The 72,089-nt window shown below is 39.8% G+C and overlaps 3 protein-coding genes and 1 pseudogene across 10 annotated transcripts in view; 3 read left to right on the top strand and 1 right to left on the bottom strand.

Moving 5' to 3' along the window:
• LOC105060758 (uncharacterized) overlaps window positions 1-1,027 on the top strand; it is a 5,034-nt gene extending 4,007 nt beyond the window's left edge. For 2 of the 6 annotated variants that reach the window (XR_834477.4, XM_019845858.3), the window contains 2 exons: window positions 534-604; window positions 706-1,027. Coding sequence is in view for 4 of the 6 variants with exons in the window: in XM_019845858.3 (XP_019701417.1) it covers window positions 534-557 (24 nt within the window). In the remaining 2 variants the exon portion in view is untranslated. Of the gene's footprint in view, window positions 1-533 lie in introns of all 6 variants that reach the window. The other 4 variants (XR_834476.4, XM_010944595.4, XM_019845857.3 and 1 more) reach the window with 2 other exon arrangements.
• A 22,151-nt stretch (window positions 1,028-23,178) lies between these two features.
• LOC105060794 (uncharacterized) lies at window positions 23,179-41,598 on the bottom strand (annotated as a pseudogene).
• Window positions 41,599-42,927: 1,329 nt separating this feature from the next.
• LOC140856409 (uncharacterized) lies at window positions 42,928-43,875 on the top strand. The gene is made up of 2 exons (XM_073253593.1): window positions 42,928-43,303; window positions 43,631-43,875. The coding sequence occupies exons 1-2, from the start codon at window positions 42,928-42,930 to the stop codon at window positions 43,873-43,875; spliced, it is 621 nt and encodes a 206-aa protein (XP_073109694.1).
• Window positions 43,876-61,359: 17,484 nt separating this feature from the next.
• On the top strand, window positions 61,360-68,335 carry LOC105060757 (zinc finger protein CONSTANS-LIKE 10). Of its 3 annotated transcripts, none has more exons than XM_010944593.3 (5): window positions 61,360-61,524; window positions 62,625-63,343; window positions 64,272-64,496; window positions 66,068-66,372; window positions 67,355-68,335. In XM_010944593.3, the coding sequence occupies exons 2-5, from the start codon at window positions 62,762-62,764 to the stop codon at window positions 67,482-67,484; spliced, it is 1,242 nt and encodes a 413-aa protein (XP_010942895.1). In that variant the 5' UTR covers window positions 61,360-61,524; window positions 62,625-62,761; the 3' UTR covers window positions 67,485-68,335. The 3 variants fall into 3 exon arrangements, with proteins under 3 accessions (XP_010942895.1, XP_010942894.1, XP_010942892.1); XM_010944592.4 differs by having other exon boundaries at window positions 61,361-61,524; window positions 62,631-63,343; window positions 66,050-66,372; XM_010944590.3 differs by having other exon boundaries at window positions 61,361-61,524; window positions 66,050-66,372.
• Window positions 68,336-72,089: the final 3,754 nt, after the last annotated feature.

Genomic DNA, 72,089 nt, shown 5'->3' with positions numbered 1-72,089 from the left:
ACCACCTGTTAGGTATCATTCTACAGATGCTTTACCACCCATGTTTATCCAAGGTTAGATTTTTGGAAATTGCACCTGTAGTATTGTCTTTGTTCATGTTTTTTGACCCTTTCCTGGATGCAAAATGCATATTGCTTCCTCCCTCTTTGATCCATGCTGGATATGCTTAGCCCATCACTTTTTATCTCTGTTTTACTATTCCTAAACTTCTTCTAGATACAGTATGTGCATCAGTTAATGTTTTTGAATGAATTGATAACCATCACAAAATGCAGTGCCTATTTGCAGATGGTGCAAATGTTGTCTCTTTTTCTATTCATTCAATTACTATGTTGTTTATGGAAATATGCTACTTCCTGTGCCATCTCTGACAGTCTAGGGGTTGACGCCAGGAAAATGTGTTTGGCAGATTGTAATATCATTGTTTGTGTCAGATCCTTGGATGAATTTCTACTAATTTTTTTCAACAAGATAAGAACATATGAATATATCCTCATTCCACGTTTGTAAAACTGCTTTTATATTTTGAACAGGTGCTGTGGAATGACTTGAGTTGAAAACAGCTGGTGGATCTGAAAAATCTTCTCCAAGACTCCCAACTATTGTAAGATACACAACCTGTGGAAGTGGTGCTTTTAGCAACCACATCAAATTCGAACATAATTAGAAATCATGCTATTATTTTTATGTTATTGACTTTTTTAGGAGACATTGCTGTGGGCAGTGATTCTCTAAATGTCAACGATGCTCTTGAAATCAAGGCAATTTACTTCTGGCAGATGGAGGAGGTTGAGACTGGGCAGTTACAGCACTGACCATTATATCATCTTCTGTAAAACTGATACTGCAATAATGTTCATTTAGTAATTTTAGAAGCCAAGTAAAATGCGGGAGACCATTTTCTCTAGATGCAGAGGTGCTTAATTGAAGCCATGGTGCACCAATGGAGTGGTTATACTTTGACTTGCGGGATAATTTGCAGAGTTGAAGCTTGATTAGGTAATAAATATGTAGCAGCCTCTCGTAATCAACATGGTCTTTCATCTGTTTAATTACCATTTGTTTGTGCTCTTCCCCCATTTCCTTTTTATTTTTAAATTCATGTGAAGACATAAACGAGATTTAAAGATTTGATATTTTTGACTGCAAAAAGATTTGATAGTGTATGTCGATATATGGTTTTATGAATGATATCCTTACTCTGCGTTAATTTTCAAAGCTTCATTTGTGGCAGGAAAAAAATACGATAAGAAATGCGATTGTGCACCGGTTGGGTTTCTAAACCGGCCACGGGCACAAAAATAAAAAAACTAAAGAAAAGAAAAAGATCATTCGGGTTCTGAATGAGTTCGGATCTAATCTTTATAGTTGGCAAGCGGTGGCATGGGAAAAGGCCAATGTCATCTTTTTCTTTTTCCTTTTTCTTAGCTGGTGGAGGCGAAGGTTCCCCCTTCCCATTATCCACCAAATACTGCGAGGTTTTCTACAATCCGAAACTAATTCTTTCTTCCAACAAACTGGATTTATTAAGCCAACGTAGAATAAATACATCCATAAGAATCGGCAAAGAAAATATCTAGAAGCTTTAGACGGAATGTCTATTGCAGTCGTCTACAATACTGATCCAGTATGATTAGCTATGTATGATGCTGCTTGTTGGGGAATACCCACCCACCCACCGACGGACGGAGGGACCGACCGACCGACGGATGGAGGGACCGACCGACCGACTGATGGCCGGAGGGACCGACCGACCGACAGCCGGAGCGACCGACCGACGATCGGAGCGACCGACCGACGGGCGCCATCACAGGCCAATTAACGGCCTACAACCGACTGAGGATGTGTCGGCCGGGCATGCTTTTCCCGACCGACTGAACCTAGAAGTCTGATGGCCGACTCACGCAAGGCTCGCCGACCAACGGAGGGGCCCGATGCCACTCAGCTGACCACCGACCTAGGGTCGGTCGGCTCCTCCGATCGCCGTACAGCCGCCAGGGCTTGTCAGTTCTGACAGCCGCATGCGGCACGGTCACCTAGGGGCATTGTCCCACCGAGGGCATTGTCAACCCTAGTGATTTGACAGCCCCACGGCGACATGACACTTTCACGGCGACTCTTACAGTCTACAGTGAGTTGACAATTTCTCACTTGTCCGCGCCATTAATGACGGCGCCATACCGTGCTCCACTATATAAATCGGGGAAGGCAACAGTGCAGGGGATCTCTCTCTCCACTTCTCGACTTCGAGACCACAGGCTCGCACCTCTCTCCCTCTCTCCCTCGATTGAGCTCTCTGTCTTCATTTCACTGTTGCCCAGTCACCTCTCTGACTTGACCGTCGGAGGGTCCCCGCCGGAGCCGCCTCCGGTCAGTGTGGACTTCTCGTTTTGCAGGTGCACGTTCTCCGACGATCGGACGACGAGGCGATTGGCCGCAACAGATTGGCGCGCCAGGTAGGGGAAGCGATGACGAAGACAAGAGCCCAACGATCGAGGATCACCGGATCGGCGAGGCGCTCTTCCCGCCGGGAAGAGGCCTCCCCGCCACCGTCGGCGGCGGAGCCCAGCTCTCCACGCCCCGCAGTGACCACGAAGGCGCAGATCGCGACCATCGTACGGTAGATGACCGTACTGACGGACGCAGTCAAGAGCCTCCAGCAACAACCGACGGCCCGTCCGATGCCCTCCAGGAGCAGCCGCCGACGACCGCGCCGATCCCCGTCGCCTCCGCGCGAGCGCCCCCAACAACGCTCCCACAGAGAGGAGGGACGGCTATGGCGCGACGACCGACGGTCCCAGCAGCCCTCTCCTTCCCTGCTGGAACGGGCGAGGAAGGAGAAGCGGCCGCGAACGCCGTCCGCCTCCCCTTCGGAATCTTCTGGAGACTCCACTCCTGGGGTCTCCCAGCACCGACGGGCGGACGACTACGAGCGCCGGTTCGAGGAGATCGACCGTCGGCTCGCGCAGTTGCAGGTGGACGGCCAGAAGTCTTTGAACGACGTCGACTTCCAGACCGCCCAACCTCTCTCCCGACTAGTTCTCGACGAACCGATTCCCAGTCGGTTCAAGATGCCACACGTGGAGCCATACGACGGCTCCACCGACCCGATCGACCACCTCGAGAGCTACAAAGCTCTCATGACGATCCAAGGGGCAACTGACGCTCTTTTTTGCATCGGCTTCCCCGCCACACTCCGCAAGGCTGCCAGGGCCTGGTACTCCGATCTTCGATCGGAAAGTATCCACTCCTTCGGGCAGCTCGAGCACTCGTTCGTGGCCCACTTCAGCACCAGCCGGAAGCTGCCGCGAACGTCGGACAGCCTTTTCTCCCTCAAACAGGGGGAAAATGAGACGCTTCGACACTTCGTGGCGCGATTCAACACGGCTACGCTTGAGGTCCGAGACCTCAACGAAGACATGGCTATCTCAGCCATGAAACAGGGGCTGAGGGCATCCCGATTCACCTACTCTCTGGACAAGACCCTCCCCGGACGTATGCCGAGCTACTGGAGCGCGCATACAAGTACATGCGCGCGGACGAAGGAGCTTCCGACCGATGCTTGGCCGAGCCCAGAGGCTCGAAGGAGAAACGGAGGAAGGGTCGGGAACCCGCTGAACCCAGCAAGCCCCTGACCGATAGTCGGGTCTCGCCACCCCGACGAATCCAAAAGTCACCCCGGCAACAGACTCCAAGGCCGGCACGCCCCAGGTATGACTCCTACACTCCTCTCTCCGCCCCTCGTGCGCAGATTCTAATGGAGATCGAGGGGGAGGAATACCTGCGACGGCCTCCACCTCTGAAGGCAAAAGGCCTCGACCGTCGGAAGTACTGCCGATTTCACCGAGGCCACGGCCACAACACCGAGCAGTGCATCCAGCTCAAGGATGAGATTGAAGCCCTCATTCGTCGGGGGTATCTCGGTAAATTTTGGAAGGGCCCGCCGACTCAACCAGTTGCCGATCGACGACCCAAGCCGACTGAAGAAGTGGCGACTAATCAGCCGACGACCGGAGTCATCAACATGATCTCCAAGCGGCTGGGCCCGGGGACGTCTGCGGGAGGGGAGCCGACGAAAAAGCCACGCCCGGATGACGTAATCACTTTTACGGAGGAAGACGTTCGGGGCATCCAAACTCCCCACGACGATGCTGTCGTTGTTTCGGCAACAATAGCGAATTATGATGTAAAAAGAATTTTTGTTGATAATGGAAGTTCGATAAATGTTTTGTTTTACTCGACCTTCTTTCGGATGCAACTGTCAACCGACCGACTTAAGAGGGTCTCCGTGCCCTTGATCGGCTTTGCCGGAGACACTGTCACGACAGAGGGAGAAATTACCCTGCCCGTGACGGCCGACACCGAACTACGACAAAGCACGGTCCACTTAACTTTTGCGGTCATCCAAGTTCCTTCGGCCTACAACGCCATACTTGGACGACCCGGATTGAACGCCCTCAAGGCAATCGTCTCGACGTACCATATTCTCGTTCGGTTCCCGACCAAAAATGGGGTCGGGGAGATGCGCGGAGATCAACAGCTCGCCCGACGATGCTTCCAGATCTCCGCTCAAAACGACGAGTCGAAGGGCTCCTTGACGATCGACAAACTGGACCAACGGGAGGAGGAAGAACGAGGTTCGCCGGCCAAGCAGCTCGTGGCGATCCCGATAGTGGAAAACCCGGATCGGAAGGTTTGGGTCGGGTCTCAACTGCCCGACCCCGAACGACGACGATTGACGGAGCTGCTGACGGCTAATGCCGATATATTTGCTTGGTCGGCAGCAGATATGTCGGGCATCCCCCGGAGACAATAACCCACCGGCTCAACATCGACCCGACGATGAGGCCGGTGAGGCAGAAGAAAAGGTCCTTCGCTCCAGAGAGGCAGAGGGCCATCGACGAAGAAGTGGACAAGCTACTCGAAGCGGGCTTCATCCGAGAATCCATGTATCCCGATTGGCTCGCCAATGTTGTCATGGTCAAAAAAGCCAACGGGAAGTGGAGGATTTGCATCGACTATACCGACCTGAACCGAGCCTGCCCAAAAGATAGCTTTCCACTTCCAAAGATCGACCAGCTGGTGGACGCGACGTCCGGATTTTGACTGCTCAGCTTCATGGACGCCTTCGCCGGATACAACCAGATCCGGATGGCGCCTGAAGACGAGGAGCACACCGCCTTCGTGACTCCCAAGGGCCTCTACTGTTATCGGGTGATGCCCTTCGGACTGAAGAACGCCGGCGCCACCTACCAGCGACTCGTCAATAAGGTCTTTAAAGATCAGATCGGGCGCAACATGGAGGTGTACGTGGATGACATGCTGGTGAAAAGTGCGCAGATCCCGGATCATGTTCAGGATCTCGAGGAGACCTTCCGCACCCTGCGACGACACCGAATGAAGCTCAACCCGATCAAATGCACTTTTGGGGTGACCTCAGGGAAGTTTCTCGGGTTCCTCATTTCTCAGAGAGGGATTGAGGCCAACCCTGAGAAGATAAAGGCAATCCTCGACATGCGTCATCCGAACACCAAGAAGGAGGTCCAACAGCTGAACAAAAAAATCGTCACTCTTAGCCGATTCATTTCTCGATCAGCTGAAAGGTGCCTCCCATTTTTCAAAACTTTGCGCCAGGCAAATGGTTTTTCTTGGTCGGATGAGTGCCAACGGGCCTTCGAAGACCTGAAGAAGTATTTGGCTTCCCCGCCGCTGCTCGTAAAGCCGCAGGTTGGGGAGACCTTGTATCTCTACTTGGCCACATCTTCTGAGGCGGTCAGTTCAGTGCTCGTCCGAGAAAACGAGAACCGAACCCATCAGCCTATCTACTACATCAGCAAGGTGCTCCACGGCGCCGAAGTCAGATATTCGGAGACGGAAAAGATGATTTTCACCCTGACCGTCTCCGCGCAATGACTCCGTCCATACTTCCAGGCTCATGCCATAGTGGTGCTCACCAACCAGCCCCTGAGGGCGATATTGCGCCGACCGGATACATCTGGACGACTGGCAAAGTGAGCGATGAAGCTCAGCGAGTTCGACATTCAGTACCGACCGTGGCCTGCCTTGAAGGCTCAGGTCTTGGCCGACTTCATCGTCGAGTGCCCGACAACCGACCAAGGGTCGGGAGCTGAAGACCCGGGATGAGACGCGGTCTCCGAGTCAGATCCGGTCTCCACCTGGGTACTGCACATCGACGGGGCTTCAAACGCTCAGGGGAGCGGGGCCGGGCTCCTGCTCACAAATTCGGATGGGGTGGTCACCGAGTACGCCCTCCGATTCGACTTCAAGGCCTCCAACAACCAAGCCGAATATGAAGCACTCCTCGCTGGCTTGAGGATGGCGAGGGAACTGGACGTCGACAGCCTCCGGGCATTCTCCGACTCCCAGCTGATCGTGGGGCAGGTCAAGGGTGAATTCGAGGCGCGAGATCCGACCATGGTCAAATACCTTCAGAAAGTGAAGGACCTCGTAGCACGCCTCAGGTATTTTGAAATTTCCCACATCCCTAGGTCGGAGAACGCCCGTGCCGACGCACTCTCCAGACTGGCGACTTCGGCTTTCAACTCTCTAGGTCGGACGTTCGTGGAGACCCTCGAGCAGCCGAGCATCGATCGGGTCGAAGAAGTACAGTAGCTGACGGCCGAACCAAGTTGGATGGATCCGATCGTTCGGTATCTGACCGACGGAATCAGTCCCGAGGATCCCGCGGAGGCCAAGCGGCTCCGATGGTCGGCCTCCCAATATGTAATCATGGACGGCCGACTCTACAAGAGGTCGTTCTCCCTCCCCTTGCTCAGGTGTTTGGGACCGACCGACGCCGACTACGCCCTCCGAGAGGTGCACGAAGGAATTTGCGGGAATCACTTGGGGGGCAAGTCCCTGGCCTACAAAGTCCTGCGACAGGGCTACTACTGGCCTACCATGAGGAAGGACGCAGCCGAGTTGGTCCGGAGGTGCGAACCGTGTCAAAAGTATGCCAACGTACAGCACCAACCGGCCAGCCGAATTGCTCCTATTGTTGCTCCATGGCCCTTCGCTCAGTGGGGGGTCGATATTCTCGGCCCTTTTCCCCCACCGTCGGGTCAAAGAAAGTTTATAGTTGTCGCCATCGACTACTTCACCAAATGGGTGGAGGCCGAGCCCCTGGCGCAGATCACCGAGCGGAAGATGGAGGACTTTATCCAAAAGTCCATCATCTTCAGGTTCGGGTTGCCGCATACTATCATCACCGACAATGGACGGCAATTCGACAATCAAGACTTCAGAGATTTCTATGCCAGGTTCCACATCACACACCGACTGACTTCAGTCGGGCATCCACAGTCCAACGGCGAAGTCGAAGTGACCAACCGGACTTTACTCCACGGACTCAAAACCCGACTGAATGAAGCCAAAGGCCTCTGGGTCGACGAGCTAGGCTCCATTCTGTGGGCTTACCGAACGACCCCCCGCATTCCGACCGGGGAGTCGCCTTTCAGCTTGGCCTACGGGACGGAGGCGATGATCCCGCTCGAGATTGGACTGCCGTCTTCAAGAGTCGAGCGGTATCAAGAGCCGGACAACTTCGAGAGTCGGAGGGCCGATCTAGACCTCCTCCCCGAACTACGAGACGAGGCTCAAATTCGCATGGCTTCGTACCGACAGAAGGTCGCTCGGTATTACAACGCCAAGGTCAGACCAAAGCTTTTCAAGCCTGGTGACTTAGTCCTGAGGAAGGCAGAGGTCTCGAAGCCCCTGGACCAAGGGAAGTTGGCTCCGAACTGGGAAGGGCCCTACAAGGTAGCAGACACCTATGGTCCGAGAGCCTACCGACTGGAGACCCTTGAGGGGAAACCCATTCCCCGAACTTGGAACGCCGACAACTTGAAGTTGTATTACCAATGAACTTTGTAATTGTCCAGTCGGAATACAAACTCGATTTGAAATCTCGGAGTTTTAACTCTTCGACTAACGATCGGCGCTCACCAAGGTCAAGCCCCGACATGCCGACTTGGGCTTGGTATCCGCCTGAAACCGATGACCCTATCGTCGGTGATGCATCGGACTCTTACGAGGACCGACGCATCCACACGGATGGGAGTTACACTCCTTCGACCTTCGACGACACATCGGACCCTTACAAGGACCGATGCATCTGTATTAACGGGAGTTACACTCCTTCGACCTTCGACGATACATCGGACCCTTACAAGGACCGATGCATCTGTATTAACGGGAGTTACACTCCTTCGACCTTCGACGACACATCGGACCCTTACAAGGACCGATGCATCTGTACTAACGGGAGTTGACACTCCTTCTACGGTCAAACTTTCGAGCCAGACCATCGGCCGACATACCGATCGGGTCCCGACCAAAGAAAGGCGAAATGCCTACGCGACCGACGTCGCGACTCCCGACCGAGCTACGGCCGGTCGAAGGGTATTCGGCTTACCACCGTCTATCGCACAATGCGACCTCAGTCGCATTCATGATTTACCGACCGGGCTACGGCCGGTCGGAAGATATTCGGCTTACCACCGTATATCACGAGGCGTAAAGGTATACCCGGCACAAGGGTATTAGGGTCCGACTTATCGGTGCTCCCTCAACCGAGTGCGCCGGACGACATTCGACTAAACGCGTCAGAGGGGACCCGACTACCGAACCTTTATCACGGTCGGTCGGCTCCCGACTCAACAGACGCGCCCGACTGACGACCTTGACTATCAGAGGCCGATCCAAAGTCGGGACCTACTCTACCTTCGTGGCGGCACGAGTTGCCGAACGTCCTAACCGACCTATATGGGTTAGAGACTTACATGAGTTAGCGACTTACGAAGACATTCAACAATACATAAGAAGAAGACCAAGCGGAGGAAAAAGTAAAAGAAGTTTTCATTTAAAGTTAAAAGGAAGTTTACAAAGTCGGGTCGAAGCCCGATTACAAGTATTCCAAAAAAGAAAAAGACAAAAGCAACTAAAGTCAGCAAGGCCCGATCATCCTTCTGAGTCGATCTCCTCGACCGACGGAAGATCGGGGATGACCGGTGTGTCGACCACGATCGATGCTGGGTCGACGGCCGAAGTAGGACCTTCGATCGACGGGGGGCTGGCAGTCGGCGCCACTTGCTCCGGGATGGCTTCCTCCGCCACGACGACGCCTCCCGATGGCTGGTCGGCCATCTCCTCGGTGGCTTGCTCCTCGGCCCCCGGTGGGATGATGCTGCTGAGGTCCAGCTCCGGGTACAAGGCCTGGACCGCATCCCGACCGTCCTCGTACCCCACCCGGTACGAGGCGAAGCCCGACTCGAGCATCTCCTCCCGATACTGGTCGGAGGCACGGAAGTCCTCCACCGCCCGACTGGCCGACTCCTTCGCCGACCTTGCCTCTGCCTCTGCCTTCGCTATGTCGGCGTCGGTCTGGGCGATCGACAGGTCCTCCTCAGCTTTGGCAAGCTTCTCCAAGCTGACCCGAAGCTGCTCGCGCTCGCCTTCAAGTTCGGCGGCGACGCCATCACGCTCCCGCCGCAGACGATGCGCGGTCCGGCCCTTGCGTTTGGCTTCTTTCTTGGCCGACCTTAGCTCGGACCCGAGCCGGGAGACTTCGTCTACCAACCTAGCCTCCCGGTCGGCCGACTGCTTTAGGTGGTCGACCAACATCGTCCGGTCGGCTTCGGCCGCCGCCGACCTTTCCTTCCAAGCCGCCTGGGCGGTCCCGAACCTCCGATAACCGGCTTCAAGCTTCGACATGGTGTAGACCAGCTGCCGACGTAAGTGTTTCGTCAGGAACGCATAGTGAGTAAAATTCTAAGGAAAAAGAAAGCGAAGCAAGGCTTACCTCGACCATGGTCGGGTAGAACTTAGACAGCATCTCGGTCACTTGCCAAGACCTCAACGACTCCACGTCGGTCGGGAGGAGGATTCCCTGGCACAGCCTCCTCGCCAAGTTGTGGTCGGCCAACGCCGACGCCCCTTCGGGGAACTGTGCGCTAGGCGGCACAGTACGACTCCCCGACCTTGTTTCGTCCGTGGGGTCCATCGGGGCCTTCCCTCGATCGTCCGCCCCGACCGACGGAACCGACAGCGAGGGGATGCTTGAGGTTGAACCGGCACCCCCTGTTGCGGCCACAGACGCCGCCGGATGATGTTCGATTTCCCGAACGTCATCCGGCTCCACCGCTGCCGGCGAAGCCGCCGATGTCCCTTCGGCCGCTTCTTCCGCCGGCCTCTCCTCCGCACGCGCTGTCGGAGCCGCGAGCGCTATGACTGGCTCCGATTGGTCGGTCGCCGACGCTTCGACGGTCGGCGCCGCTGGAGTAGGCTTCTTCAGAGGACGCGAAGGTCCTGCCCCCGATGCCGACCTCTTCCTTGATGCAAACTGCCGGATCTCGACGTCGGTCGGCCGCATTCTTGGAGGTGTCCCTGCGATACCGACAGAAGTGTTAATCAAAGAACCACCAAAGGGCTGAATGAAAAGAAGACCGGGGGATCGGGCGATACCTAGTCAGGGGACCAAGCTCAAGCCGGTGTCATAGAGAGCTTGTTCGGTAACAAGCTCCCTCTGCTTCGGGACCGACATATCTTTGAGTCGGTGGAAGTCCTCCCGGTCGTCCGCCTCCACCCGACTGTTGTCATTGGCTTCGGTTCGGGGCACGCCCCAGTGGGAAGGGAAGCCCCAAGGAGATGGAGATGATACAAAGAAGAACTGGTTCTTCCACCCATGAATGGATGATGGAAGACCAGTGATGAAAGAAAGACCCTTCCGGGGGTTGAAGAGCCACCACCCTCGGGCCTTAGGGTGGGGTCGGAGCACAAAGAAAGTCCGGAAGAGCGAAATGCGAGGGTTGGTCGGCAAAAGCTGACACAACAGCGCAAAGCTGATTATCAGACGGATGGAGTTCGGCGCCAGTTGCGCCGGACAGAGTCCGTAATAATTCAGCAGATTTCGGACGAACTCCGGAATCGGAAGCCGAAGACCCGCGCGAAGATCTTCGACGTACAACGCCAGTTGGCCGGGCGGAGGGTTGTTAACCCGACCGCCGGCCCCTGGGGCGGAGAGTTGATACTGCTCCGGGATTTGATATTGCTCCCGAAGCCGATCAACGTTCGGCCCCGAAAGCGAGGAAACCTCAACTTCCGGAGTCGACCGGGAGTCATCGGTCGGATTTCCCGACCGAGCTCCCCGAGTTGGATTTCCGGCCATTACACCAGAACCGAACAAGAAGAGGAAGAAGCGAAGAGGAAGAAGAAGAAGAGGAGGGGAAGACCACGAACCGGCACTGAACCCTTCCGGAAGCAGGAGGAAAGGCTCTGCCCGCGACGACTGAGAAATCGCCCGGACAGAGTTTCTGCAGCAAAATGTCAGCAATGGAGTCCTGGGTCCGGATGGTCCTATATATATATAGGGCCGTCTGACGGCCGAGATGTCTCCGCGCCGATCGAAGCCTCATGGATGTGCAACACGTGGCGGCTTCCGGGTGGCCTGATGATTCGGCGCGCCCATCCCAGGACGGCCGCACCGCCCTCATTAAATGCAGGGGGCGCCGGCCCAACCACCTCCGACACGTGGCAAGCGGGGCCGCGGTTCCGCATTAAGGCGCCTGCGTCGATTCGCATTCCCGATGGGACGCCTGACAGCGCACCGCGACGGTCTGCGTTCCCCAAAAGGCGCCGGATATCCGGTCGTCTGACACCGAATCGTCCGGCACCCGACCTCCTGACGCCGACGTGACGTCTGACGATGACAAAATGTGACATCTGACACCTGACGCCGACGCGACACCTGACGTCGATGTGACATCTGACACCGACTAGACGTCTGACGCCAGCAAATCGCTCGGCATTCATGAGACGCCTGACATCGGATCAACCCGCGGTACGATCGAAATTTGGCATACGACGAATCCACTCCTGTTCGCCCAGGGTTGCTGCCCAAATAAAAGCATCGGCCAGCTCACCGTCCGACTCAGGAGTGGAGGGGGGCAACTGTTGGGGAATACCCACCGACCGACCGACCGACGGACGGACGGAGGGACCGACCGACCGACCGACGGACGGAGGGACCGACCGACCGACCGACGGACGTAGGGACCGACCGACCGACTGATGGCCGGAGGGCCGGAGCGACCGACCGACGGTCGGAGCGACCGACCGACGGGCGCCATCACCGGCCAATTAACGGCCTACAACCGACTGAGGATGTGTCGGCCGGGCATGCTTTTCCCGACCGACTGAACCTAGAAGTCTGATGGCCGACTCACGCAAGGCTCGCCGACCAACGGAGGGGCCCGACGCCACTCAGCTGGCCACCGACCTAGGGTCGGTCGGCTCCTCCGATCGCCGTACAGCCGCCAGGGCTTGTCAGTTCTGACAGCCGCATGCGGCACGGCCACCTAGGGGCATTGTCCCGCCGAAGGCATTGTCAACCTTAGTGATTTGACAGCCCCACGGCGACATGACACTTTCACGGCGACTCTTACAGTCTACAGTGAGTTGACAATTCCTCACTTGTCCGCGCCATTAATGACGGCGCCATACCGTGCTCCACTATATAAATCGGGGAAGGCAACAGTGCAGGGGATCTCTCTCCACTTCTCGACTTCGAGACCACAAGCTCGCACCTCTCTCCCTCGATTGAGCTCTCTGTCTTCATTTCACTGTTGCCCAGTCACCTCTCTGACTTGACCGTCGGAGGGTCCCCGCCGGAGCCGCCTCCGGTCAGTGTGGACTTCTCGTTTTGCAGGTGCACGTTCCCCGGCGATCGGACGACGAGGCGATTGGCCGCAACACTGCTTAATCTGCAGCATTATTATCCTTCTCTCTATGGATATGTTTTAGTTCAAAAGCCTGTAAAGCTACGGTCCAAACTAATTTCAGTAGTGGAAGAAGGGCATGGTCTTTGTCAAAGATTAGGCATCATCCAAGGTAACTTTTTCTTATTGAACACCAGCAGCATTGCCTGCAATAGCAGAGAAGGAATTTATTTCCCCAGGAACAGAGAAAAGAAGTGTGAGCCACACACAGTCGATGACCGGGCAGGCAAACAAGAGGAATTAGGTTTCAGGAGAGTGATCTTGGGGTCACTACTTTGGCGTAAAAGCGTGAGAATGAGGAAGCAGGAGGTCTGGAGTCCTCCTGATACTGGCTTCCATATGGAGACACTAATTTGGATGGTGAGGGAGAGAGCCTGGAATCCTTTCATCACCATCTCATTCTTTGCAACTATTTCTAGCTAGTTTACCTACAAGTTTACATGTCACGCTGTGCCGACACGAGGTAGGAGTTGAGAGGTGGACAATGGCAATCTATCTTCGAGATGGGCAACATGTCGCCGGTCTGCTCTAGTGCAAAATATGCAATGCAGGATCCCCCAACTTGTCACTAGCCCCATCCAAACACTTCAGTTATTCATAGAATATAACTTACCTGGTTAAGGTTGAGAACAAGTTTGCCACTTTTGAAGTGCTTTATTTGGGTTAGTGGATGGTTTGCATATAAATAAAAAAAAATAAACAAATAAAATTCTGAGAAGAAGTATGGCGGGGAATGAGTTTTGTAATTTGCTCGATACGAGCTCATAAAACGTTAGTTACTGTCTATATAAATAGAATATCGTTCTTGTGAGATTGCTCAATTTGGAAACTTTCCCAATTAAGAGCTCATTTAGATTATCCCATGCAATCCAGTAGGATTCACGGGAATGAAAACATATAGGCCAGACTGGGCCTATATTGTAGAAAGGGAATACCTTCAGATTGGGCTGGTCCAAATACCACTAAGACCTTAGTGTGGCTTAAAATTGACCTTCCTATCATAGGCCAAAATGTGGCATAGCAGGGGCCTAACATCAGTGGGACTCTCATAGACTAATCCACGTTAGGAATGCCAAGAGAATCTTCTACTCAGGTTCGAACTTTGAAGAGTCCAAAGCTAGTGTGGCAAGGACTCTCTACCTATCAAAGGAGGCCTAGGGTGCTAAGTTTGGATATTGGATTATTCTATGATGTGATAACCCGGCCCAATTGGATCCAAAACCAGCCCACAAAGTCCAAATAAAAAAAAATAAAAAAAAAAGAGAATAGAGGAGAGGGAGTCTTCTTCCTCCTCTCACCGGCTCCCAATCGAAATCAGAAAGAGCCCCCTCCGACTCTATTTAAGGAGGAGAACCCTCCTCTCTCCCTCTCACCAAAGACTCGAGACTCAGTCGGCGGCAATCGTCGGAAAATCACCATGGAGACCTGACCTGTGCCTGTCCAATTTTTCGTCGGCGTCGAAGGTGAGTCTCCTCCTCCTTCCTCTCTTCTCCCTTTTTCTTCCCGTGCCGGTGTGCACACTCGACGGCGATCGGAGTCGCCAGATTTTATTACGGAAGAAACCTCTATTTTTGCCCAATTTTCTTCAATTTTTCGACGTTGGTGGTCACCGCCGACCATCGGTTTGATCCCTCCGGGCCATGGGATCGTCGGCCCTTGTCGCCGGCCATCACCATGACGGCTGCAGCCTTTGGTCGGTCGAGCAAAGGAGGGGACCACATGGTCCCTTGTTTCAGCCCAAGACAACCATGGGAAGAAGAAAAGAAAAAGAAGAAGGAAAAAGAAAAAGAAAAGAAAAAGAAGAAGAAGGAAGAAAAAAAAAAAGAAAAAGAAAAGAAGAAGGAAAAGAAAAGAAAAAAAAAAGAAGGAAAAGAAAAAGAAGAAGAAAAAATAAAAAATAAAAATAAAAAAAATTATTATATAAAATAATAGGACTCTCTCTCCCCTCTCTACATTCTCTCTTCATTTTCTCTCTCTAGATTCTCTCTCTATTTTCTCTCTCTAGACCTTTTTATCTCTTTTTATGGATTTTGTCTCTCTGGGGTCATTCTCTCCCTCTGATTGCATCACAGACCCTAGGATAAACTTGAGATGAAAATATGATGATCTGAGACTGCTTCAAAATTCGTGCAGTAGATTGGATTCCGATCCGATCCTTATTCGAAATTGATAACATCAATTATGATTAATTCATATTAAGTCACCCTGATATGACCTCTGATGATCTCAATCATGATTGTCACTTTTGAAAGATACGAAGATTCTCTCTCCACTTTCTCTCTCTATTTTTCTCTCTCATGATTGACTTTCTCTCTCTAAGAAGGTCTATGAATCCTGTACCGAGTCATGCCTTCATCTTTTAGGGACTCATATTGACTTTAACAAGATAATCCAAAGTTGCTTTGATATTCGTGCTGTATGTCAACCTCATTTGATTATATCAAGGATCTTTCAAATTCATTATTAATGAACTCTATTGGTTGATCTTGATCTAATTTGTGCTTCACAACTTCTTGTTCAAGTCACTTAAATCTGACTCTTAGATCAGAGATCCTGAATTGCCCTGGATTGTCCGATACATCTGGTCAACAGTCCTCTTTCCTTATGATTTAATTTTATTATATTCATAGAATAAAAATTGATGATGATTTGATATTTTAAATAGGATTAGCTAATTTTTCTAACGAAGTCTGAAGATCTAAGATGAATGAGGTAAGTAGATCTTACGCTCCTTATTTATTTTTAAATCTCCATGATTTTCATGCATATGATCTCTTATTGATGAAATCATATTTGTCATAAAATAAGGATCAGCATATGTGATATGAAAAAGCATGTTTTATTATGAACATTGATTATATGAATGTATTTTATAAAAAATTGTATGATTATGAAGCATGAAATTTTATTATTTTTCATCTATGTATATGATGTTTTAAGAAAAATATATAATGATTTCAAAAAGTCTCTCAGATGGCTATGAATGAATCTCTTCGGGAAGGTCGACATCCGGAGCTAGCATTCACACGAAACATGGTCCTGCCAGCGGGTATAAAGTTGACACATGAATTAAGAACTCTGTCGATTAAGAAACATGACCCTGTCACGGGTATAATAGTGACCTTAGCATGAATATCTGTGAGCAATGTTTTGAAACATGACATGAATGCATGATGAAAATGATTTACGATTCATGATTGTGAAATATACATGATTTATGCATGCATGTTGAATTTATAACTTGTTTTGTTATATGCTCTATAAAATGCTTTATTTTGTATTACCTGTTATTTTCTAAATATTGCATTATCATGAAAAATTTATGCTCGATGGAATTGAATTTTTTTATTTGATGGATTTTAGATGATTATGATAGATTGACTTCATGTTATTGTGGGTTCCATCCCTCGATAGCATGGCCGTGTTATGTCCCAAATTTGAGGTATGATATATGATATGGATATTAGATTATTCTACAATACTTTTTTTTTTTAATCTTCTTCTTTTTCTGTCATCCTTCAAAGTCATATATAATTTAGGCATCCAAGGCCTTCCAGCTGAATCAGCTCTAACGGCCTCTTTTGCTTTTCTTTTTTTTTTTGTATAAATCCATATCTCTCCATGGTACATCAATGCTCTATCCTTAGAGCTGAAAGTGATATGGATAATATTTATCTAGATTTATTTTCATATTCGAATTAATTCAAATATAGATGAAAATGTGAAGATCCAACCAATATTTATATCCATATCCATATCCATAAAAAAATGATATAGATATGGATAGACAACCATTTGATCCGCATTTGAATATCTGAATCTATCTGTAACCCTATATAATTTTATATTATACTTATTAATTTTTTTTAAAAAAATATACAACTACATAAACATGCTATTAACTTGACTTTTCATCTATTGTCTAATATCCTTGATTTTGTAGTCATAAAGTTTAATTATCTAACTTATATCTATAATTATATATTCATACTTTCAATATCTGAATTGTATTCTATCTATTTAAAACAAATACTGATATAAATTTTTACATCTAAATAATATCTGTATCTGTATTTATATTCATCGGATAAAATAAATATGGATATGGATATGCTGGTATCTAGTCCATATCAGATCTACTCAGTAGGATTTTGATGAAACAGATAATAGAAAAGAGAAGAGTAACATAGATATCCAAACCTACTATCTTATGCCCTCTTTTATATATAGAGAGTCCTTATCATACTACAATTGGACTCTTCAGAGTTCAGATCTAGGTAGAAAACAACCTGTCGATTGTTTTTATCTAGATCTGCCTGACAATTAGTCTCTCGTTGAAATTAACCTCTTGCCATGCCACAAGTTGGTCTATGATAGACATGTCGATCTTACGGCATATTAGCTTTTTCTCCTCTTTGGAGGGATAGGCTAGGAGAGGCCCGTGGCCCGTTGAGATGTGCCAAGCCAAGCTTTATAATGTATAATACTAAAAATTATGGTTTCGATCTCAAGCATCCAGCAGTCCAAATGGACTCCTAACTAATATTCTTTTCCAGTTCCAACTACTTCTCTTCACCTTCTGCTACATGTGAGGCTATTCCCGCGCTTTAACTTCTCCAGGCCTCTATACATATCTTACAGAAAAATAAAATAATTAAAAAAATTCTACCAAAGAAAAGGTTGGATGGTAATAAAAAGAATGATGACCCTTTGTAATAATTAGTAGGTTTCTTCTCCTACTGGACTTGCTTGCATGACCATGCAAGATGGTGGCAAAAGCAGGTCTAAATGTGGCCTTTACATTTTACATGTTCTTGTAAAATGTTGAGTGTCTTTTTGATGAGTTTGGATCCCCCGGATACAAGATTGGACTGAAGAGGGCAAGCAGATCAATCATGATTGGACATGCATGATGCAACGGTCATACACATTGACTGATCAATTATGGACATGATAATATATAAAGAAATTATTAGTTAGAATAGTTTTACTATATGTATCTTGTACCATCTAATAATAAACTAGTACATTATTTGAAAATTTTAATTTTTTTTTAAAATAATAAAAATTATCAGCTAGTCAATTATAATTAATAATATTTTTTTTTAATTTAAAATTTTCAATCAAACTTATATAATAATGTATCTTTTTTCACTAATAGATGATGTGCTGGCTTGTTATTGGACGATGCAAAAGATACACGAAAGAATCGTCTTAACCAATAATTTCTACATGCTCGGCTAAGATTGATGGACTAGGCCTCTCCAACCACTCCTATATTGGAGAGGATTCAAAATTGATTCACTCGATGGTCTGAATGGAAAGTTTTTGTATCCTTACACTCAGTCATTTATGATGTACCAAAGATGCCTTAATTGGAGGGAAAATAAAAGTAAGATTTACGATGGTGGCTACCAAAATCATCAGCTGCACTGTATGGTAACCATCACTATAAATCTTATTTTTATTTCCCTTCCAAATATGGCGAAGTCATTTGTGTATCCTTACAGTCATTTATGTTGTACCAAAGATGCCTTAATGAGAGGGGAAATAAAAGATAGATTTATAATGATGGTTACACAAGGTCATTATGTCACCACGGTAGGGTAACCATCATTATAAGTCTTATTTTTATTTCCCATCTTTCGTACGTCATAAATTCTAGTTTGAAACCTGAACATGATGTTCCCCAATCACTAGTCCACCTTTTGATCAAATTTTCTAAACAAATGCACCCCTTATTTTCGCTTCATTCTGTCTAAACAACTGAACTATTTGAGTCATTTTTGGAAAAAAAAATATGGTAGATAGAATGAGATACGGCTCATAGTTGCCAATTCAGAGACGCCAGATAGAATGAGATATGGCTCATAGTTACCAATTCAGAGACGCCCCTTCCCATTCCCGAGTCAAAACGATCACGCAAGAAACCCCGGTTCCGAATAGTTCAATGCAAATAAAAAATATAATTTTATGTAACACAAATATAATAAAAATTTTAGAATATAATTGAAAAAAAAAAAGAGGTATTATGATATTAACTTTTCTAATTGCTTTGATTGTCATGACACGGAAAGCAAATTATTTTTCTCTTTTTTTTTTTTAATGTATGTGAGCTCAAGAAAATAAAAGAAAAAGTAGATCACTAAAACTCTAACTTATTTTGAAATATGTGCAAAATTTTTCTTTTTCTTTTCTTTCTTTCTTTTTTTATTTATCTTGGCTTCCAAAAATAATTAAGAATCAAATTTGCTACAATTTTCTTTATAATTTTGCTGAATTTTGGAGAAAGGTTGGATTGTCCCTTCTTTCCATTTAACAGGTATAGTGATATTGAAAGAACAACCTGCAGATAAAAAATTATTTAGATAATTCATAGATATACGTAAAATGTCCACACTATGTTCAAGATATATAAAAACATATATTATTTTATTTTGGCAAAACCAAAGTAAATGATGTAAAGTAAAAATTAATTTATGAGGAGATTTTCACATGCTGACCTGGATAAATCCAAAAAATCATAGCGTGATTTAATTCCCTGACCCCAAACACTTCAAGTATTACACCAATAGAGCCAAAAGATTTTTTTAAAAATAATAATAATAATAATAATAATGCACCCCTGTAAATGAGGGTATACGTATAAAGGCACTCCATTAACTTCAAAAGGAAAGATCCAAGAAATATAATTTTAACTGCCCATATAATCACATCCACAGGCATAAGTCTGCAATTTGTTGTGCTAAATAAAATCCGGGAATTTAATAACCTCTAACAAAAGTGCATAGTTGACATAGCCAGCTTAACTCAGGATGTAATGAACAATTTCCTAAGGATACTACATGAATAGCTCCAGATCCTTTCCAGTTCACAGTTAAAATGGAGAGCGCTGGTTCCACAGCACCAGCGATCCATGTACCTGAAAACTTCTGAACATTAAGCAGCCAGGTTGAAGAATTCCAGCCTGCCAATTTCTGAAATGGGAGACAGGCAATGATAACTCACAAGGTCTCCAACATGCAAGTTAATAATACCAGAGACCAAAGAATAACCAAAATTAATGTGGGTGATATTAGGGGGGGAAAAAAGTAGCCCATTATCATGGAGGAAAACATGAGATGTGACAGCATTTGTATTACAAAAATGCAGCTGGTGGAACACTCAATTCTCCCAACAAAAAGCTTGTTCAGTACCATCATACATAGAGTAAGAATATCTACCTAAAATCATAAAGTATGTACAATCAAAGATGGGAAACTAATTGCTAAGAAATGGTTTCTCATCTTGCTGGCCGAGTCCAAGTTACCTCTGAGGTGATGCTATTTCCATAATAGACTTCCTTTGTTGTTCCGTCCCAATAAGCCTGAGATAAATATAGTACTAAGAGGAAGCATGCATTTACTTCCTCCTATCAAAACAGAGAAAAAGGAAATACAGCAAAATACTGTCTTTTTTCTTTGAATTGCAGACATGCCTCCTTTTTGCAAACTTAGATTCGAGCCAACAACTTTTTATCAAAATATGCATGTTAGATTTTAAAGATCTATTTGGTAAGTTTCTAACAGACGGAATCACAGGGGACATTACTTGGTGCAGTGGCACGGGTTGGAGTCTTGGGACAGCCACTTTGTGTTAAAAAAAAAAAAAAAAAAAGTCAAAAATTTGATCTGTCCCCAATTTGCCCTTTTAGGACCCTAAATTTTTGGGAACATAAGACCTTGTTTCATAATGAATAGAATTATGTTGCAAATACACTGATTTTTCCATATATCAAAGAGAGACGAATATTAGGAGAGAAAGATCTATCAGTGTAAGTGGGTGTTTGATTGTGGAGAATGGAGGTCTGAAATCGTAATCGAAATGGGTGACTTCTATTGCAATCGTTTGGTTGGGAGGAGTCCCATTCCGATTTCGGAGTGGAATGGGAATGGGTCAATTTATATAGAACTCAATCCCTATTCTCCTCTATGGATTCAATTTTTCATTCCAATTTCGATTCCAATTTTGATTCCAGTCACAAACCAAATGCTTTGGGAGATTTTGCCATTCCAATTCCGATTCCAAACCATTTTCATTCTCATTTTGATTCCGGTTACGAACCAAATTTCTCCTAAGAATAGTCTACTTGCATCAATTTATCAGAGACAGGATAAAAAAAAAAAGAAGGAACGATAGAATAACGTGCCTCTGATCACTCAAATTGCATTTCTTAAGAAGCATTTTATTGAAAATTCAGTTCTTGTTTAGGAAGGATAAAGGTGGAGATGTGCTGTTAGGCAGACCTGCCATTCAGAAGGGAGATCTTTGGAGAGTTCTACTAGATCAGGCTGCTCCTTCACAATCTCAACTGCCTCCTATCTTGGTGTTTCACCTACTTCAGCTTTTGCTTCTACTCTCCTGTGTTTCACTCGTTCACACCTGTGCAATCAATAAAAGATCACATTAATGTGTTTGATTCACCTTTCATGAGCTTAAGATGAAACACTAAATGATGTGTACACTATGAATGATTGCTCCCAAAGATCCAAATAGACGAGATGGAGCAAAGCACATGCCGAATCTCCATGAGGCAATTTGGCATACCCATGCATTTTAACTTCCTTTTCAGGTAAAAGGATGTTATAATTAAGGTAATTATAGATTACTGACAATGAGCCTTGGATATAAGCTAGTAGATACCTAGGAAAGTATACAAGGCAAAAACCTACACACCCCTTCAGTGATGTAGGGTAATATCACTTTCATATGGCCATATTAAACATGACACTCACATCAAACTTTCTTATGCATCTCTTTTTATAGTCCAGACATCAACCCCGACCTTTTTTTTTTTAAAGAAAAATACCTACCATCAATAGAGATATGCACCTAACATTAGCTATCCATTGATAAATCAGAGCACAACATGCATGTGTAATGTAAGGTCCGAGGACACGGTGCACCACATGCAGAATATACACCTCTGCATGTGTACAGGCCCATAACAGAAACAGGGCACTGCACCCCTGCACATAACTGGCACAGTATGGTGAGATATAGTCCTGTACTTAGGGAACTGTGCTAGTTCACACGGGCAAGTGCAGCGTGACCGTGTTTTTTAAATTTTCGTCACACATGTGAATGCGCACATGCACACACTTATAGCATCTGGTCCAAGGAGTGAGTTGGTGTGCCGCATTCCGCATATCATGCAACATGTGAACAGATGGAGAGGCAAAGTACAGACCCGCGCAACTTTGCATCACGTGTGCAGCTCCATGCCACCACGCCCCCGCACATGACTGGTTGGTTCGGTGCGGTACAGTCTTGAATCTCAGGTTTTGGTCAGTTCGGTTCGAACCCGAACCGAGCCACATATGGGTGGGAGGTGCGGTGGGTACCAGGTGTCTGGGTAGCTTTTAGGATAAGCTTTCCAAAAGCAGAGAAGCATCTTTACTTTATTTATTTTTTTTTTATTTTAAATAAAAAAATAATTTTAATCATAATTTTATCAAAAAATCAAGATATTTTAATCAAGTTCCAGAATAATCTAACTTTTCTTCACTCATTTATTTTTTTTATATTTTTTGATCGAAATATTATAATAAATAAAAAAATAAAAAAAATTATATCAAAATTTTTGATTTTGGTACGATTTTATTCTATATTATAGATTTTTGAATGAACTACACGAGGACACTAAAATTATTAATTTTTATTAATTATATATTTTAAAATTAAAAAATATATTTTAAAATAAAAAAATTATAAAAATAAAATAAAATTTAAAATATAATTGTAAAATCGAAATATTGTTTAAAATGATTCAAATTGCTTTTGGTATAAAATTGATATCCGATTGTGAAGATCTTGATACATGATACACATGATAGCCTAGGCTTAATTTTGAATAAAATTAAAAAATAAATAATCTTTAATGCATATTCAGGAGCAGTCAAGAGATTATTTATTTTTTAAGTTTATTTCAAAATTAAGTCTAAACTACTATACGCATCATGCATCAAAATCTTTATAATCGGACATCAATTTTATACTGAAAGTAATTTGAATCGTTCTAAATAATATTTTAATTTTATAATTATTTTTAAAATTTTATTTTTTTTATTTTAAAAATATATTTTTAATTTTAAAATATATAATTAAAAAAATTAACGATTTTAACGTCATTGTGTATAGACCATCCAAACATTTACAACATATAACGAAATCATATCAAAATTAAAAATTTTGATATAATTTTTTTTTTATTATCATTTTTTGGTCAAAAAAATAAAATATAATGAGAAAAAAATAGATTATTTTAAATCTGATTGAAATATCTTAATTTTTTGATAAAATTATAGGAGATCTCTTAATTATTATTATTATTATTTTTATTTAAAATAAAAATGAAAGAAGTTGCTTCTCTGCCTTCCGAAAGCTCATCCTAAAAGCTACCCAGACACCCAATGCCCACCCCACCTACATACGAGAACTCCATAGTTTCGTGCGGTTCTACGCTGTACCACATGGAACCGACCAGACGTGATTCATGCTGGTACGGAATTTCATAATCGGAAGCAATGGTGCAGATGCAGGTGGTTCTTCAGGTGGAGGAACTGGTTCATTATGAGGAGTTGGGGGAGGAATCCACTTTTCATTCAGAGGAGGTGGAATGCTAGACTCATCTAATGGAATAGAAGGGCAGCATTCTAAAGACGAGAGATTTGGCTGAATTATTTGCTCTGTTGGAGCCAGACATTCTGCACTTGATAAATCACCACCATCTGGCCTGCAACAGTTTCTTTATCAGCCTCCATTTCCACATCCATGTCCACATCTTCAACTTTGGACAGCAAAAACTCTGTCTCCTTCTCACTTCCTATGCCCTGGCTCACCGAACCAGAAGAAAGCCCTACAATCTTGATACTTTCACTCTTAGGCATGCAGTTGTTGGCTTCCATCTGATGAACTTTCCTAACATCACTGGTAAAAGAACAGCAATTATTTTCAGCAGCACCATATGCGCTGTTCCTTTCAACCACATTAGATCCTCTTTCTACATGATTTTGCACACAATCGTCTTCCCACCATAAAGGCTTTTTTCTCGGCGTCTGCTTAGCTGCAGCGTTTAGATTGAACCGGACGAGAAGACTCCCCTTCGGCAAAAGCAGATTCAAGTTGTTTAAGTTGCGACTCTGTATGCCGCCAGAATGTTGGTAACGATGATCCATGTGATGATAATGCTTTGCAATCTGATATTCTGACCTCAACCTCTTTCACAATCCACTGAAATCCATCAAGACTGTTCTGGGGCCTAAAACCACCATATCTTTCACATATAAGAAAATGCACATTTATTTTTGGAAGCACATGTATTTAAAAAAGAAGCCAAATGGAAATAAAGATATAGAAAGAAACCAGAAGACTCAAAAACAGTAAATACCCTTCGAATGCCTTCAATCTCTTCAATAAATTTTCACCAAATTTCACGCATTGAGCAGAATGAACATCCACTGTTTCATGGCATCCACCAGGTGATGTATTGTCAGAAGCTTATCTTCATCGTTTGACATACGACGGTCTTCCACCGAGTCAGTCATATGTTCTGAAACGAGAACAGTTGACTGTTGTCAGGAACCAAAAGCAGACAGTGCAGAGGATTTCTCACAAGATACACCAACTAGAGAACTCTTGTAATGTGTTAAACCCTGATTAACATCATAAGCTGCATGTACAATCTCTCTCTCCATGTACTCCCATCTCCACACTTACATAGGTCTCCATGCTTCTGGTGATTGAATCACCATCACCATTCCCGTCAGCAGCCAAAACATTACAGTATGCTGCTAATTGGGTGTCAGAATGAGTATGAGCAGGCACATTGAAATCTACTTTTTCTTCCATTGCAGAAGAAACATTTCCCCCTTTGCTTGTTCCCGATCCTAAAGCCAACTCATCATGTATAGGTATCTCCCATGAAGTTTCCCCTGTCACAGTATTCCAGTAATAACTTCCAACCACCAGTCATATCACCAATAATTTGCATTCCAGAAGCATCAGGAACAGTTTTAGTTGTGGAATCAGATTCACCGTATTCAGTAGCCACAAAATTTATCTGACTTTCTTTTGGATCCTTACCATCCACATTCTTGACGGTATCCAATTTATCTGAGTCTTGTTTAATATCGCCAGCACTAGTTAGTAGCTTTCTCAATGCTGCATCTGCACTTTCCTGAACCTGTCAAAATCAATATTTTGGTGATTAATTAGCAGGTAGATGAAGAGGTTTAAGTGAAAATACCTACCATAATTGATTTATCAGAACAAATAAATTACAGCTGACAGTCATTGCCCCTAAAAAGCACAAGTATCTCTATCAACCATTAACTGAAAGATTAAAGTTACAAGAAGTTAGCAAGAAAATCTTGATGGGTCATGAAATGATAGTCAAAAGAAAATGCAAGATGATACACGGACAAACAAGTTATGGTAGGAAGTAAAGCACTAAATGGTCCAAAACAGCCGTCATGGTAAGACAACAGGAAAAACAACCACAAGGTTCATGAGTACTTTAGTCGTGTAAGCAAAGGTAGGCACCATAAATCCAAGCAAATATATCATAAAACATCAAACAGTTGGAAATAGAACTGTGCCTGCTCTAGAAAATATTATATTGCCAAACCAAAGGATCTGCTATTGTTTGTTATGACAGATGCAGAGTATTACTTGAGGAAAAAGACTATGCTTTAGGCTAAAGAATTATCTAATTTATGAACAATATCTTTCCCCAAGAATGATGGTACAAAATTTCGAGGACCCACAAAACCTAGTGACTAATGTACATATGCCTGACAGAGCCTGGCTAAAAGCAGGTTCACGGGATCTGGCGACGGACCCAAATCCAAAAAGGACATAAATAATGGACCTGCTAATTTTTTTTTCTAAAACAAAGCTTGATTCTGAAAATTATTGATTTTAAAGCATATAGAAATCTGAAAACAGATAAAATGGTACACTCATACTGGCTTTAAGTATTATATTTTCTCCAAACACGCATAATATACCGGCCACAAGTTCCATATAAGACACCAACAGGACAAAACTACATGGCCCTACTTGCATTCCCTATTAATTAACCAAAAAAAATGAGGACAGCGTTAAATAAAGATCTATGAACTGTAGCTTGATGCCCCAAAAGAATGCACCTAACATTGCTCAATTGCTCTAGTTTAATAAAACATGTATAAAGATTGACGAAAGTAGCTCGATCACTTTCAACTCCGATCCGAGATTGTGAATCGAAGATCATGACAACCACCGCATATTCATAGAAAACTCTTCCTATAAGCATGCAAGGTATCTTATCATGATATCATAAAATAACAGCGGAATAATTAGTCAATAATTTAAATCCAAAACATAACGATCTAAATTTCTTCTTTAATATCTCAATAAATTCAACAATGATTCATAGGCCTTACATCAAATTCAATAAGACTTTCAACCTAAAATAAAAGTATGGAGATTCTACTTTTGATCACTCTTCCATTCATATCTTGTATCATCTTAATTCCTCAACATCTATAAAAACAGTAAAACAGGAGGTAATGAGCTAGACAGCCCAGTAAGCAATGATCACTTTCAACAGATTTTATTAGGCATTAAAGTAAATAATTATTTATAAAAAATAAGCATATAGAGTTCATCAATTCAAAATCAATTTCGATTATGCAATATAGTTCATGCCAAATTTATTTTTTTTTTCAAAAATTTGAGTTTCTTTTGAGATTTTAATTTTTTTTATTCTTAAATTCTTTTCGTCAACCGTGAGCTATGACCATATTTTTCTTGTGGCAGGATCATAACACCGCGTATCTTCTTGCGGTGAGCTGCGAATTATCTGGCAGCAAAGTCCTTCAGAACCGCTGGTCTCTCTGGCATTTTGTCGCTGGTCTCTCTGACGATATGTCGCTGGTCTTGCTGGCGATATAAATCCTCAGGATAAATCAATTGCCAATGTATATGTCCCCATTGGCGGGGTCTTTTACATAGTCAGGTTGTCAATTCATATTGTTCTTATATCAGAATTCTTCATAAATTATGTTTCATATTCTAATTTCAATAAGAAAATATATAATCATGTAGTATCAAAATCAATCAATATAATGCATCATAAAATCAATATGTTCAATCATGCTTCATCATAATATTTCGAATAAGATATTTTCATAATAAAATATCATTCATCCAATTCATGCATCGTTTCACAAATCGTGTCAGAAAAATCTATTATAATTTATCGATAAATCTAAAAAAAATAAAACATTACTTATCTCGAATGCATTTCAATAAATTCACATAATTCTATAATTTTTTTTTCAAAAATTTTGTTCGTAGATCATATCGCGATATCCCATGATCAAACATCCACAATCCTATACGGGATCAATTTTAATAATTAGAAAGAATACGAATACCATATTTCAACGGTTTAAATTGGGTCCGATCATCTAATTGCATCTAATCAAAATCTAATTAGGACATAAATGATCTAAAATTTGACTATCAGATCAAATCGAATTCGAAGTGATAGAATCGAGGTTTCTTCATTGGTTTCATAAAATTAAGTGGAGAGAGAAAATCAGAGAAGCAAAAATTTATGAGGTACAATTCGAATTAATCAGATGCCATAGTCTAACATCTCCATTGATGTGATCAAAATGATCTAATCCAAATCATAATAAAATCAGGATCATGGATAATCAAATTGAGAAATATCGGATCTGATCAAGGTGATTGCCAATACACTATCCGACAATCATGGATCAAAATTTTTCATCAGATAAAAAATATTAAAAAAAATTCTTTCATTGACTAATCTTTTTAGAGAGAGAAATCGATCGAGAAAAAAATAGCTTAGAAAGAGAAAATTCTAGAGAGATAAAATTTTAGAGAGAGAAATTTATCTTGGACTCTTCAGATAATATGATTCAATAAATCCGATCGATCAGATCAAATCATGCTGAAATTATCATGTGGATAATTCAATAAAATCATGAAAAATAAAATTTTAAAAAATACCTAATATGATCAAAGTGGGTACCGGTGTACCGTTCGACGATCACAGATCAAAAATCCATCACTAGGATCATTTAAATTCATCATCATTCTTTTTAAAATTCTAGAAAATCTTAGGAGAGAGAAATAATTTAGAGAGAGAAAGTAGAGAGAGAAAATAAAGAGACACTAGAAAGAGAAAGAGAAAGTAGAGAGAAGAAAAGAGGGAGAGAGAGAAAGGAGAGAGTCAATATATTTTTTTTTTGTATTTTTTCTTCTTCTTTTTTTTTTCTTTTTCTTTTCCTTCCTTCTTCTTTCCGCGGCTTCCTTTAGGCCAAAATAGGGGACCTCACAATCCTCTCGATTAGTCGACCGACCGACGGTCGATCTGGCACGAGACTGGTCGACGACAAAAGGACGACGACGGGCAGCTCGAAAGGACCCAAACTGGTGGCCGATGGCGATCACCGGCACCCAAAAAATCAAAGAAAAGAGGGTAAAAATAGAGGTTTCTTCCGCAACAAAATCCGACGACTCCGGTCGCCGACGATCGCGCATATGGGCACGGAAAGAAAGAAGGAGAAGAGAGGAAGGGGAGGAGGCTCACCTTCGATGCCGGTAAAGCTTTTCCGATGAGAAATCTCGATGGGCATAGGGATGGTCTTTCATAGTGGCTTTTCGACGATTGCTGCCGATGGACTTCGAGTTCTCTGATGAGAGGGAAAGAAGAGGGTTCTCCTCCTTAAATAGAGCTAGAGGGGGCTCTTTCCGACTCTGGTTGGAAGCCGGTGAAAGGAGGAAAAAGACTCTTTTCAGGAGTCTTCTCCTCTGTTTTTCCTTCCTCTTTTTTTTTTTTCGTTTGGGCTTTGTGGGCTGGGTTTAAGGCCTAATTGGGCCGGACTATAACATTTTTTCCCTCTAAAAGAAATTTCATTTTTGAAATTTTTTCTTGCTTGAGTCTTCATAGTTTCTTACTTTAATCTCATCCTCAAATATTTTAATATTCTAATTCTTAATATAAATTCATTCTTATATCATTTCATAAGGAAAAAATCAATACATCAAATATCGATCTGAAATAAAACTATTCATTTTTTATTATTAAAATTAACATCTCAAAGATTTTTAATATTTTAAGATTTCAAAATCATACTCTCATTCCCTATAAAATAATGTTCAATACCTCATGACTAGATCAAAATCAAACCTATCTCTTATAAATAGAAGAAAATCAATATCTTAATTTTTTGAATAAAAATTTTATTTTTTTTTAAAATACTAGCCGCTCTTAATTAATCAACCCATCATAAGATAGGAAAACATACTTCTATAAAGCATATGATGACATTCTAATCAATCAAAATTTAAAAATATTTTCTCTTATTCGTACTTTCAAAGGTTAAATATTTACCATTTCAATCTCATTCTCAAATTTTTGATATTTTAATTCTCGATGCAACTTCATCATTAAGTCATTGGAAAAGATCAATATTACCGGTGTTGATTAGAATCAAAATCACTATTTCTAGTTATCAAAATTTTTTTACTCAAACCCTCAAACTCTTAAATATTCTAATTCTTAAAGCAAATTTTTATCATTAAGTCATTCCATAAGAAAAAATCAATAACTCAAAAGTTGATCTAAATTAAAACTATTTTTTTCTTATAATCAAAATCAATGTCTTTATTCTAAGTAAGTATATCAATTTTCTTTATCTAAACATTAACTACTCTTAATTAATCAATTCATTATCAGATTAAATTATAAATAACTTCAATCTATCTTTTGTAGAATAATCATCAATATCAATAGATAACCTCAATCTTTTTTATTCAGTCAGAGAAATAATAATAATCAAAAAAGTTCAAACTTCAAATTTTATTATACCCTGGAGATAAATATTTGAGTATAATAATCTAAGATCAAAATCATTATTCGATAAACAATCTCAAATTCTTCCTAATAAATAGAGAATTATAAAATTTAATTCTAAGATAGAAAAAAATTATCTCTAAATATTCTAAATCTAAAATAAAAAATCAAGGATCCACTCATCCTAGAATTAGGATGCTAAATATTTCTGTAGCATAGTAGGTGGAAGCACTACTTTTAAAAATCATATTAAGGATATCCAAATTTTTTTAAAATATTATTCTTTCTAATATCAATAAATTTCTTGTATCAAATCATATTATCTATCATAATTTTTTAACTCAAAGAGTCAACATTCCTGACTTACTCAAAGTAATCCAGATCACCATGCTTCCGCTGCGTATTCTGTTCTAACTATCAAAATTTTTTAGATTCATCAAAAAAAATTTTGATCAAATTATTTCTTTATTTTATCAATAGAAAAGATCTAAAATTTTAAATTTTAATTGAAGTCAAAGATTAACTTCTGATTCTCATTCATACTTTTACTGGTGTACAATAATCTTGATTAACTCTTGAGTCCAATATCACATTTAAAACCATCATATAGATTTACTATAATCAATATGAATCAAATCTTAATTCTCATATCAATTCAATTTGATAAATTCTAAATCAAAATCTTTATAGTCAAATCAATGAGAAAATTCTTCGATGCTCTATCGAATTAGGACATAATCAGAATATATAAGAATTTCAAATCATTATTCTTTTTTTTTTTAAATTTTTATCATTAGAATCTTCAATATCTATCGAGTATCCTTTCATAACAATCATACAATCCTAAAAAAAAATCAATTCTCTACTTAATAGATTCAATCAGAGACCTCATTAACAAAAGTAAAAAGAACTCCATATCAATTCCTAGATCCAAAAATTTTAAATTATAAATTCATATGGATCCCATAATCTCAAATAAATATAAATCAGATCTTTTATCTTAATCCAAATATATCAATTTTTTATTAACAACCTCAACAATAACATCAAAAAATCTCTTGATCAACTTAGATACGAAATCTTTAAATTAAAATTTTATACACATCATATAGTCTCCAAGAGACACAATAAGATCTATTATTTAGATCCAAAGATGATGATTAAAGATTCTAGTATAATGAATATCTTACAATCTCATAATCGATTTCATCAATAAGAAATATGTTTCTTTGCAATATTCTCAGATATGTATTCATCCTAATATGCCACTTTATATATAATCCATATATCAAATTTAATTTCGATAAATATTCTAATTAAGCATCATAAAAGATTTTTTTAGTCCATCCTAGAACAATATTTTATCATCAAATCTTTATCTTGCCAGTAATAGTCAACTTCTCAACTAAAAGTAATATCATAGTATTATTCTCACATCGAATTTGAACTTACGATTCACTTGAATAATCAATGATCAAATTAATAACCATAATATATAATAAAATTTTCATATCAATCCTTTTGTTATCATTTTCGATCAAAATTTAACTAATCATATCATAATCCATAGATCATTCATCATATTTCAAACTCTATATGTCATAATCTCTTGTGATCCTTTCATACATAATCTCAATGTTTAATAAAAAATTATAAAGATTTCTTCCACTTCAATCATCAAAGATCTACACCATAATGTTCCTAGTGTCTATCCACTGACACTCATTCTATATACATCTTAGTTCATCCACTAATACTCTGATACCACTCTAATTGTCACGCCTCCGACCTGAGATTGTGAATCGAGGGTCATGAAAACTGCCGCATACTCATAGAAAACTCGTCTCATAAGCATGCAAGGCATCTTATCATGCTATCATAAAACAATAGTGAAATAATTAGTCAATAATTTAAATCTAAAATATAATGATCTAAATTTCTTCTTTAATATCTCAATAAATTCAACAATGATTCATAGGTCTTACATCAAATTCAGTAAGACTTTCAACCTAAAATAAAAATATGAAGATTCTGCTTCTGATCACTCTTCTATTCATATCTTGTATCATCTTAATTCCTCAACATCTGTAAAAATAGTAAAATAGGAGGTAATGAACTAGACAATCTAGTAAACAATGATCACTTTCAACATATTTCATCAGGTATTAAAGTAAATAATCATTTATAGAAAATAAACATACAGAGTTCATCAATTCGAAATCAATTTCGATTATACAATATAGTTTATGCTAAATTTATTTCTTTTTCAAAAATTTGAGTTTCTTTCGAGATTTTAATTTCTTTCATTCTTAAATTTTTTTCGTCAACCGTGAGCTATGACCATATTTTTTTTGTGACAGAGTCATAACACCGCGTATCTTCTTGCGGTGAGCTGCGAATCATCTAGCAGCAAAGTCCTTCGGAACCGCTGGCCTCTCTAGCAATTTATCGCTGGTCTCTCTGGCGATATATCGCTGGTCTCGCTGGCGATATAAATTCTCAGAATAAATCAATTGTCAATGTATATGTCCCCATTGGCGGGATCCTTTACATAGTCAGATTGTCAATTCATATTGTTCTTTTATCAGAATTGTTCATAAATCATATTTCATATTCTAATTTCAATAAGAAAACATATAATCATGTAGTATCAAAATCAATCAATATAATGTATCATAAAATCAATATGTTCAATCATGCTTCATCATAACATTTTGAATAAGATATTTTTATAATAAAATATCATTCATCCAATTCATGCATCATTTTACAAATCATGTCAGAAAAATTTATTATAATTTATTGATAAATCTAAAAAAAATAAAATATTACTTACCTCGAATGTATTTCAATAAATCCACATAATTCTATAAATTTTCTTTTAAAAATTTTGTTCGTAGATCGTATCACGATATCCCATGATCAAACATCCACAATCCTATATGGGATCAATTTCAATAATTAAAAAAAATATGAATACCATATTTCAACGGTTTAGATTGGATCTAATCATCTAATTGCATCTAATCGAAATCTAATTAGGACATAAACGATCCAAAATTTGACTATCAGATCAAATCGGATTCAAAGTGATAGGACCGAGGTTTCTTCATTGATTTCATAAAATCAAGTGGAGAGAGAAAATCGAAGGAGAGAGAATTCATGAGGTACAATTCGAATTAATCAGATGCCATAGTCTAACATCTCGATTGATGTGATCAAAATGATCTAATCCAAATCATGGTTAAATCAGGATCATGGATAATCAAATTAAGAAATATCGGATCTGATCAAGGTGAGTGCCAATACACTGCCGTCAATCATGGATCAAGATTCTTCATCAGATCAAAAATATTAAATTTTTTTTTTCATTGACTAATCTTTTTAGAGAGAGAAATCGATCGAGAGAGAAACAGCTAGAGAGAGAAAATTTTAGAGAGAAAAAATTATCTTGGACTCTTCAGATGATATGATTCAATAAATTCGATCGATCAGATCAAATCATGATAAAATTATCATGTGGATAATTCAATAAAATCATGGGAAATAGAATCTTAAAAAATACCTAATCTGATCAAAGTGAGTGCTGGTGTACCGTCCGTCGATCACAGATCAAAAATCTATCACTAAGATCATTTAAATTCATGATCATTCTTCTCAAAATTTTAGAAAATCTTAGGAGAGAGAAATAATCTAGAGAGAGAAAATAGAGAGAGTTAGAGAGAGAAAGAGAAAGTAGAGAGAAGAAAAGAGGAAGAGAGAGAGGAGAGAGTCTATATATTTTTTTTTCTATTTTTTCTTCTTCTTCTTTTTTCTTTTTCTTTTCTTTTCTTTTTTTTTCTTTTTCTTTTCCTTCCTTCTTCTTCCCGTGGCTTCCTTTGGGCCAAAACAGGAGACCTCACAATCCCCTCGATTAGTCGGCCAGCTGGCGATCGATCCGGCACGAGACTGGCCGGCGACAAAAGGGCAACGACGGGCGGCTCGGAGGGACCCAAACTGGTGGCCAACGGCGACCACCGACGCTCGAAAAACTAAAAAAAAGAGGGTAAAAACAGAGGTTTCTTCCGCAACAAAATCCGGCGACTCCGATCACCGGCGATCGTGCACACAGGCACGGAAAGAAAGGAGGAGAAGAGAGGAAGGGGAGGAGGCTCACCTTCGATGCCGGTGAAGCTTTTCCGACGAGAAATCTTGATGGGCACAGGGACGGTCTTCCACAATGGCTTTTCGACGATTGCCGTCGATGGACTTCGGATTCTCCGATGAGAGGGAGAAGGGAGGGTTCTCCTCTTTAAATAGAGCTGGAGGGGGCTCTTTCCGACTCCGGTTGGGAGCCGGTGAAAGGGGGAAGAAGACTCCCTTTGGGAGTCTTCTCCTCTGTTTCCCTTTCTTTTTTTTTTTTTTCATTTGGGTTTTGTGGGCTGGGTTTAAGGCCTAATTGGGCCGGGCTATAACAACCACATTCACCAGTGTAATTGTTTTCAGAATAAAAATAATCATAAAATGGCCATGCATTCAATTACACAGACTTTTGTGCTTAAGCAATATGAGCTTCAGACTCTGATGCAGGTTCAACATGATCAGAATGGCAGGTCATGACACCAATTTTATATTTTATTTGTTGACAGTCTACTGTTGTAAAAGAAGCTTATATGATGCACAAATGTGTTTTCTGTTCCTTTTCTTTCTTTTTTTTTTTTTTTTCTGAACCAGACAAGAACTTAAGACTGAAGCTGACAAGTTTGCAAACACAAAAGATACAGCTTACCAGTGTTCTCAAAGTTGGATTCTTAATGATGTCAGCATTACACCAAGACTTCTTAAGGATACGAAAAGGTGTCATCAGGTATTATTATGTTTTCAAAGAAATATAGTGATAACATGCTATACAGGGTGACAAAAATGGCTTTTCACAAGGTGTGTTGTCCTCATTAGGTTGCACCCATTCAAGCTGCTGGAAGATGCACATGATCCAATTCATCATCGCTGTACTGTCCAAATAACAGTAAGGGATTCTCCTCCTCACCTGAGAAGGCAAATTCACTTGTAAAATATCTCAAACCAATAAAGGCTGCTCCAAGCAACCGTTTTAAACAAAAAGATATATAGAGATATGATCTCCAATTGAGTAATAAAAGTCAAAGAAAAAACGAATATGAGCTTTATAAGCTTCTAATTCTCTGTTATGTGACAAACATAATTGATCACTTCCAATTGGCAATCATAAGAATCACATCAGGAGGTAGAAACCAAATAAAGCTGGAGACATGCGTACGAACCAAGAAGGCAATATTTCGTCTTGAAGTCTCCATGCCTGGCTAGATGTTGTCAAAAGATAATAACAGGTTGGGAGTCATTCAATTTTCTCAATGGCAGCCCGATCTGAAATGATTGCCGGATGTTCCTCAGACCTCAGCGAACCTACATTCTCAAAAGCAGATACTCGGTGCATGCAACGAGCTTGTAAAATATTTTGAACATTCCACCAAAAATATGCTGGGTGGCGTATCTTCTCTATATACTCCTTTCAAAGCAATTGATGAAACCCACCTGAAGAAGATGGTGAAGTCGGAACCCCAGATTGGTGGTCGTTATCTAGTTCCTCTCTAATTTCATCATGTAAATAACTGCCCACCATCTCTCCTATAATTAAAAAAAGATGATACGTGTCAGTAAATCATAAAGAGAAACTTGGTAATCCAACAAGTGTACAAGTTATGATAAGAAGAATGGCAAAACAACTGATGTCTGTTAATATGAAAGCAAAATTTAGCTGCAAGGTGCATGAAGCTAACTTTTTTTTGTTTCATGAAAGCACTCTTCATGGGCTAAATTGAGCCCAAGCTGGGATGAAAAATTTTTTGTGCACCCCACGTGGTGATTGGCTCATACGTGGGGCCGGGCAGTGCTTAGAAAAAAAATTTTTTTTTTTTCACTGGCTCCGTGCGTGAGCCAATCACCGCATGCGGTGTACAAAAAATTTTTCTACTAGGATACTCAAGCACTTGAATCATAAGGTATGAATTAAAGTCAAAACCACAATCATAACCATCAAGCCTGATCCCAACTATTCCAGGATGCTCATAGTTATATCAACTACTATTTGAAGTCAACGCCATCCAAATATGAAAAATTGTGCAGGCACCGTAACTATCAAACCTTATCCGAGTTATCTTGCTTAGTTATTAGAATCCGTATATGTATGTCTGTATACACACACACACATATACACACATGTATGTATGTATCTCGATGTGCGTGTGTATCTGTATGTATGCATATGTGTGTGTAGAGAGTCAGGCTAGAATCAAGTCAACTGGATTTGGACTCAAATCCAGTCGATCAAAACTTAATAATAAAGATCCTACATTTTCAAACCCGGTCAGATCAAAACTTAAAAATAAGGATCTTACATTGATGATCCAAGCCGGATTTAATAACTCAAAACTACTTGTACATAAAAAATCATATGATTTGAAAATCCTTAACTTATGCATCAAGTAGTCAAAAATTGAACAGTCTAAATAAAATTGAATTAGATATATTTTTTGATCACTTGATGCATAGATTAGGGATCTTCAAATCATATAATTTTTGGTGTACAAGTACTTGCATAATAGTAGATCATATCCAATGGCTTGAAACATTGATGTAGGACTTCCATTATCCAGTTTTGATCTGACTGAATCCGAATCCAAATCTGATCGATCTTACCCAAGTCTCACCACACCCCCCCCCGAAAACCCCCCCTCCTCCAACACACACACACACACATATATATATATAATGTATGTTTGTATGTATGTATATGTGTGTTATGCATGTATGTGTGTCTATGTTTGTGTGTGTGTATCTGTGTATGTATGTCGGTATATATATCTCTGTGTGTGTGTGTTTGTATGTATGTCTGTATGTATCTGTGTCTGTCTGTATGTCTATATGTATGTATATACACATGCATACATACATACATACATACATATATATATATATATATATATATATATATATATATATATATATATATATATATATATATATATATATATATATATATATATATATATATATATGTGTGTGTGTGTGTGTGTGTGTGTGTAATGGTTTGTATTGGAATTGTTGTTAAACCAATTTAACCTGAAAAATCATGTGAATTGATAAAATCAATAATACACATGATCCGGTCCAACCTAAAGAGAAGTGGATTAAGTTCGGATTCTATTTTTTAACATGATCCGAATATGGATTATATTTGGGTTTTGCCTATCACCAATCCAACCCCCCAGCTTGCAGCCCTAGCTATGCATATACATTTACACATAGATAACCATTTGCATGCATGCATGCATTTATGTATGTATGTATGTAAATGTGCATAACAATATGTGCATAGATATATTTTATGCATGCCTAGATATCTACATAAACCTATGTTTATATGCTCATGCATGCATTTACCATCACATTCCTATAAACATAAGTCCAGATGTACTATTTTTTAGCAACATGAAAAGGATGGATGTCTGAGTTCATCAAATTCATCTATTCTTTTCCCCTTCAACTCAGTACGTTGATAAATACCTTTATATTTTACCCCTTACATTAAGAGAACTAAATCAATTGGGGATTATTTTCTAGGATATATGTCAAATGAGACACAGGTAGCTGTGAAGGGCTCATGCTTGAAGAAGAAGGACCTCATGTATCAGGATGGTACAGACCTTCTGTATTCGAATAGTACAGATACAATACATCTAGTGAAAGTTTGTCCGGACATCATGAGTATATCAATTATGTCTTTTTGGAGGCATCTGATAAAACGAGGTATATCAATTTGTAGGTGATGACTGCACATAACGACAGTCTCCTGATAAGCTACCTCCAATATTACACAAGCTTGATAATTTAGCAGCCAGAAACTTTTACCAAGGTACTTTATGTGCTTTCATATAGCCTCCAATTTCACCATAACTATCGTTATGGAGACGCTTCCTCACACTAAATTATTTTTAAAGATGAACTTTTGCAAGCATTCACCTGATGATGTTCTCGCTTCTTTCAATTTAGGTATGTGCAGATAAAATTAAAGCTGGTATAGGAATTGGTGATTGTATGGATCTCAGGCACCAACAAGTTCATGGTTTTGCAGTCTAGTCATTACAATATGGTTCTCATGAGACACCAAAAATCCTAAGCCAATATCTAACAATGTATGCCAATAAATAGAAGATTCCAGGCAAGAAAGCTAGGTTTCATGCAACTTCCTTTCTTGTGAACAGAAAAAACTTATGATCAAAGCTGAACCTTTTTTATGCGAGATTCGGTGCCAGGAAAAGAGGTTCTTTAACAAGCAAACTCAATTGCTCGCTCTATTACGGAGCTCAAAATCACTGATTTTAAAGTATTGAACCGGGTTTTCCTTTTTCCATTTTTTTTTTTTTTTGGGGGGCGGGGGGAGAAGGGGCCGGCGGAGAGGGGGAAGAACGGGATAGTCTTATGTAACACCCAAACAGCATAAAAATATATATATATATACCGCTCCATTGATCATACCATATAACTATCACTTTTTAATACATATTTAATATCCATAATTTTATTTTTTATTTAAAATTTTAAATGATGAAAATAATTATTTTTTTTTAAATTATGATATCCTGTATCGCTATTATGATATTATACACAGGATGTTATAATTTTTCCACAAAATGTCATAATTTTTTATTTTTTAAAATATTTATAAATTTTTTAATAAAAAAAAATCTTTTTTTCTTGATGATATTTTATGAAAAAATTATAACATTCCGTACAGAATGCCATTATACCGACATAAAATATTATAATTTAAAAAAATATATTTTTATCGTTCAAAATTTCAAACGAATAAAATAAAATTACGGATATAAATGCATAGTGAAAAGTGATGGTTACATGATCCAATCAGATAGCATGATATATTTTTCTATATCATATGTGGTGTATAAATTTTTTTATATATATATTTATATCGAGCCTTCGTGTGCACGTGCATCACATATGATAACGTGTAATCACGGTGTAAGAAAAAAATATGCATGAAAAAAAATAAATAATATTTTTGGATCAGAATTCCAAGAGATAGGTACCTCTCCTGTTGACCGTACCTTAAGATTAGATAAAAATTTACTGGAGGTAAAGATAGAAGCCATCTACCAAAGTTTGATGTAAAATCAATGATAGCCTGATGAAAGACAATGTCGAACCAACACCACCAAGTTGTCCCATGTAAGCACCAATTCTTGACCGGAATATAGCTAGGTGAACCAAGTTGTGCTTTGATGGATGATGGGTGGTTGAAGCAATATTTTGATTTTACCTAATCAAGATTGGACTTGTTTTAATAATCTAAAGCCTACCGATTATACAATGCGTTTTTTGTTTGCACTCACGCATTTTTTTAAATATTTACTAGTTATATTTTTTGGTAAGTTTTTGATATATATAGCATTCATTATCTATATTGTTACGGTCCAAACAGCTAGGCTCATAAAGTTGGACCGACTCTCGAGATGCATCCATAGCTATATTGGCATAAGGCGGCCTCACCAGTATGGAATTGTCTGCTTTGGGCATCCCTATGGAGTCTCCACATGGCTTTGTCCTTCGGGGCCGCATTGCGTGGGTCAAAAGGTGTATCTCGAGGGGTTAGAAGGTTTCGAAGTTTTATAAGACAAGGTGGTCTGACTGAACAACCAATATGGGACTAAAATTTCGCTCTCTCCACAGCAGTGGCCCCTCCAGTCAGGAGACCTTGCCTATTGGGGGGAGACCTGCATGGGCCACCATTGTTACGATCCGGTCAGCCAGGCTTATAAGGTCGGACCGGCTCTTTGGATGCATCTGTAGTCACGTGGACGTAAGGCAGCCCCACCCGCATGATAGGTATGTTTGCTTTGGACGTCTCGCACGGCTTTGTCCTTCAGAGTCATGTTGCATGGGCCAAAAGGCACCTCTCAAAGGGTTGGAAGATTTTGAAGCCTTATAAAGCAAGATAGTCTGACTGAACAATCGATGTGGAACTAAAATTTTGCTCCCTCTACAATATATATCATTATTTACTTGATAATAACATATTTTATAAATATTTAAAGTGTGCTTAGATACTTTTAGATGCCTCGTATTTTCTCAAGATTGGCTCAAAGTTAAAGATGGTTTAAACACCTAAAGACAAGCAATATATACTAGGTATTTAAGGATCTGTTCTTTGGTAGATAAATATTATAAAAAAATTAATTAATTTTTTTATTAATCAATTTATTCATATTTATATACTTTACTAGATGGATAAATTATTTTCACATGAATGGCATTTACCTATAAAATAGGAGAAAACTAGAAGCCTAGGAGGTGGGTAAATCATTTTTATATTAAAAAATTAAATTTTTGATTTTATTCCTAAAATACGTCTAACCATATAATAATAATATAATCATATAAAAAGAATATAATGATGATGTAATGTATTATATATAATCTAACACATTAACATATGATATATAATCTAACACATTAATATATTATATATAATCTAACACATTAATATATGATATAATATAATATAATATTTATAATATATTATTATGATATATTAAATTATATATAATATAAATTATGATATATATAATAAATATATTTATATAATGAAGAGTGTTGGGAGAAATTTTGCATGGGTCAATGATATGAAAAGGCCTAGAGCCCAAGATATCCAAGCATAGTAGGCCTGCTTACTGAAGCTCTTGCCGACCCATGGTCAGCCATAACTTTCATCGAACTAGTATCGACATTTATCCGATTGATGCTTCACACTATGAGCAGACGAAAGCCCATCAGTCTACTGCTTGGCAACCCTCGTGCATAATAGCTAATATTTCCTCATTAGTTGACTCCTGTAGCCTAGGCTGACGAGTTCAGTTCAGTTCAGTTCGATCAGAAGATGGTCATTGGCTGATCATATCAAGCCAACCAATCTTTACCTTCCGAATAGGCCTTTGGTCCTTAGCTTTTTGACCCGATGATGACACAGGAAGACTGCCTCTTAGTCGTTGTCGATCAGTCTTCATCTCGATGGTAACTTAATTCAAAATTCAATGCCTGCCAGGAGACAACTATCGCAAAGCTGATAAGAAAACCGCATCCGCCACATTCTAAAAATCTCGAACGATAATCTTACCACCTCAAGCCAATTGCATTCTGATCGGGTGGGATCGTGCCAACTAATTTGTTAACTGAAGTTCCAATCCTCTGTCCATAAAGGAGGTTTAAAGAGGACTCCAAAAAGATACGTCATTATTCTGCTTCTCACACTCCTCCATCTGTTGAACGAGAGTTCTAACTTAAAGTGTTGGAGGGTCCTCGCTGAAGCAACCTTCTGTCAAGACTTCTGTGTAGGTCTCATCCTCAAGAGGCCCACTTCATCGTCCACTCCAGCATCTTGATCCTGTATAGATTCTCACACCAACAGATTGGCGCTAAAGGAAGGGTATTTGAATCCATTTGGAGAAGTGCAGATTGAGAGTGGCAAACAATCATGCCACTTAAGAGAGTTTCATCTCGCCACACCAACGCCACCGCCTCGCGGCCGACGGAGAGCCAGGCCAACAACCAAATACACTTGCCAGTGGCAGAGACTCCTCCACCTCCTCAGTCGGTGTTAGTCATGACGGACTAGTTCAACTTTTTCAGTAGGTCCAGACTTTGACGGCTACCGTCAAGGTGATCTAGGCCATCCCATCACCCCACAGGTGGCATCACAACCTGATCAGACTCCCCCTGCATCTCTTTCAGCGGCACAACCATTGAATTCGGCTTCACAGCCGTCGCCACCACCAGAACAACCACGGGTACCTCCATAAAGCCCGGAGAGGAGACGGACCCTCCAGAGCCACCTTAGAACTAAGAAGGCGATGATCTCTGAGTCTTCGATTAGGGCATGATTCAACCTCTGGTCGGCGATCCCCTCAGCACTCCGAGGCTTATATCGCCCGAGACCCCGTGCTTGAGTGATGGCTTTGAAAACTTGATCAGTGGATCGATGCGATCCATAATACCTCCTCAATGCCTTCCAATAGGTTTAATAGTGACTTGCCCTTTGATTCAAGGATTATGTAGGAGCCACTTTCTCGGCACTTCAAGGCTCCATAATTTGAAATTTACGACAGGACTGCTGATCCCATCAACCACCTTGAGACCTTCAAGGCGGCAATGCTCCTTTATGGAGCAACCAATACCATTCTTTGTTGAGCCTTCTCCATAACTCTAAAGAGGGTGGCCCGACATTGGTATTCTAATCTGAAGCCAACCTCGATCCATTCCTTCGAGGAGCTGAGCCGATCTTTCATCGGCCATTTTGTTAGTAGCCGACGTTAGTAAAAGTGGTCCACTACCTCTACACTATTAAGCAGAAGGAGAATGAGTCGATCCGAGCTTATATCAGTCGCTTCAATACGGCCATCCTAAAAATCTACGATCTGGATCAATCGATCGCAATGTCTGTATTGATGAGTGGACTCTAGAAGAATGATCTTAAGAAGTCGCTAGTGAAGATTTATCCTTGGGACTATCCTGATATATTGGTTTGGCAAAGAAGTATGCCCGCACGAAGAAGGTTTTCGTTGAAGATGAAGCCCTCGCTAGCTTCGTAGTGGAGGAAAAGCAAAATAAAGAGCACTTCCCAAGATGGGAGGAGAAAACCCGACAGTGCTCTAGGTCCCCATCAAGGAAGCTGAAAAATGAGACTCCTCCTCAGAACCGTCGATCCTGGAGCCCTTAGAGAAGGGATCGGTGTGCCTCACCACGGAGGAGGTATAATAACTACACCTTGTTGAATGCTCTGAGGACTCAGGTACTGATGGAGATCAAAGGACAGCATCCGGAGGTGAGGAGGCTGCGGACACTCCCAAATCAGAGAGATCCAAATAAATACTATCTGTACTATTGAGATCACTACCATAATACAGAGGAGTGCATTCAACTCTAGGATGAGATTGAGAATTTCATCAGACACGGTCATCTCGATTGGTTCATCCGACGGAGGTGAGAGCAGTGGGAAGAGCGGTAGAGATCCCATTTGCCGGCAAAGCAACCGCAGAGGGCGGGATCACTAGAAGCCAACCTCCAGCCAGCATAATAAATACCATCATAGGAGGGCAGCATAGTGGAGGAGCCGGTGGAGGTGAAGGAATGGTGAAGAAGCAGAAAACTGAGGAACCGATTACTTTCATCGAGGAGGATGTCCAAGGAGTTCAGTTCCTACACAATGATGCAGTCGTTGTAAATTTAAATATTATAAATTATGATGCACACCGTGTTCTGATTGATAATGAAAGCTCTGTTGATATCTTATTTTATGATGCCTTCTCAAAGATGGAAATGCTTGATGATCGCCTGGGGAGGATGGATTCCTCATTTGTCGAATTTATCGGGGACACCATCCCCGTAGAAGGAGTTATCATGCTACTTGTGAAAGCTGGCCAAGTCCCTATCCAGTCCATTGCCCAAGTTAACTTCCTGGTCATCCGAGCACCCTCGGCCTATAGCACCATCCTTGGCCGATCAGGTCTGAATGCACTCCGAGCTGTCATCTCTATGTACCACCTGAAGATGAAATTTTTGACGGCATATGGAGTCAGAGAAGTTCATAGAGATTAAGACTTGGCACGTCATTGCTACAACATTACTCTCTAAGGAGCTTGACCTGTCGAGTCATACTCGGTTGAGGGACTAGATACCCACGACGAGCTGGCCGAGGAACATGGAGAATCGGTTGAGGACCTCATTTCAATCCCCTTAGCAGATGGAAATCCAGAGCATACGGTCCAGATTGGGTCAAATCTAAATTAGGTAATAAAAGATCAGCTAACCTTCTTCTTACAGAAAAATGCAGACATCTTCGTCTGGACATCAGCAGACATGCCGAAAATTGATCCCTCAGTGATCATGCACTGGTTGAACGTGAGCCCAAACCATCATCCCTTTAAGCAAAAGAAGAGGAGCTTTGCACCTGAGCAGCAGAAGACGATAGCTAAAGAAGTGGACAAGCTACTACAGGTGGGTTTCATCAAGGAGATGACCTATTCGGAGTGGATAGAGAACGTGATCATGATGAAGAAGATAAATGAGAAATGGTGAATCTGTATCGACTTCACCGACTTAAATAAGATTTGCCCAAAAGACAGCTACCCTGTGTCGAGGATTGATCAGCTGGTCGACATCGCATCGAGCCATGAACTCTTATTCTTCATGGATATCTTTTCCGACTATAACCAAATTTAGATGGTGCCTGAGGATGAAGATAAGACATCTTTTATCACTGACCGAGGTCTCTTCTATTATAGGATTACATCCTTTGGTCTGAAAAATACAAGTGCAACTTATCAACACCTTATAAATAAAGTCTTCAAGGATCAAATTGGACGGAACATAGAGGTGTATGTGGAAGATATGCTCGTCAAGAGCAAGTATGCAAGAACCCACATCGACGACCTCGAAGAAGCCTTTACTACCCTACGAAAGTATAAGATGGAGCTGAACCCAACCAAATGTACCTTCAGAGTAATTTTTTAAAAATTTTTAGGCTTTATAGTATCTAACCAAGGAATAGAGACCAACCCGAAGAAGATCAGAGCTGTATAGGAGATGGGTCTCCCAAGAACGATCAAGGAGATGCAACGCCTTATGGAAAGGATCTCTTCTTTGAACTGCTTTGTCTCAAGATCGATTGAATGATGCTTATCCTTTTTTCATGTCCTGAAACAATCAAAGAACTTTCAGTGGACCAAGGAGTGTCAAAGAGCTTTCACCGACCTCAAAAACTATCTTGGTTCTGCTCCACTACTCGGTAAGCTTGATCTTGATGAAGAATTATTTTTATATCCTATAGTTTCATTTGTCGCTATGAGTGCAGTGCTAGTATAAGAGCGGGACAAAATCCAAAAGTCAATCTACTATATTAGCTGAATCCTCAAAAATTCGGAGATTTGATACTCGAAGTTGGAGAAACTAGCTTATGCTCTCCTTATTGCAGTCTGAAGGCTTCGATCTTACTTCCAAGCTCACACCATTATCCTCTTGATGGACCAACTGATAAAGAGCATCCTCCATCAGCCTGACACATCCAGACAGATTATAAAATGGGTGATTGAGCTCTCTGAGTTTTACATCCAGTACCAATCCTGACCATCCATCAAAGCCCAGGTCTTGACCGACTTTATAGCTGAGTGCAGCATTCCAGATGAGCCAATTGAACAAGAAAAGGCCGAGCCATGTGTTTAGATCGATAAGGGCCCTTTGATAGCTAATGATGATTCCTGGGTGATGTACGTGGATGGCTCATCCAACTCCGTAGGATCTGAGGCAGGACTGATGCTCTTGGATCTAGAAGGAACAGTAGTCGAGTATATCTTGCACTTCGAATTTCCATCAATAAATAACAAAGCTGAATATGAAGCTTTGGCTATGGGGCTTCGAATAGATAGAGAGCTAGGGATACAAAATCTGAAGGTCTGCGGTGATTCTCAGCTGGTTGTCAGGCACATTCAGGACAATTATGAGGCTGGAGGAGAAAACATGGTGAAATACCTTCAGAAGATCAAAGACCTAGCATTTGTGTTTAACAAATTTAAAATTCAATAAATATCCAGATCGGAGAACTCTAGGGCCGACCTATTGTCTAAGCTGGCGACATCGGCACCACCCGAGTTACCTAAGAGAACCTTCTTTGAAGTGATGGGCCGATCAAGTATTGAAGAGCCGAAGACCATAATGCAGATAGACGAGGAACCTTCCTGGGTTGACCCATCTATTAGTTATTTTATAGATGGGATGCTGCCCGCAGATCGGAAGGAAGCTCAAAAAATAAAGTATCAGTCATCTAGGTATCTTCTCCATGAAGGGAAGCTATACAAGAGGTCTTATTTATTTCCTCTTCTTAAATGCCTGCGACTATTCGAAGCCGACTACGCACTCAGAGAAGTGCACGAAGGTATTTGTATCGAAAAGAGGGCATTGGCATACAAACTTCTTCGATAGGGCTATTATTGGCTGACAATGCAAAAGAATTTCGAGAACTATGTCATGCGGTGTGACAAATGCCAAAAGAACTCCAATATACAATAACTGTCCGTGGTGTCGATCACCTCCATTTGTATCCCTTGATCTTTTGCACAATGGGGGTGGATATCCTTGGTCCCTTTCCACAGGCCTTAAGTCAATGCAAGTTCTTGCTCATCACTATAGACTACTTTACTAAATGGATGGAGGTCGAGCCATTGGCCCGCATCATTGAAGCAAGGATGACAGATTTGGTCTGAAAATCCATCATATGCTAGTTCGGACTACCTTGAGTACTGATCACCGATAATGGGCAGCAATTCACGGGAGCTAAGCTCAAAGAGTTTTGTGAAGAGCATGGAATCTCACGTTATCTTATTTTCATCGCCCATCCTTAGGCCAATGGTACAGTTGAGGTGACAAATTGGACTATCCTACGAGGCCTGCAGACAAGGTTAGATAGGGCCAAAGGATCTTAGGCCGATGAGCTCCACCACGTGCTTTGGGCATACTAGATAATGCCAAGAGTTTCAACGGGAGAAACTCCTTTGGGCTTGGCCTTTGGGATGGAAGCAGTAATTTCAGTTGAGATTGGGGTCCCGTTGGTATGAGTTGAGAACTATGATAAGCAGACCAACTTAGAGAGGCTGCATGCTGACTTAGATTTGCTCGAACAAGCTCAAGAAAAAGTACGTGTCTGAATGGTAGCCTACCAGCACAAAATTGCCTGATACTCTAACTTCAGAGTTTCGAATAAGGTTTTCAAGGTCAACGACCTAGTCCTATGCAGGATGGAAGTTTTTTCAACTTGGGGAGCGAGGCAAGCTAGCCCCAAACTAGGAGGGCCCATACCAGGTAGATGAAGTTATCAAACTAAGAACATACCGACTAAAGCAGCTAAATGGAACTCCGCTCTTCCGACTATAAAATTTGAAAAATCTCTGCATATACTACTAGTAATGTATCACACAACTCTCCTCAATAAAGTTTCTATTCTTTGAAAATTATGATTTTTTGTCTATTCGTCAACTCACAGCTATGAAAAATCTGAAGCAGCCTTTGATAGACTTTAAAATAAAATGGCCTTTGATCGGTTCGACTGAAGAAACTTTTGATCGACTTTAAAATAAGATGACCTTTGATCGGTCCGATTGAAAATATCTTTGATTGGCTTTAACATAAGATGATCTTTGATCGGTCCGACTGAAGGAGCCTTTGATCGATTTTAAAATAAGATGACCTTTAATCGGTCCGATTGAAAGAGCCTTTGATTAATTGTAAAATGAGATGGCCTGTGATCTGCCTAACAAAAGAAAGATTACCAATCAAAAGTAAGCATACACACATGACATATGAGGAAAAGTAAACTAACTTTTCATTGAGATATTTACAAGAGACATCACCCCAACAAAGAAAAGGGAGAAAAAAGAAGAAAAAGAAAAAGGATGAGGAGCTCACTCCTCATCGAAAGAGAAGGCCCCCATTTACTCATCATTGTTATCCGAGAGGAGGTAGTGGAGGTCCAATTGTGGCATCATCCACCATAAGTGGGCCTTACAATCTTCGAAACTGAAGACAAAGGCAGTGGCAGCAATGCCGGTGACGTCCTCCTCGAATGTTGTCGAGGTCTTGTAGTCCTGGATATATTGCTCACGGACCGCATGAGGGATTCGCTTAGTGGAGGGGGCACCCTCACCCTTGGTAGGTGGCGATGGCAATGGGGTAGACGACGAGGAAGACTGGCTGGACCCTTTTCCCTTTGCCTTCCTCGATGAAAGGGCCTTCTTTGCGGCTGCCCTCCTCTCCTTAACTAGGTCCTTAATGGATTTCTTGGAAGGCATAATGGTGACAAAGGAGAGGGAGAGTTTTAGCAAAAGCTATGAAAAATAAAGGATGGAAGATGAAGTTCTCACCAACAAGTAGTCCTCTTTTTATAAGCATGAGCACACACACTAACCACCAATCGATAGCTTTGATACTATGGCTGCCCCCTAAGCCATAAATGGTGTGCCTTCCCAACTTTGAAAGTTAACTCAGGTGATGCTTCATGGACTGGAACATCGCTACATGGTATACTCCTATGGGCCTGATGTCCTTTTTCAGATTTTGTTCCATCAGAAGGAGTAGCGACCATCATTCCCTATGACTATCACCCAATCCAACTGAATTCACCTTAAATGCTTCAGGAGTTACGAAGCATCAAAACAATGACTACAATCAATACATGGGACATCTAGCAGAAAAAATATCGATGAGTCCTCGTCCGCGGTATGGAACAGCCCATACCATTATCAAGCAAAAGAAAAAGGCAACAAAAAATAAGAGAAGTAGCCATTATTACATTCATATGATCTATTATGACTACAAGGACATTGTCACTCCAAACTAATTACAACAGAGATTGTTACATTGAACCACGATGAGCCCCGACCTCCAAAGCTTCATCAGGAGCTTCCTCGTGGATCTCCTCACCACCAGATCCAAGCTCATGAATCTCCACACCCTGAGACCTACCCAGGTGGGTAGAGGGTTCGACATCACCTATGGGAAAAAGCTAGAGAGATCAAGTCCCAGAGATGCTACTCTGATCCAATTCCTGCACGATCAAAAATCGGCTGTATAACCAGCATCAAACATGCATCGGACAATATCGCCCGGAGATGAGGGGTCGGCCAGCCCCCCTCCTACCAAGCCTTTAGATCCTCCATGTGTCGACTGACCTTCCCTCGACTTATATTCGGCTATGGAGACTCTGCTCTCCGATTGTTCAAGTCTGGAAAGCCTCTCCTGAGTGACATGAAGCTTTCTTCGTAGTCACGCTACACGATCAGTGAACACTGTCTGGACTCTTTGGAGCAGCCCCTGATGACTCCAGCTCTAAAATTTTTCTCTGAACTCTATGGAGCTAGTTATGAAGGTAGTGCTATTTGGCAGCGGCACCTCAAGTGGCATCTTGATGAGTTTTGACAGCTTTGTAGACTCAGCTTTCAATCGAGCCTTCTCCATGAAGTATGCTACGACATTGCGACGAATAGTTGTCTTCAACTAGTTGACTTCTACTGAAGTCTCGTTGAAGGCTTTCTTAGTTTTTGACAGCTCTTTCTTCCGAGCAGTAGCTTTCTTATTTAATTTTTTGACCATCTTCTCTAGGTCACTTATACAGGACCTAATCCTTGCTGCAAAAACCATCGGTAAGGGCTCGACAATAGAAATTGAAGAAACATAGCCACCAAGGATGCGCTGGCACGATTGAACACACTAGAGAGGGATGGAATAAATAAATGGAAAGATAACATGAATTCAAAATATTTCACTTCATTAATAACAACTTTTCTATAAGAAGAAAAAAAAAGTACAAGAACGTCTCATCTTTCGACCTTGCCTTGAAGACCGGAGGGATCCGATGCAACTCCTGAGTGACCCTGGGGTGCTTCAGATGGACCAGCGGCAGGTGATGGAGAAACTCCGAGCACTACCTCTTCGCTCTTGACTTGCCTCTTGATAGTCATAGGAGGAGTTGGCTCCTCCGTGGCCTCCTCTTCGCCTTCGTCCTCATCTAGGAAGGAGAGATCAATTTTGAAAAGTCGGGCGGTGACTCGACGACGGCAATCTTTAAATCTAGTCTTATATCCCACATTAAAGGACTCTTGACTGAACGCGACCATGGTGTCGTGAAATTCTTCTGATGCCTTGAAGCGATCAACCACCTAAGCCTTCTCCCGCTTGAAATCCATCCATGCCTTGAAGGCCTCCATGGTCGATCGACCGGCCTCGATGATCGTTTCCTCGACCTCTTGCCTAACCTCGACGACTTGATCCTTGGCCTTCTGCTTGGCCTTGGCAATCTGATCCTCGACCTTCTACTCGATCTTAGCAAGCTTAGCATTGGCCTCCTAAAGCTCCTCTCCCCTTTGTGCAAGCTCAATGGAAACTTTACTGAGGGACTCCTTCAAATTGACAACTTCCCCTTTGATCGCATCGGCTTGCATGCATGCCCTCGCAGCATTAGACTCGACCTTTTGGTGTAGGTTCCTATTGATCTCCATTCTATATGTATTGTTCAAGAGAATGACCAAGAAATGAAGCATCTACATGGAAACCATGATTAGAAAAAAGAGAAGAAGGGGAGCAAAAGGACAAGCCAAAGGACAAAAAAAGGCACCTGATGCATGGCGGTCACTGAGTGCAGCTGTAAGTTGTCAAAGCTCAGGCTGCCAATTTTCTTCAGCTCTATTGGAAGCATCGACCTCTCAATCAGCTCTTTGACAACTCTCTAGTTATTGAAAGTTGCATCCTCGGGGATGGAGTTAAGGCGAGCATCTGGATCTGATTAGTTGGTGGGAAGAGACACTCTGCTTAGGCCCACGACAGAAGGAGATTGAGTAGAGTGAGGCTGACCTCCAGCCCCATGAGGAGACATCGAAGGAACTGATGGAGGAACCACGGATGGTGGAGACACTAGCACCAGAGCAACTGCTGAAGTAGGAGCCATAGTCGGTAAAGATGGACTCGGAGGAGTAGGAGTCGCCAGCACCATGGGGGCCTCGGCTGCTGAGGCCCGCTCGTTCTTGATCTTTTCTCGATGGATCACTGGCTTCTTAGAGGCACCTTCAGACATCGGATCCTTCCTCTTTTTCGAAAGGTTCTGCTTTATCTTGGTGATATCCTTAGGTCTCATCTCTACAAACAACCAAACTTTGTTAGAAGTATGAAAGAAAGAAACACGAAAAATAGATAACTATGGTACTCATCTCTAGGGTCAGCCTGACTGAGTCTAGCATTATAAAGGACTTCATTGGATAATAACTCATCGATCGAGGGAGTTTTAAAGTCCCTAAGGATCTTAAAATGACCCTCTTCCTCGATCTTTAGCTTTTGAACGCTGAAGCCTCCGACTGATCCCAGCTTGGCAAGTTTTAATCCTATGTAAGAGAGCTCAACAAAAATAAAAACCACTCCTTCCACTTGTGGATGGAGGTAGGAGTGCCCTTTATCAGAGGAGAAACCACTCTCTGAGAAGAAAAGTACCACCAGTCCTTAGCATATGGATGCTTCTTTATGGTGAAAAAAAAATGAAAAGAGAGACATATGGCTGAACATTAGCTATAATGCCGATAACCAAAAAACCTACTACAAACCTAAAAGAGTTTGAAATAATTGTGCAAAAGAAAAGGCCGTAAAAATGAAAGACATCAAGGATGAAAGGAGGAGCAGAAAATCTTAAACCCGTTCGGAGTGCTTCCTCATATATGTTGAGCCGACCGAAAGGTGGATTATCTACACGATCGCCTGCTTTAGGGAGTTCTAGATCGAAATCTGAAGAAATTCCATACCATACCTGTATTCGGCTTAAGTCATTCGGATTCAGTATGGAACAATAGGCGTTGGGCCCAACCTCGCTCTAATCGATCATTACTACATAAAGGGGCTAGAAGGCAATTTAGAAAAAGAAAGAAAGAATGAAAAAATAGATGGGCGAGAAAGGAACACCAAGAAAACCCATCTGAGAACAAAAGGAGAAGGCAGAGGAATGAAACGGCTGGAACCTTCAAAAGCATCTTCGAAGATTACACCACAGATGAAAAAGGAGAACTTATTGTTTTGAGAAGCTACAATAAAGACAAAAAAGAGAAAAAGAGAATAGAAGTGCCTGGTAGCAGTCGGAAAGGTTAGGACGAGCGCTTCCCCCATTTATAGCCAGAAAAAGATGATCTTCGGATGTCAAATTATTTCCTGCCCAACAACTAGCAGCACGTGGCACGTGTGGCATCTTCCTACTCAGTTAACCACTGCCGCCAGTTGGGCAAATCGATGCCATGATTCAAAAAAGAGATTTTGAAATGATGCCCATTTAATTCAACCATGATGGCTTTAGTTGTGCCGCCTTATTTCTGCCCCAAAAGTTATGTAGATCCCATCAACTGAAGGGTCTTTTCACATCCTCGGTCTAAAAAAATTGGTATACTCTCTTCGTCTGACTAAAATTAGACTTGAGAGTAGAGAGGCATGTGTTGGAAAAAATTTTGCGTAGGCCAATAATATGAAAAGGTCTAGAGTCCAAGATGTCCAAGCATAGTAGGCCCACCTGCTGAAGCCCTTATCGATCCATGGTCGGTCATAACTTTCACCAAACTAGTCCTGGCATCTGCCTGATCGACGCTTCAAACTGTAAGCAGATGAAAGCCCACCAATCTACCACTTGGCAACCCTCAGGCATAATAGCCGATATATCCTCATTAGTCGACTTATGTAGCCCAGGCTGGCGAGTCGACGGCATGTTCAAACGGCTAGTTTAGTCTGATCAGAAGATGGTCATTAGCCGATCATGTTAAGCCGACCAACCTTTCCCTTTTGGACAGGCCTATGGCCCTTAGCTTTTTCACTTGATGACGACACAGGGAGATCGACTCCTAGTCATCGCCGACCCGTCTTCATCTTGACGGCAACCCAATTCAAAATTCAATACCTGCTAGGAGACAACTGTCACGAAGCTGATAAAAATTATAACATAGTTTCAACATGTAAAAGAGAAACAAGCAAATTATTCACTACGAAAAAATTGACTATTAGCGATGGCTAATTATCATCGCTAATAGTCAGTTTGCCGTCGCTAAAAATTCGATGAAAATATATTAGTTACTAATTATCATTATTTAATTAGCGATGGTATTAGTAATGACAGTACCATTGTTAATAATTTTTTAATATTTTAATTAAAATTTTAAAAAAATTGTTAGTGACAGCTTGACTGTCATTAATGCCATCACTAATAAATTTTTAATTAAAATTTAAAAAAAAATATTAGTGATGGTAGTGCCGTCACTAATACCATAGCTAATAATTTTTATTTTTTTTTAAAAAAATTATGATTAAATATTTTAAAATCTATTTTAAAATTATTTTTTAAAATCTATTATAAATAAAATAATAATTATTTAACATAATTATAAATAAAAAATTAATTATATTATATTATATAATTTTATAAATCTATTTTATAAGTTTAAAAATTATATACATATAAAAAAAATAAGTAGTATATGGATGAACATCTTCATGTATGAATATCTTAACAAATTGAAATCTAAAAAATAGGTGCAAGAAGAAAATATACTAGAAAAATTATGTATAGGCATGCAATCAAGATTATAAAATAGCACTGAGTGATATAAGCCAATTAGAGTGATTACAAAAATTATAATATAGTTTTAACATATAAAAGAGAAATAAGCAAATCATTAGATGCTAGCATTAACAGAGATAGAGATTTTAATAACTTGCTAGCTCATGCATGCTTTTGATGTAATAAATAAAAAATAAAAAAATAAAAAATAATATATATACAAATTGATGCTCAATACATCATAACTAATTATTCCACATCATTCAATGTTAATACCTAATTAATGAAATATGAAGCTAATATGAATATCTGAGGAGTAAAGTTTACCCTTTTCGAGGTCATCAGGATCGGCATGGATAACAATAGCCCTTCTAATAATGAAATTTGATCTACTGAGAGGAATCTGCAAAAGAGAATAAACATGGAAGGATTTAAAATATAGAAAGAATAATTTCTTATTAAAAATATATTAAACATAAGAAAAAAATAAATAACCTGCTTGTCAATAATGCTAAAATTAACAGTCCCTAAAATATCAAACCAAAACCACATAAATATCTAGTATTCCAGTAACCAGCTATGCATAATGCTTCAGTAAACCTACTCAAGCATAAGTAAAACATCATTATTAATATTAAATTATCATTTTTAAATATTATAGAAATAATAATGTAGCATCATAAAATAGCTGTGACAAATAGATCATATCATCTTTACCAGTAGTCACATTTTCAAGATCACCAGCATGGCGGTTCTTATCTTCAGATGCCCCATGTTCCTTCCCAGCAGGATTAAAATGTGGCTATGCATTTGAAAAGAATATTAGAATAACCCATAAATCAAGCACTTCAATCACAGACAATGTTGAATCTCAAAACAAAAGTTGGCTACTAGTAGACATGCAACCATTGGTGGTATCACCAAGAGCGTGAACATAGAATCCATGAAGCCCTTGAGCCCAAAGATGTTTGCAATTACCTTGGTAGGATCACGATCGGGGCTCGGAGAGGTGGGAGGTGTCCAGGGGCTTAGGGAGGCGGGAGGCTACCAGGGGCTCACGGTCAGGGGCTCGGAGAGGTCGGAGGTGGTCGGGAGCTCGAAGAGGTGGTCAGATACTCACAGTCGAGGGCTCAGGGAGGCAGGAGGTGGCCGAAGTCTCATGATCGGGGGCTTGGGGAGACAGGAGGCGGTCGGGGGCTCGGAGAGGCAGGAGGTAGCCAGGGGCTTGCGGCCAGGAGCTCGGGAAGGGAGGCAGCTGGGGGCTTGGGGAAGCGGTCGGAGGCTTGCAGTCGGGGGCTCAGGGAGGCAGGAGGCGGCCAAGGGTTCGATCCGGCAAAGGGAGGCGATTGGGGGCCTGATCCAGCAAGGGGGATGTGGCAGGGGGCTCGATTCGACAAGGAGAGGGGCGAGAGGCCAATCTGATAGGGAGAGGCAGTGGGGGGCCGATCCGACAAGGGGAGCGATGGGAGGAGGCAGCGGGGGCCCGATCCGATAGGGGGCGGTGATGAGGGGCTGATTCAACAAGGAGAGCAGTGGGGGGAGAAGGGGGAGGTAGTCAACACATCGATCCGGCAAGGGGAGGTGGCGGGGGGCCGATTCGGCAAGGGGAGGTGGCGGAGGGTTGATCCGGTAAGGGGAGGCAGTGGGGGGAGAAGGAGGAGGCGGTCGACGGCAAGGGGAGAGCTCGGGGAAGATGATACACGTGCGAAAAAGGGGGTGGGTGAAAACCAGGGTGCACAGGGAAGGGTGATGGGGGAAAATGAAGGTGCACAGGGAAGTTAATAGACGGGAATGGAGAAGTTACTAGCGACAGCTAAATACCGTCGCTAATAATAAAAAAATCCATCGCTAATAATCATAGGCCAAATTAATAAAAAATCTATTGCTATTTTTTTTGAATATGGTATAATTTTAAATTTTAAAATTTATCTTCACCATTCATTATCTAAATAATTATCGTTAGAGTATCATCATAAAAGATTGCCTCGATCCGATAACTCTAACTATATCGATCAATAAAATTTAATTTTAACGATCATGAATGATCGAATGATGATCTGATAAATAGAGACCACTGATAGATTTAAAAACTTGCAATGATGATCTCAGCATCACACTATCAAAATTTTACTTCAATCGGACATCATTATTATGATCAATTTAGCACGGGATGATTTCGATCGTTAAATAAAAAATGAGTGATCAAAAAGCTAAATGATGTTCGATTAAGATGATTTTTTAAGTAAATAATCTTTGTTACCACTTTAATTATTTGTATCATGATGATCATAAAATCCAAACTACACATATATGAACCATTCACATTAAGTAGATCTTATAAAAGTACAAGTATAATTACTTAAGAATTTGAAGAATAAGTATCAAGAGACATATAGCTTTGGATCGTTCATATATGCACGGTTTGAATTTTATGATAACTACCGTACAAATGATTAAAATAGTAACAAAGATCATTTATCTAAAAAATTATCTTATAATCGGACGTCGTTTGATCACTTTTTTTCATTTAACGATTCAAATCATCTCGTGCTAAATTGACTATGATAATGATGTTCGATTGAAGTAAAATTTTGATAGTATACTATAAATATCATCAAGATCATCATTGTAAGTTTTTGAATCCATCGGTGATCTTTATCTATCAGATTATCATGCGGTCGTTCGTGACCGTCGAAATCAAATTTTATTGATCGACATAGCTAAAGCTATCGGATCGAGGTGATCTTTTATGACGATACTCTAATAATAATTATTTAAATAATAAATAATGAAGATAGATTTTAAATTTTAAAATTATATTATATTCAGAAAAAACTAGAAAAAAATTATAGATTATTAGCGACGGTAAATGCTGTCACTAATACGCTTCCTACCGTCGCTAATAAGTTTAATAAATAAAAAAAATTATTAGAGATGGTGATAACCATCGCTAATATTATTTTCACGATCACTAATAAGTTTGATAAATATATATATTTTTTTTTACGATGGCTAAATCTATCGCTAATGATACCGTTGCTAATGATTATTAAGGATGATAATTGCCGTCACTAATATTCTTTCCATTGTTGTTAATAAATTTAATAAATAATTTAATAAATTATTATCGACGAAAGTGTTAGTGTCGGTAATACCGTCACTAATACTCTTTATTAGCGACGGTGAAAATATTGTCGCTAATGACCGTCATTAATATCTTAATTTCTTGTAGTGTAAGAAAATCGTAACTGTTACATCCTAAGAATCTCGAGCGATAGTCTCGCCACCTCGTGCAAATTGCATCCTGATCGAGTGAGATTGTGTCAACTAACTTACCAACTGAAACTCCATACCTTTATCTATAAAGAAGGCTTAAAGAAGACTCCAAAAAGGTATGTTATTATTTTGCTTCTCATATTCCTCCATCTATTGAACGAGAATTCTAACTTGAGCATCGGAAGATCTTCACCGGAGCAACATTTGATCAGGACTTTTATGCAGATCTGACCCTCGGGAGGCCCACTTTACTGTCCACTCCAGTGTCCTAGTGCTGTATGGATTCTCGCACCAACAAAGAGTATTATAGAAAATATGGATAGATCATGATAATTTATATGGAAAAGTAGTAATATAAAAGAATATGAGTAATATATTCTAGAATCATTTTCAATATATCAAAGAGAATGAATAAATTATTTTCTTATCTAATTATTATTTAAAAAATATTTATCCAAAAAGATAGAGAATTCTAGATAAATTATTTACCCTCTAGAGAACAGGCTTTAAATTTTTGGAGAAAACCTGACAAAAATTTGAAAATTTAGAGGTTAAAGTCTATTAGCAAGAGTTATAGTAACAACAGCCTAACCAGAGGGATTTATCACAAACACTCTACGTTGATAAAGATCTTGACCTAGGATAGGGAAAAAGTGAAACTACCATTGTCTACTCACCAACAGTGAATAATCAATAAAGATCTTTACCAGGAAAAAAAAATCAATAATAATAGATTTGGGAAAATTGGCTCAGGTGAATTACAAATAGATCTCGAAATTGACCTTGCTCATGTGACATATCCAACCAATCGGAATCTAATATGAATTAGCCATAAAGTTATCACCTCAGTCAACCAATTTGTGCCAGGTGGCAACTTCAAAAGTGCACGAAAATAACCAAATCTCTCTCCATACGGTGGCAGTTGGCCCACAACGACCCAATGATCCCTCTAATTATGAGATCCGTATCTCACTATATCTCCGGAATGTGCAAGGGGTTATTTGCATCAAGCTCTTTCGCACGTCCTAAGATCTTGATCATGATGGGTCTTGGCCTTGCCTATATAAACCACTTCCCCAAGGATCTTCTAAATAAGTAAAGAAAACTCAAGTCCAATTGAGTTTCTCTAGGTTTCTAACTCATTAGCTTAAAGTGCAAGCACCAGTGGAGATCCATGTAGAGCTTCTAACAGCTTCAAGCCGAGGAGTCGCAAAGGAATGGCACTCCCGTGAACTCATAGAGTTTTTCTTTTCCCCCACTTTCATTCGTGTCCCTCACTTTTTACCTTTTCTCTACCTTCTTCTACTTAGAACCTCCCTTATTTTATTAAGATAGTTTAATTTAGGCATCGGACGGTCTCCACCGAAAATTCTTTGATAAGTGGATTTCCTCTATCTATGATATTTTAAGATTCTCTTGGATACTGAGACGAAGATCCTACTGTCATCAACTATACTGAGGTCTCCGGCTAGCATCCCGAATCCCTGGATTACTCCTTTCAGCTCTCCAACTCCACATCTAACTCACCGGTCTCAGACAAATTGATTCTTGATGGTAACAAATTAGCGCCAAAGGCCTTGATTTCCTAATCAGAGGTTCTTTTCAACATCAAGGTCTCCATCCAGTATCTTGAGTTCCTGATCGCCCCTTTCAGCTCTTTAGTTCAACATCTAGTACGTTGGTCTAAGACAAATTGATTGGCAACAGCAACTATTTATATGCATTCTATGCGGATAATTCTTTCATAATCTAAAGAAAATATTTTATATCATTTTCTTTTAAAAATTAATCTCATATCCAAATTTCTTCGAAATATAAGCAAGAAAAATATATGATTATCCTTTCTATATAAGTGAAGGATCTCAAATTGCTTTTATTGCCCCATTTATGTGGGATGCTATTAGGATATCCAAATCTGTGACCGTGCATAGCACTTGTGCGTGAAAGTCTTTAAATTTTTTTTGTCCTGCACAGAGAATCAAATACTTATTTGATTCAAAGTTGCATACTTTAAAATCCTTTGCCATTGAGATGTCTACCGTTTAGGCCTTTTTAATAATTTAAATGTGTTAGTATGATGCAACATTTCTCATATTCTATATTATTTTCATATGAGAGCAAACATAGAGCTCATTCATGTTGATATTGGAGCTCCATATCTGGTGAGAACAATAATCATGTTCACTAATATATACTATATGGTGCGGTGATATATATCTATTATTTATTAATTTTTTTGTACATATTAGAAATTTTTTTGATACACACCTAGCAGTAATCAAATGCACACTTTTAGATAAATCAATACATAATTTTCAGAATATAAAGTTTATCAATATATAATACATAGCCAGATGATACATATTTAGTAAATTATTATCTAACAATTCAATACATATCTCCAACGAAATTAGTACATTATTTTCAGAACATTATATTTATTAATACATATTAATGAAAAAAATAGTGATATACATTCATTGACTTTTTGATATATATCGTAAAATAGTTTGGTATACATCTAGCAATGATCTAATGTACATCTTTAAGTAAATTAATACATAGTTTTTAGAACATACTTTTTATCTAGAGATGTGTATTAAATTACTACTAATATGTATCAAAAAAACTTACACATGTATCATAAAATCGATGAATGTGTACTAACTAGATCATGAGTGTATATTGATAAACATAATATTCTAAAAATTATGTATCAATTTACTTGAAGGAATCATTGGGTTACTAGATGACTAATTTGCTAAGTATGTAATATCTGATTGTATACTATATATTGGTGAGCTTCGTATTTTTAAAACTATGTATCAATTATTTAAAAATATATATTAATTTATTTGATGATTAATTTATTTAATTAATTATATAATCATATAATATGTATCAGTAAAAAATATATATTAAAAATGAAAAAAAATATTATATTTTTTTATAATAATAATTTTATCAGTAATTTTTTTTTTTTTTTAATTTATTAAGAGAAATATAATAAATTAAAAAATTTATTTTATAATTTTTTAAGTGCCTGCCTCAGGTGATTTTTGTTCGGACCTCCATGGAGAGTAAAATAGAGAAGTTTTATGTCTTCTACCCCGTGGTTCGCGTCCGGATTCCGACAACCCTACCCAGCCAATGAGAAAGCGCCGGTTGACCGACCCTATCATTTAGTCACCACATAAGCCAATCTATCTCGACGGCACGCGTACCACCGAGTGCAACTTGCCCCGGGCGTTGCGGATAATCTTGCCAGCTCAGCAGAGCACTTATCGATCTTGATGCTGCTGATGTCACTATCCAATCTCGCTTCTGACGTGGTCCGATCTCGGCCCTTCCCGCGGACCGCTTGCTACCTACCCTTAGGAAACATGGATAAATAGAAAGCCCCCTACTTCAACAAAATGACCAATCAGCCATTCGAATTCTGATCAGACCGCTGTGGTTCGTTTTCATTGTTATGAAATATATGTTTCCGTTCCAGATAAGCTCCTGGTGATGATCAGCACGAAATTATTTACTGATGGGGAAAGGGGACGACAACGACGCCGATGCTGACACGTGGTAGGAAAAAAATTAATATCAGGCAGATCGCGTCCGTCGACTGTATGAAATGTTTAAGAAGTCCACCATAATTGCTCATCCAACGGTCATGATATTGTGAATCTTAGAAGTATTATTCTCCCCTCGCTTTTTTTCATAAAGCTGGCAATTGAGTAACGTGACAAAGTTTTCGGCGCTGGTCCTGTGTCGACGAAACTGACCCGTTCGATCGGTGTTTCTCTCACTGATATATCTCGGCGAAACTGTGGGCTTTTGGGCGGCGGTCAGGAAATGCTATTGGTCAGATGATGGCTGATGAGTGGTCTTCCAGTTGGACGGCGGGGACCGTTGGAGAGCATGAGCTTTGTTTCACGTGGTGGGATCTGCCCCTTTTTCTCTGTTGACTATTAAGCGAAGGTTCTTAGGGTAGGCGATTGGGTTCTGCAATGGAGTACAGACGCAAGTGTGATTGAGGAATTTCCCAATGTTTTCCATACGGCTCTGGCCTGTTTTCGTGTTGTTTATCTGGGAGAAGGGTTTCCCTCGTTGGCTTCCAAATTTGGTGTCTCTCACTAAAGTATATCCTTTAACAGTTTGTATTTACGTCTGGGACCATTGGTGGATGTTTATTTACGTTGCATGCCATGGGGTCCAGGGTTTCTTGGTCAGCTGGCCATGGGCTTTGAATGGGCCTGTGATTTAGTAGTTTTTTTTTTCCCCTATTAAGATAGAAGATCTTTGATTTCAGTAATGTAACAGCAAACCCACGAGTAGGTTCACTTATATCTCGCTTTGTGCATTTTAGATATTCTAATGTAGTTCAATTGGATCAACTAACATGCTATCAATTATTACCACGTATCCACTTTGCTCTTTCAAGACCCATAAGTGCCTCCCATTCCATTGGAGTACCTTATTCGTATTCTCCTCAAGGAACCATAAAGAATATACATTTTGTGAAAGAGAGAGGGCACTTGCACGCTATAACACCCGCCCCCCCCCCCCCCATCTCCTTAACCAATAGTGATAAGTATTGTTTAATAACCAAAAACCTTAATTCCGAATCTAGTATTAGGAACCTCAGATGATCATGGACTGGATCTAGGCATAGAGAATGTCGAGATTTAAATAAGCCGGTCCCGCAGCTTGATCGAAAATAAATATAGTTCAGACCCAAGGCCTGGCCCATGATCAATTTTACTCTCACAGCATTATTCCGCCAACTGGGTTTAGGTTTCCAAAAGCTTCTTTGCTCTTGGCTACCTGACAAGAACTATTTTGTCTATGGGTACATGTTTCCATAGTATGAGAAAAAACTACCTGATTCAATTATTCTTGATCTCAATCATCTAACCTTTATTAATGGACTCGGACTGGTAAACCACTAAACTAACCCGAGAGGGGCAAACGGGTCATTCGGCTGGACCATGGAAATAGTCGTACCGGACGCCTTGCGTCTCGACATGGCGTTAGATGTCGTGCCGGGCCAGTGACCCGCCAACACAAACCGCCCTTAAGCTTCCCCTTATCTACGCCAATGCCCCCAAAAAGCGAAAAAGGGTTCGGCCTCTCCGTAGCTTTTCATGAGCCCTTTGGGCCCCGCCAAACCCCACCCCCATCTCTGTCTCTCTCTCTCCCTCCATCTAAATCCCTCTCAGTAGCTTCGCTAGGAGTCCGGAAATTCCTATCTCCTCTCCTCTCTAGGGTTTGAAGGCGAACACACGCACGAAGAAGGGAAAAAGGAGCTTCCTTTTAATAGAGATCTCTCGGTGTCGGTAAGTAATTCTTGGAATTTTCGTGTCAGCTTTGGTTATTTCGCGGCTTGTTTGCGTAAAAACTGGTTTTTTTAGAGGTTTTTGGAGATGTTTGAAGAATTTTAGTAGTTGGTTGTTCTCTAAAGCAGCGTTCGCACGAGTTGTCTTCTGTTTTGGATGTGGATGTGGATTTTAAGTGCAAATATAGAATTCGATGTAAGTTTCTTTTTCTTTTTGGATTTTTGATGAGCGATTAATCATGAGGTGTTTTATGTAAGTCTTTGTCCTTTTTTTGTAAACACTTTTTTTTAATAATTTAAGATTGATTCATCTTTGTTTTCTTTTTAATTTATCTTTTCTTTTTGATATTAGAATGATCGCTTTTGATGTCATTTTTTTGGAACAGAAGATCTTTTTAAGATTTCAGCATGTTGTTTTTTAATTAAATTAGTTAGTGCAGAGATTCTTCTGCTCGTATCAGTAATTCCTGTGGACACGAGTCTATGTGATTTACTGGAAATTTTTGGGTGATTTCTAATGTCTTATGGTAGACTTTGGGGGTGGAACAACTCCTCGAGGTTGACGTTATTAACTCTTGTTTTTGCCTCATGTTTTGGGGGTCATTTCAATGAATATGAACTAAGCATTTTTAAATTCTTGCGAACTGAAAGATTACAAGCTTAGCGGTGTATATTCTATATTATTCTTTATGAATTTTATAACGTGGGGCGGCAAATTGGGAGAGTCCATTTGCTTATGACTCCCATTCACTGAAATATTTTATTGACACACGATATGGACGTAGACAAACAATTGCATGAGCTGGATATTGCTGCATCTGCGTCTGCTTCTTATAATCATTATCTATGACTAGCACTTGTTTGCTGTTTGTGGTGAGATTCATCCATCTTTGAATGCATTTTGGCAAATCTGAGGTGATTTTATCGGAAACTCTTCTTCTCTTGATGTTTGGAGAGTCAACTATTGTCATTCCTATTTAGATTTTCTTCTATTTTTTTTGGATTAAAAAAACTACATTTTGATCAACATAATTTATAATTTTTTTGGCCAATTTTCATTCCATTGGAAAATCCTAAAATCTCAGGAATTTTGTTTGAAAGTTGCAGGGAATGCTAGTGGCTTTGATGCTGAATAAACTTAATATAGAAGGCTGTGGCGTATATTAGGGAACTGGTTTAGAAGCCAAATAAGGAGAATCCTGCTGATTTGATATTCATCTGGTTACATAAAAGGAAGCATGGGTCTTCTTTGTGATTTCTGTGGGGAACAAAGATCTATGGTCTACTGCAGGTCTGATGCTGCTTGTTTATGCTTGTCATGCGACCGCAATGTTCATTCTGCGAATGCACTCTCTAGACGTCACTCGCGCACTCTGCTATGCGATAGATGCATTACACAACCAGCCATAGTTAGGTGCATGGAAGAAAATGTTTCACTTTGCCAAAACTGTGATTGGAATGGGCATGGTGGCTCAGCTTCAGGACATAAGAGGCAGACAATCAACTGCTACTCAGGCTGCCCATCTTCTGCTGACCTTTCGAGAATTTGGTCCTTTATTCTGGAGTTTCCTCCTATGGCAGATTCTAACTGCGAACAGGGTATGGGCTTGATGAGCATCAATGAGAACAGTGTCAGTGACTTCTGGGGAGCTCCAGACAACAGCAGTACCAGAAATATAGCCAGTGCAGGCAAGATGAATGATCTGGAAACTGCTAATAAGCTCAATCCGTGGATTGACTCATCTTCAACATCTGCAGGGAATCCTATGCTATACAGTGCAGATCAGGCAGCAGGTTCAGTGGATTCAACTACTCATAAGGTACATGAAACCTTTGAAATACCCATCATGTACCAACCAAACAATGAATATGTTTGTGACTTCTGTCACTTAGATGTTATTGTATTGTTCTGTGTATTATTGATGCAAAAATATATCATGACTTGCAAGTGTGGGTGTTATCTGCAAAATTATTTGGTAACCATCTTTTGCCGAAGGTCACCACCTTCAGTTTATTTTTTTGAACGAGTCATTTGATATGTCTTTCTGTCTGTCTGTGTGTATGTACATATGTTTGCTTGCTTGTGTCTGATGTATGTAATTGCTTGCTTGTGTATGTGATATATATAATGTGTCTGTGTGTGTTTGTACGTATGTATGCTTATGTATTGTGTAAGTGTTTTTACCACATGCCATTTTCAAGATCACTTTTATTTCATCTTTTGAACACCTTATGCACTTTTTTGTTCTTTTCTGCTATTATCTTTTCCTTATTACATATGAGGTATCTTTTAAGGATTTTGTGTTTCTTGAGAAGTACTAATAAAAAGGTAGTTTATCTAGCACGCTTTGGTTTATTAATTTTGGTTGTATAAAGGCCCATTTCAAGTTTTGGCTGCAGTTTTTTTCTACATGTTTGCTTGACGAATTTCATCTGAGCCTACTAAAGAAAGCATCACGAATGTTCTTTTCCCCCATCTGAGCCTACTAAATGAGGCATTAGTTACTTGATTTTGAAATCATTTTTCTGGACATGAATTTTTTTGTATTGTATGTCTGAAAAACAATGGTACTTTTCAAACTCAAGTAAGGGATCACTTCTGTGTTTGCACAAAGATTATGGAGAGCCTTCAAAAGCAACAAATAATACTGCTTTTATCAACTATCTATGTGCATGTTTCTTTTTTTCTTTTTGCACTTCTCATGTGGTTGCTAAGTGCTGAATGAGTCTATAATTTCAATGCTGCAGCTAGGGTTTACTGGGACAAAAGATCTTGCTCTTTCCAAAGATGACTTCTATGAAGATCTCAACATGGATGATGTCGACTTGAATTTTGAGAATTATGAAGAACTGTTTGGTGCATCTCTTAGCAATGCCGAGCAGCTGTTTGATGATGCTGGAATTGACAGTTTTTTTGAATTGAAGGAAATATCTGCTGCCAATTCTGATTGCCAGGGTGAATTTGTCACAGAGGTACACGTTATAAGTTCTTATTTGTAAAATGCTTCTTGTGGGGATCTTCGTATGCAACATCTACCTTCCCTAGAGTCAGAATCTACATTTCTGACCAGATGTGATAGCACTTAGTTCAAAAATAGCTTTACTAATTGCCTAATTGAACTTAACTAACTCCTTTCTCCCACAAGCACAACAAAGAAGGAAAAAAAAAAGAACTCAAAAACAAAAGGGCAACATGATCTTTTATGCCCCAAAAAAGATCATGGGCCAGAAGTAGATGTAAAAATGGGTTTGTTATAACTTGCAAAACATAATATATGGTGATTTAACTTATTGTTGGAATGAATCAGCTGAATTATCATGTGGAAGAAGAAAACCGGGTATAGTAGCCATGAGAGTTGAACTATATCCTAGGGACTTTCTAATATTGACAGCTACATCTTTTTATAGTTCATGTAATTGTCATTATGTTTTGACACACCATTCTGCTTCGCAGTCTTCAAATCATCAATTGAATCATCCCAACTCATTAGTTTTCTCATGTTAGAAATTAGATGGACTTCATGAGGGCCTGAACTTCTTACTTTTCCCTTGATAGCACATATATCAACTACAATGATCTATTGCAAGTAGAAATTGCCAGGATGCTACTGCAGCAGAAGTTATATTATTGAGGAATAAAAAAGGAAGCAAAACTTCCATCTTGGGGTTGTCATGATTTAATTCTGAAATCTGGACACTATCAACGATTGAGCTTCTTGTGTGCACCTTATTGAGAAATTGCTTTCTACCTAGTTGAGAAATTTCTGTTGCATTTTCTTATCTGTGTTATTTTTTCCTTGTATTAAATGTACTGCGTTAATGTCTTTTTCTTCTTAAAGGTACAAGGTACATGAGAAGTTGCCTTGCAAAACTTAATTCTCATGCCTTCAGTTTAGCTATTCCCCGTCAAAGTTTTGGCATGTTCTCATTTACTATACTGGATTGCTAGAACTTACAATAGGTTTATGTGCGCATGCACTCCCTACGAAAGCATGTACACACATATATAAATAAAAAATTGACATCTAGCATGTCTTAGGGACTCTAGGCACTTATTTTTTTCATAATATTTTTAGTGGATTCTGATTAGAACATCCAAGTGCCATGTATAATGTTGGCACACAGCAAAATGCAAAAATGTTTTCTTCATTCTGAGGTTTTAGCATCAGCTGCTTCTGCTAATTTATAGACTGAAATAGGTGTTACAGTATGCATTTGTGCCAGCCTTTGTTACATAAACATGTTCCTGGTTAATAAGCCTAAGGATTTATGAACTATAAATTACGAGGTAGACTGCAGCAGCTAGAAATATCCAAGGGTGTGGATCCTGATAACTAGCAGATTGCATGTGTTGTTGTCCATGAGCTTTGCTATGCTGCTGCATCATCATATGTTTGTGATCAAATGAAAAATTGAGTTAAGCACATATTATCTGCAGTAATTTGATTCCTTATTTTTAAAACTTCATCATTTATTGATTTTTTAAGAAGATTCTCACCATCCTTATCATCCATCTCACTTCTCAGTCATCATCTGCTGGACAGGCCAAGCCTATGCAAGCAACATATAGCAATGCAGTATCTGCTGATTCTGTGATGTCAAATCCAGGAAGCAAAGCAGATCCTAACCTCTGTTTCCCAGCAAGGCAAGCTCGGTCCAGCCTATCTCTTTCCTTTTCTGGTTTGACTGGTGAGAGCAGTGCTGGAGATTATCAAGATTGTGGGATATCATCTGTGCTTTTTATGGGGGAGCCTCCTTGGTGCCCTACTGCTCCAGAGGGTTCCTCTCACACCCCAGCTAGCAGGGATAGTGCTGTGATGCGTTACAAGGAAAAAAAGAAAACAAGGAAGTAAGTGCATTGGCAGTGTGCATCTGATGTTACATGCAAACAAGTTCCGTCACAGTTGTGGTTTCACTTTTTGTTTAGGTCATTTATCTTTATATTTTCATTGCAATATATTGGTCTTAAAGGTAGGATTTAAAGCACCTGATTTACCTGCACATTGATCTTGTTTGTTTGAGAAACTGAAGCCATGAAGACCTATAAGTATTTGTGTGCATCTGGAGTGGCCTAATGACAGATGTCCATTGAATGGCTGTTGATAATTTAGCTACAAAACAATATTAGACTTTTTTTGTAGCAATGAGTATAAACAAAGCATTTGATTGGTTGCTACATGACAAATTGCATAAGCCATGCCATTGCCAGAGCCTCTCAAATGCAGTAGGCCCAGATTTGGTTGGTAACTGACTTCTAGCCTCATGAAAGCTTATTTCTTTCTATGCTGTTTCTTTTTTTTTTTCTTTTTTTTTTTTTTTTGCCATTTATAAAACTTAACTGGGCCAGTAATGATCATTCAATCAGAATAAGCCCTCTTTGTTCTGTTTAAGAGGGACGTCTAATCCCAATTCATCTTCATCAATCTTTTGAAATTTTATGTAGAAGCCAGATTTCACAAATTCCTGCACCTATGTAGCGAATTCAGGTTTGTTAAATCATATCATTAAACCAACAAAGCACTATCTTGATAGATCTGTATCATTGCACCTACTATTATCAGCTAACTCTTTCTTTTATTTTCTAAAAGCTGGAACTACATATCATTCAATTACAATACTTGTGTTTTATCTACATGCACAGATTTGGTGTGAAAAGTTTTGTAGTCATAATCTTATATATTGCACGGAAACAACTTTGTATCAGCTTCGCTGACATAATGTTACAAATAGCTAGAAGAACACCTTGCTGTTGGAGTTTTCTTTGCAAAGCAAAACTTACGAGTGTAACTGAACTGCAAAACTAACAATATTGTTTCATTCTTTTTGAACAGGTTTGAGAAAAAAATTAGGTATGCATCTCGCAAAGCTAGGGCAGATGTGAGGCGGCGAGTGAAGGGAAGGTTTGTGAAAGCAGGTGAAGCTTATGATTATGACCCCCTCTGCAAGACAAGAAGCTGTTAAAAGAAACAAAACATCCTACTTAGCGTAAGATTTAACTTTCATCTGATAAATATTTTGGCAGACGCCAGGCTGTTTTGTGCCCTTTTCATGGAATTAAAAAAGTGCCCATCTATTAATCAAAAAAGAAAAAGGAGAAAAAAAGGAGAGAAATGAAGAAAGAAAATAATGAAGATGAAAGAGGACATGATAAAGGATAAAGGTTATAGTTAGCTGGCTGGGAGGTTCTTGAAGCTGAATTGTGGTCTAATCTGCTCTGTTGGTTAGATGCCCCAACGCCTTGTAGTTTGGTGCTGTTTTCTTCCTTTTTCCCTGTCTAGTAGTGAAGCATGGATGTTCAGTAATTTGGGGCAAGGGACGCATCTCAATCCATTCCTCCAGTACATATGATGGCTTAAATTGCTGGTTCACTGACCCTCCCTCTTTGCATCTCTTCCATCTCCTCTTCATTTTTGCTGACTCCGACAGTTGCCATGGCTTGCCCTGGGGCAGAGCCCTCCTCCCAACTTTGGCTTTAGAAAATATGTCTATACCTATATATATAAATATAAGTATATATATTTTTCCCCTTCTGTAATCTGTAGAACATACTGTCTGTTGTAACCAAAGGAGATTGCTTTGTATTTATTCACACGTGAAAGAGATCTGCTATATTACTGTAAGGCTTGGAAAATCTGTAAAGTTGGTCTTTTGTGCTGTTGACTGTAGAAAATACTGTAATTGAAGCTTCGTAGATCTGTCTAAATCTATTGGTTAATTTGTTGATATCTTGTTTTTACAATTGCAAAAGGAGCTTGAAAGTGTATGTTCTTATATGCAATTCAGTATGTATAAAATTAAGAATTTGTGTCATAGATGCCATTGCTCTCAATGCCAGATTCATTCCTCCTCTTTTTTTTTACTTCATTCTTTTTATGTATTGTCTGTTCATGATCGTACATGCTATCATTTAAAAATAAGTGAAGGCACATTTGTTATGACTCCTTTTAACAGTAAGAGCTCACTTGCCCTAGGTCAGTGTTACATATGGTCAGTAAAATGTGTGAATTACAAATGCATGTTTGGATCTTGTAAATCAGGATAGTTTCAATAGTTTTTCCATAACCACAAGGGCAAAATTATAACTCAAACCTCTTTCGTTTTATGAAGTTTCAAATACTGGAAGCTTGCATTTTGGATCTATCTGTGACTTCAATTATAAATTAGGGGTTTGTGGATCCTGTTTAGTTGTGATGTTTTGTCTTCATGGACCAATGCAATTTAGTTCATTGGTTTGCATGATTTACTTTCTTTGTGCTTGGAGTGGTGTTAAAATGGCTATACTTGGACTTGTCATTTAGTGTGAGCATGTGCTGCGTAAGGCCTGTTACCCACCATTGTTCTTTTTGTGTTCTCCTTTCTTTGCAATTAGTGAAAGACTATATTGAGATTGATGTTAAAGATAGCATTTGCGCAGAATTTCTGCGACTCCTTGTTTTTATTTTCGCTTTTTTCTCAAAGCAGTGAAACTTTGCTACCAAAAGTTCTAAAAGTTCTACGAACGAGTTGAAAAATAAAAATATTTCATCATACATATTGATTCTAATTCATTTATCTTTTGAATTTTCGTATATAAAAACTGAAAACAGGAGCAATACCAGGGTGCCCGTAGTGTTTGGATTTTTCTTCTCGCAGGACCTTAGCTGCTTCAAAAGTGCTTAATTTTTTACTGCATGTTATTTGGTCGGGGGCTCGTTGTGGCATGGAACTAGTATCATGGGCAGGGATGGACCTTTCTATTTTTATCCTTTTTTTTTTTCTTTAATATTTTGATAGGAAAAGCTGAGACTAACCTAAGATCTGCCTTATCATACCATGGTGAATTTAATTTTCTATGAGGATCAATATTTTTCTTTGAAAGTTGTAAACCAGCAGAAATCAAAGTTATCTTTCGATCTTCTAATTGAGCACACGATTAAAAACAAGCGTAGAAAAACTTTGCTTTGGAAACATGTAGGCAGTCTTTCGATCTTGGGAGTTAACCCGGGGTGGATAGTTTTTAATTCTAGGTAACTTTCTTTGATTTCTTATCCGAGTTAATAATATTTACTGTTTGGCTTAAGGTTGAAGGTTAGTGGCCTAAGTGGTGGAAAAAAGAAAAATTTTTCTGGATTAAACTTTATTTCACCCAACGTATGAAATAAAACTGCTAGGTTGAGCACCTCTTTGATGCATTGACCTCCTCTTTTCAGCACCTTATTTTTTTTTTTTGAAAAAAAAAAAACTGTGTCCGTTGGTTAAATAAGCATCCTGTAATCACTACATGACCAACATCGATAAATTTTTTGTGCACCACAGGTGGTGTAGAAAATCCAATGTGAAGCATATTATTTTGTTCGTTTAGTCCATGTATTTAATGCTTATAAGTCGATTTTTTTGTTTAAAAATTTTATATGACGAAAGTACTTCTGCTTTTTGAAAAAAATTATGATATTTTGTGGCATAATATGGTCTAGGATGTTATAATATGGCATAAGATATCATAATATAAAAGGTATATTTTTGGATAATTATTTTTTAATATGTATTTAATATCTATAGTTTTACTTTTTCATTTGAAAATTTTGAATGACGAAAATGCCTCTATTCTTTGAAAAAAATTATGACATCCTGCATTATATTATGACATCGTGTGGATAAAAATTATGACTTTCTAGATGCAGGATGTCATAATATGGATATAAAATATCATAATTTTTTAAAACAATAGGAGCATTTTCGTTATATAAAATTTTTAAACGAAAAAACTGATATGTAGATATTAAATGCGCATTGAAAAATGATGACTACATGGATCAATTAGATAAGATGATATGCTCTATATCGAATTTTCTATACTGCCAGTAGTGCATAAAGAATTCGCGACCAGCACCATATCTGCTGTTAACAGTGAACTAAATCCCAAATCTGGGCCGTGAAATGAATCCGAAATCTGGACCGGTTCGGATATAATTATGAGGCTTGGACTTTTAACTATACTCAAGCATGGTCCTATTCAAACGAATCTTAAGTACGTCTCCAGCATTTGAGGAGAACAGCATTTTTTTTTTTTTTTTTTGGTAGAGGTGGAGAACAGCTTAAAAATAAGCTCTTGCAGCAGAAATACTCGTTTCTTTGAATCCAATTCACAGAAACAAAGAAATGTAATATGATATACCATGATGAATGAATGTATGTAAAAAATTTTCACGATCATAAATTGTTCACATCTATGGTTATTTTTTTTCCCCTTTTCTGACCATTCAACATCAATTGTAGGCCAAAAAAAAACACATAAAAAATATATATTTATCGATTTCTTTTCTATTCTCCTAATAGGTGCAAAAATTGATGGTATGAATAATACTGGTGTACTAAAATATATAATGACAATGTATGAATGGAGAGCTCAAAATTCCCTTGTAATGACATGTGGCATTATTTGAAAGTTCAAAACTAACCCCCATGACAATACGTGGCGCCATCTCCTGTAAATGCACAATATTTGTATGCCAGTTGTAGACACCTGCCAATGTCGGCGTTCCATGTTAGCATTCCACCTCAATGTTCCATGTTAGTGGTCCACCTCTACGGTCCATAACAGTAACCATATCGGCAATCTCGTTATTAAGTGGGAGAAGTACCATTATATCTAATATATATATTAAAAAATAAAAAATGAAAAAAAATTTATTTGTAAATAAAACTGTCCATATAAATAATTATTTTTTTTTTATACATGTCATATGGACTCTTCTATCTCAAAGCATTAAATATATATATTTTATTCTCAATGAATGAAATTAAAATTTATTTATATTTATTAATTGATGTTATTAAAATTTTTAGTTATGGACATCAAAGATGTAAATGGTCATGTTATTCATAAATTTTTTTTTTATAAAAATATTAAAATTTATTTATATCTATTAATTGATGTTATTAAAATTTTCATGGATATTAAGGATATAAATAGATATGTTATTTATATTTTTTTTATAAATATAATTAATTATATGAATATGACCTATAAATCTATACGGTTAAAAAATTAGATATATTTAAACGGAGAAAAAGGGATTAATTCCAGGCTTAACAGGACATTCAATGTACCTGCTTTAAATAGAGGGAAAAAGGAGCTTTTAATATGAAAAAATGGAATGAATCACACGTAATGTACGGTTTAAAAATTAGATATATTTAAATGGAGAAAAAGGGATTAATTCCAGGCTTAACAGGACATTCAATGTACCTGCTTTAAATAGAGGGAAAAAGGAGCTTTTAATATGAAAAAATGGAATGAATCAGAGGGGACTAATCAGTCATGTCAAGATATTTCAAATGCTCTTTCTCAGTTCATTCTCCAGATCTTCCATGCATAGGGGGACTCATGCAATGGAAAAACAATGGCATCATGGGAGTTCAATGGAAGAGGGTAGGTACCAGCGTTACATTTTTCTTAGTTTTTTTTCTAATTATTTTGCTTTCTCATCAGTTTGTTGGGAGGTTACCATTCGGGATGCGGTAGCTTTCCAATCGTTTAGGACATCGTCTGAGAAAAACAACGTTTGAGTTTGCTTTCTTCTCAAT

This window comes from Elaeis guineensis, chromosome 1 (assembly GCF_000442705.2).
Source record: "Elaeis guineensis isolate ETL-2024a chromosome 1, EG11, whole genome shotgun sequence".
NCBI classification, from domain to species: Eukaryota; Viridiplantae; Streptophyta; class Magnoliopsida; order Arecales; family Arecaceae; genus Elaeis; species Elaeis guineensis.
This window is presented reverse-complemented; position numbering and strand designations above follow the sequence as displayed.

Coding starts and splice junctions, on each gene's coding strand:
- LOC105060757 (XM_010944592.4), top strand. CDS start 62,762: ATGGGTCTTCTTTGTGATTTCTGTGGGGAACAAAGATCTATGGTCTAC. Junction 63,344..64,271: donor TGGATTCAACTACTCATAAG/GTACATGAAACC, acceptor TCAATGCTGCAG/CTAGGGTTTACTGGGACAAA. Junction 64,497..66,049: donor AGGGTGAATTTGTCACAGAG/GTACACGTTATA, acceptor CTCACTTCTCAG/TCATCATCTGCTGGACAGGC.
- LOC140856409 (XM_073253593.1), top strand. CDS start 42,928: ATGGTGAAGAAGCAGAAAACTGAGGAACCGATTACTTTCATCGAGGAG. Junction 43,304..43,630: donor CACCATCCTTGGCCGATCAG/GTCTGAATGCAC, acceptor AGAAAAATGCAG/ACATCTTCGTCTGGACATCA.